The sequence below is a fragment of the Acromyrmex echinatior genome, chromosome 2, assembly GCF_024713525.1.
Source record: "Acromyrmex echinatior isolate Ae372 chromosome 2, ASM2471352v2, whole genome shotgun sequence".
NCBI classification, from domain to species: Eukaryota; Metazoa; Arthropoda; class Insecta; order Hymenoptera; family Formicidae; genus Acromyrmex; species Acromyrmex echinatior.
In genome coordinates, this window is record NC_141853.1 from 25,351,320 (window position 1) to 25,419,800 (window position 68,481).

The 68,481-nt window shown below is 33.5% G+C and overlaps 2 protein-coding genes and 3 long non-coding RNA genes across 9 annotated transcripts; 2 read left to right on the forward strand and 3 right to left on the reverse strand.

Moving 5' to 3' along the window:
- Window positions 1-20,043: 20,043 nt before the first annotated feature.
- LOC147910678 (uncharacterized) lies at window positions 20,044-37,601 on the forward strand. Its single transcript, XR_015544076.1, has 2 exons — window positions 20,044-20,111; window positions 33,914-37,601. It is a non-coding gene; the product is annotated as an uncharacterized LOC147910678 (long non-coding RNA).
- A 2,863-nt stretch (window positions 37,602-40,464) lies between these two features.
- On the reverse strand, window positions 40,465-42,292 carry LOC147910679 (uncharacterized). Its single transcript, XR_015544075.1, has 2 exons — window positions 42,055-42,292; window positions 40,465-40,991 (listed from the first exon to the last, which is right to left on the reverse strand). It is a non-coding gene; the product is annotated as an uncharacterized LOC147910679 (long non-coding RNA).
- Window positions 42,293-43,564: 1,272 nt separating this feature from the next.
- LOC105148227 (uncharacterized) lies at window positions 43,565-45,961 on the forward strand. Of its 5 annotated transcripts, XM_087416937.1 has the most exons (6): window positions 43,573-43,806; window positions 43,906-44,013; window positions 44,128-44,273; window positions 45,083-45,251; window positions 45,350-45,493; window positions 45,638-45,961. In XM_087416937.1, the coding sequence occupies exons 3-6, from the start codon at window positions 44,132-44,134 to the stop codon at window positions 45,693-45,695; spliced, it is 513 nt and encodes a 170-aa protein (XP_087273063.1). In that variant the 5' UTR covers window positions 43,573-43,806; window positions 43,906-44,013; window positions 44,128-44,131; the 3' UTR covers window positions 45,696-45,961. The 5 variants fall into 5 exon arrangements, with proteins under 5 accessions (XP_087273064.1, XP_011058238.1, XP_011058158.1 ...); XM_087416938.1 differs by lacking the exon at window positions 43,906-44,013 and having other exon boundaries at window positions 43,565-43,806; window positions 45,355-45,493; XM_011059936.2 differs by having other exon boundaries at window positions 43,569-44,048.
- Window positions 45,705-47,197, reverse strand: LOC147910680 (uncharacterized). The gene is made up of 2 exons (XR_015548507.1): window positions 46,360-47,197; window positions 45,705-46,258 (listed from the first exon to the last, which is right to left on the reverse strand). It is a non-coding gene; the product is annotated as an uncharacterized LOC147910680 (long non-coding RNA).
- A 148-nt stretch (window positions 47,198-47,345) lies between these two features.
- l(3)76BDm (trafficking protein particle complex subunit 8 homolog l(3)76BDm) lies at window positions 47,346-56,526 on the reverse strand. The gene is made up of 11 exons (XM_011059736.2): window positions 56,509-56,526; window positions 55,154-55,549; window positions 53,467-53,908; window positions 53,080-53,325; window positions 52,384-52,905; window positions 51,727-52,246; window positions 51,436-51,621; window positions 50,613-51,353; window positions 50,375-50,543; window positions 49,125-50,202; window positions 47,346-48,783 (listed from the first exon to the last, which is right to left on the reverse strand). Exons 2-11 carry the CDS (start codon window positions 55,308-55,310, stop codon window positions 48,516-48,518), a joined length of 4,329 nt encoding a protein of 1,442 aa, XP_011058038.1. The 5' UTR covers window positions 55,311-55,549; window positions 56,509-56,526; the 3' UTR covers window positions 47,346-48,515.
- Between the last annotated feature and the right edge of the window lie 11,955 nt (window positions 56,527-68,481).

A 68,481-nucleotide genomic window follows, 5' to 3' on the forward strand; every position in this document is an offset into this window, starting at 1 on the left:
ATGAAAAGTCCAAGCCTTCGAAATACGCCTCGATTTCCGCGACGATTTCCTCATTCGATGTGAATCTCTTTCCCTGGAGCCACCTCCCTTTCCCTTGAGCTTTGGAAACAGATAATAGTCGCTGGGGGCCAAGTCTGGAGAATACGGTGGGTGAGCAACCAATTCGAATCGTAATTGGTCCAATTTGACCATCGCTTTCAAGGATGTGTGCGACGGTGCGTTATCGTGATGGTACAGAATTTTTTTCTTCGCCATATGGGGCCGTTTTTTTTTTATTTCGTCGTTCAGTTTGTCCAATAATACAGCATAATACTCTCCCGTAACTATTCTTCCCTTCTGCAGGTAATCGATGAAGATTATGCCATGCGCATCCCAAAAAACGGAGACCATAACCTTCCCGGCCGAGCGTTGGTCTTTTGGCCGCTTTGGTCGGCTTTCGTGGCTTTTCAGCCACTCTGCAGACTGCCTATTGAACTCAGGCGTATGGTAATAGACCCACGTTTCATCCATCGTCACAAAACATCGAAAAAAGTCCGCTCGATTACGCTGCAACAACGCCAAATCGGTCGTTGAATCATCAATGCACTGCTATTTTTGATCGATGATCAGCAAACGCGGCACCCATCGTGCCAATAGCTTTTTCATCTCCAAAACATCGTGCAAAATGTATCCCGCCCGTTCTTTGCGAGGTGTGTCTTCGGTGCTCGTACGATCCATTTTAAATTCACTAAATCACCGATAAACTGTTGTTCTCGAAGGAGCAGATGTAGGATAACATTTCTGCAACCATTTCAATGGTTGTTCAGAAGTTTTTCCCATCAAAAAACAATGTTTGATCAAGATGCGATATTCCTATTTTTCCATTTTTTTTACGAAGGCGAAAGTAACGCCACTTAAACGATTGTAGCTTGTAAACGAATGAACGAAATGTCATGAAACTTCATACATAAACTAGTGACAGATGAACCTCTCGAAATGAATCATGTTTATTTTCTAGTGGCACCATCTATTGAAAAATCCTGGGATTTTTCAGCCCATGTAGTAAGTTTTAAAATATAAATTTAATTTAATTTTCCAAAAGCTCAACAAATTATAAATTTCAATAAGACTAACAAATAATGGCAAAGAGTCTAGCACGATGTAGGTACTCAAATAATTATATATTTACAATATATTATAAATTCCAGATGTTTCGGTTTTCACAGAACCATCTTCAGTGGACAATAAACTTACAAATTCATCAATCTTCTAAATTCCTACTTGTACAATGCAGTCTTGTCTTATTCCTCGATTAAATTACAATTTTTTTATGATTCCTTCTTTAATATCTTCGCTATTATATAGCGAATCCTAATAATAATTACTTATGGAATTATTTGTTCAGTAGCTCGCCATTACATGACGCTAATATATCTATCAATACTTAATCACTAACACTTATTAACCAGCATTTTTATTTTCAAGTATTTCGAAACATTTCTGAATTACATTTTAGCATTTAATTACATTTTAATTACATTTTAATTACATTTTAATTACATTTTAGCATTTAATTACTTCCTCATTTTTCTTAAACTTAAGCATTATCACATTAATATATATATTTTTGAATGTATTATTTGTTATTTAACATTTTATTTGACTGTATATATTTTGAGTTATGCAAATTTAAACAATAGTATGGCATTTTGCTAATGTGCCCTCTATGAATATTAATTACTTACGACCTCTTTTTTGAGGTTTTCATATTAAAATAATTATTTCATAATCGATTGTTGCTCTACTGTTAATCTATAGTTTATATTACGTATACTATTTTTAGTACTATAAGATTTTTAGTACTGAGCAGTTTCTATGTAGAAATTGTATGAATGTATAAACATTTATTTGCATATTTTAAAATGTTTTATTTTTTGTTAATTTTGTAATTAAATACTGTTTTTTAAACAAAACTAATATTTTAAGGCTTTTTTTATAGCTTTAGTCTTAGGCCAATTATCATCCTTTTTTTTTTCGAGTCATTGTGCAATGTCGCCATATTTTTATTAATAGTATCCATGGTGGAATTAGAAAGGTGAACCAAGGTGATGTATGCGCAGAAGTTGAAAGTAATGAAGAGATCTGTCAGCCAATCAAATTTCAAGCTAATTTGCAGAGATGCACTCGTTCACACTGCAAATAAGCTCAATTTCTGATTAGTCGAAATCTCAGATCATGTGACAGGTCCTCCGCCTTTATGTGCGTTGCTTTACCTTTCTAATTCCACCATGATAGTCCTAAATAATCAATATTTTGTAACTTTGAGTTCAGAATTGATTCAACAACATTTTAACGAATGTAATTGTCAAGTTTTAAACTTAAATATTGATTATTAACAAAGTTATTATGTAAAATGTAACTGAGGTGTCATAATATCACCTTCTCTCCTATTAATATTCTTTTAATATTACAAGAAGACGTGGTTTTAAAATTTGTATGAAATAAAAAAGTTAAACCTAAGCACACACAGTATTAGTTTTATTAATATTCATTTGACAAAAAATTGTTGTACTAAATTAAAAAATAAAATCCGAGTGATAAAATCTTTAAGGATTGACAGGAAAGATTATATCCGATAAAGATCTTTATTGGAATTTGTTTATTTGTTTAAAATTATGATTAAAATATTGTGAAAGTTAGAAGGTGCTAACAATTAAATTACAATTCTTTGAAGAATACGATAGCACCAAATTTTTAATTCATTGTCATTTAATTAAATAGCATTTAAGATTATAATAACATAAGTAATGAAAATATATGTCTTAATTTCATAATTATATAATGAAATTATAACAAAAGACATTAATATATAACATATATTGGTGTATCTTCTTGTACGTTTTAATAATAAATAAATTTTTATCACATTATAAAATATCATAAAATATTTTAAGATTAATTTTAAGATTATTCAAATTCCGTTCAAATATGTAGGAGTAAGGTCCGGATATTGGAGGCGTAGAATGAGTCAAGGAGAACGAAAAAGTTTTATACATTTTTGAAATATTCGCTGTAGTTTTCGAATTAAAAAAGAAAACGTCTAAGCCAATGTGCAGTAAAGCCGCGCCGTGAATTTATAGCACGGCCCAGCGCTTCACTCCATAGTGACGTAGGGAGGGCGAAGAGAAGGATTGCGCTTCATTCTCTCTACGCGCGCGCGCGCGCGCCGTCGCTATGAAATGAGGCGCGATGGGCCGTGCTACGAATTCGCGTGACGCGGCTTCATCGCACATTGGCTTAGACGTTTTTTTTTTAATTCGAAAACTATAGCGGATATCTCAAAATGGTATAAGATGTTTTCGTTCCCCTTAACCCATTCTACGCTCGCAATGAGACCTTACTTAAGAGACACTGTATGTATATATACAGGGTGTCCCATTTTAATTACCCACCCCAAATATTTCGAAAACTACACATCCTAGAAGAAAAAGTTTTAGACAAAAGTTGTAGGGTTTCGAGGGGGGCATCCAACAGTGACCTTAACCATGACCGTTACAATGGCCGTCAAGGTCATTTCAAGGTCAAGTCAAAATTTTCAAATGGAACGCCCCTTTTTTCACACCGCAATTGGAAAGAGGAAGAAATTTTACGTCCGAATATGACCTTGACCGTGACCTCAATGTCAAGATCATGTCAAGATGAAATCCAAACATCTTGAAAACTATGTGCTCTTGCAAAAATGTTCGACACCAAAGTTGTGAGGTTCGGCGGGGGTTACTTAATGACCATGATCATGACCTTCAAGGTCATTTCAAGGAATTAGAAAGAGGAGGAAATTTTACGGGTCTGAATTTTGTGTGATCATAAAAGCAAACTCCCAATGAAGAAAACTAGTCAAAATGTGTCAAAGTCGGCTGATTTTTTGATTGTTTGATCTGAACCGCACGAATGAGCCTCCAGAAGGACTCGACCCCGATTAAAATATCAATGCTTGCTGGTATGTTAAAACTAGGTTCAGCGAGTTTTATATGTTTTGGAACAGACACACTTTGCATGGGTATGAAGTGCTGTGGTAACTGCTGTTATTTTTGGAAGCACTACGCAGTCCATTTTTTCGGAGAAATTATTAAAACGCGATTTGACGCAAAGATTAACTACTTTATTAGCGTGGATTACTTCATCCATGACTCCCGCCACTGATACATCAAGAGGTCGCTCTTCGAGCTTCAATCGATTTGCTAATTCTTTCGTTATGAAATTCATTTGAGATCCGTCAAGTAATGAGATCTGTCAAGTAATGCTCGACATGAATGAATTTGATTATTGGAATTGTATACGTGGATAATTGCAGTAGATAGTAAAATATTTAACGAACGATGACCTGATGTACATTGCGTGGCGACGGGGAGTGGAGGATTGGTAGCTTGATTTGTTGCTTGCGTGTTTGATCCCGATACATCTGAAATATTTGGAGCACTTATGTGTAACAATGTGTTATGTTTTTTGCTGCATTTTCGGCAATTACCTGAATTACATGCTTTCGTTTGATGCGTGTTCGATCTTAAACAGTTGAGACATAAATGTGCTTTTTTCCCTTTAATTCTATCTTCAACCGATAAATTGAGGAATTCTTTACAATGATATTAGGTGTTGGAATTAATTCGTAGCGTTTTTTAATGAAAGAATGTTATTTATTTCACATGAGCATTAAAAAATACATTAATGAAAGTACTTCCCATCACTTGTAAAACGCTACGAATTAATTCCAATACCTAATATATTGAAAGGTTTTTCTTGCAAATACAAGAATTCTTGCAATTGCAAGTGTTATGTTCAAATCCTTGAAAATTTTTTGATCAAGGAGACAATGAGGGAGAATGGAGAGAGTATGGAAGGACGGTTAGACTCAATCTCACAGGTATACGCGTGGAGGCGAACATCTGTTAGTCGTACGCACCTTTTTAGTCCTGGAATGTGGGTCAACGTCCGAAGGGACGCTATGACACCTGTTCCGCTGGACAGTGCGAACGTCGATCCTACTATTTGGGTTAAGGAACTTAATCCCAGGACTGAACATCGTGCGATCTCAGGTATTCGAGGGAAGTGAATGCGAGAGGTGATTTTAATAAATGACAGGGAAATACCTTATATTACGTTTATTAATAATAAAAAGAAAATAGAAAAATGTTACATATAATAAACTTCTTCTATCCCTTTTTCATTATATAAAAATATAATTAACACCTTATGGGTGTGTGTGTGTATTGGTGTATGCGTGTGTGTGTGTGTAGAGGAGAAAGGGTTAGCGAGTATAAGCGCCGAGGAAAGTGTTGCAGGAGCACATCGGTATAAGGTGCTTATAAAGGACGTGTAAGGTGTGGGATTTCCGGAGATATACACGGTGACTAGTCTGTCCTTCGTAGGAGGGGGACGTAAAAAACCAGAACATCCGATTCCAATCGATCGGCTCGGGATTCAGTTGAAATGGGGTGGGAGTTGATCCAAAGGAAGAAAAGGGAGTGAGAATCCTTTTTCGTGAGGAGGAGGGGGAGGATTTCTCGGAAGGGTCGACAGGAGGAGAGGTGAGATCTAAGGGTTATGTCTGTAATGTTGGTGAGTAAGAGATCTCGCTAAATTGCTCGTCGGTCGGTTGAGGCGGCGCAATTGTGAGTGGCCCAAGGAGACGGTTCCGCCTACTCTTCCGGACATAGGGAGTTCTTCCGCATTTTCAAATGGTACGCACTACAAACCGAAGGGTTAAAATGACGTGCATATATGTTCTTGGAAATGGACGCAAGTGTATATAGGTACAGATATGTGTTCCCATAGTGGGGAGACGAGGGGATTGACTGGAAGGAGCGACTTACTATTAATTGTCCAAGATATCGGGTAGGTTCCGGTGGGTGACTCATCGAAGGAGATCCGTCGTCTGCGTCAGAAGGGCAATCGCAGTGCCGTACGCCTAATGATTCGGTGCCGATTTGCCCAGAATTTCGCACTCGTATGGAACCGCGAACTGGCGTGATTAGCGCGAGTTTTAGTAATTCCCGCACTCCCCGCGATAATAGGTCAACTCGTAGACTGCACGTGAACTGAGTTAGCTTGATCTTTTTACTTTACGCTTCCGCGGAACCTCTATTTATACCCCGAAAAAAAGAGCGTTGTGTCCTTTGTCTAGGATACAAAAGTTAATTGTAATGTCACGCGAGATTTACGATTTTTATAACGTTTTATCGTTGTTGATCTAGAGTACATCGTTAGAGTAGTTTCGAGAAGAAAAGAAGTGATTTACGGTTTTGCTTAAAGAGCCAAGATTGCTCCGAGATGGATGACGAATTCTGTTATTCTCGTGGAAAATACGGCTAAGTAAACAGATGGTTACCGTGCACAAATAGGTTTGCGTGCAGGGCTACCATTGTCAGTTGCGAGTCTGGTTTCAGATAACGTTCTTGTTGGAAGTTATTCTATGTTTACGATTTTTTAAGTTCGACATGGCGCCTGTTTTCTAAGATGAAATTGTTAGTCAGTCTCGGGTGACAAAGCCTAGATTTTTACTATTGCGTGACTTCGATGCATTTATAATGTCTTTTGCAATCTTATTTCTTTTCGGGCCTACATTAAGGTTGTTATTCTTTCCGGGTTGATTAGCATTTACGAGTTTTCGCGGAGCCTGTCCGGTCCCTCTTTTCAATTCTGTCAGATCATTATCAGAAGGCTCTGCTCGGGTCTCGCAGACGCTAATCATAGTCGCGACGTGGAGCCGAAGAAAAAAAATCCTGGCGTCTGTAAGACGTAACACAAGTACAAGAAAGATTAGATGTAGCGACAGACGTGAACTTTAAATTGCCATTATGCTTTGATGTGATACTACTTTTTACGCTATTGTAAGATCTACCATGTATTGATTTCAATTGTAAGATCTAGCATGTATTGCCTGGCATTAGAGAGTCAAGAATTCTATTAAATTCTTTAAATCTGGCAGCTTTTTTCCCTTAATACTTAATTCCCACGCCTTGCTAGTGACTACATCCAACTTACAAATGATAAGATGAATAATTAAATCAATAATCAGTGGGCCTTCCAAGGGCCTTGAGCGCGCGCAAATGTTTAAGAATAGTGTCTAATTTGCGAATCATGCTGTGATTTTCCTTACGTACAGCTAGTACTTCAAATAAGACGCGAACATGCTTTTGAACAAGCCATCTCTGATTGTCGAAATGTTTTTTGACCGCTGCTCATGCTTCATGATAATTAGCAGTGATCTTTAAGGAAAATCTCAAGTAGTGAAATTTCCACTAAACCTTCATTTAAATGGATTAATTGTTCAAAGGTATCCCTGTAGGAATATCAATCGTCATATGCACCTGGTAAATTTATATATGGTAAAAACTGGTAAATCTATTTTAGGCAATTTGACACGCGTTTCCCTCCAGCTAATCTCGCTTGTCCATTTACGTTTGATGAAATTGGCTGAGATGCGTTTTTTTTCATACGCTCAATGAGAGCGGTATATCAAGCCATTAACTGGAAGTAAGGAGCTTCAAAATTGTCACGCTGTTGCGCATGCTGCTCATGGAGAACTTTTGTCGGTGATCGAGGGATCTGCGTTTTCGAAAATTTCTATACGAAATTGAACTGCTTCGAAGTGATTCCACAATTCCGACAATCTTTGCTTGCGCTCAATGAGAACATGCTGCGAATCGCAGTTGACGTCGAAATTGTCGATGAAGGTTTTTAACCATGTGACCGCGGATTTTATATGAGCTCTCTTAATTTTTACGTCTGCTAATGGGAGTGTTTCCATTGTAAAACGTTAAATGTAATGCGTGATATCGACTGCGTAGCAACGCGAAATCATTATAATATGAGCCTGGCTAATGAAATGCAAAGCTTTATGAAAATGCAAATGGCTGCCCGTGCAGGCACGAATCTAGCTTCTTCTGACAAATATGGCAGCTCTTGTGAGCGAGAGTTATAACATACAATATGACAGCTCTTGTGAGCGAAAAGGACAAACTACAATATGGCGGTTCTTGTGAGCGAAAGTAAACGACGTATGGCGTCATCTGAACGAAAGCAAAGACCTCCTATGTCGATGTCTATTTGAATATGATGCGCCTAATGCGCGATATTGCAAATATAAAGGAATTTTCTTACCTCGCAATGTATGCCTGAGATAAGACTTATGAGTATTTATCGTGTGCGATTGATACGCTTGCACGTTACCTCAGAAAATGGATATAATCTGCTTGTGCAGAGATACCTGTGTATTTGTCAATTCCGAAGTCTGTCGGAATTTGTGAAAATCCGGCTCGAAGGATCAATGTTAGGGAAAGAACCTTGATGTCCTTATTGCGTTAAGTGGAACGCTGTTTTCTCTTCGTCAGAGACTTGTGTCTTGTGCCTTGTGACTTGTCGATCTGTGTCGTCTTGTGGCCACGCCCGATGTAATTCGGCGTAATAAAATGAGGCTTTGTGCGAAAATATTTTAATGCATCTTAGATTACATTCGCGTCGTACAATATCGAAGAATAAAAAAACGGTTTGCGTACCGTTTACGCACGTGAACACGAAAGGATGGTCGCACGCAGAAGCACGGCAAAATGGCGAGAAGCATGGAACGGATTCGCATGGAAGCCGCATAATCGCGCGCATGCCCTACCCTTCGGTGAGCTCTATTAGCAACACGGGAACGCTGTAGTCACGTCGGTAAACTGACGTGCTGGTATTAGATCGGCTGAGCTAAATCTTATATTAACAAGTGCCAACATATTGAATTAGGGCATATGAAATGGATAACAAGCACCACGACCGATCAGGCGATTATAAGGCAAGAAGCCGTGACTACTAATTTAAGTATTTGACACGTCTAACAAAAATTCCAAGAGTCTGTCATTGAACGATGTCTTATAACGCTTTTAAAGGCCCTGTAATTTAAGCAGATTTGTTCTCAATAGTTAGATTTAGTCAGATTTAGATTTTTTTAGATACGTGCTATGTGCTGATATTAAGATGTACAGACAGGTCAAGGTTCACGAGAATCAAACGTCCTTACTTAGATGATATTCTGAAGGGAAAATCCTAAGGTTCCTATGCAAATGTTTGAATTATTGACTATATTACGTATGGAACAAAGCCGGAACTGCCATCGTTTTTTGATAATTAGATGTTTGCAGTAGTTAGCATAACTTGAAAAAGAAAAGTTTCCCGTAGCGACGGTCATCTGCAACGATTTCTATGAGCGACTTGATAACGGGATCAAATTCTGAGCAGGGCATCATAGACTTGAGAAAATAATTGATTGAATTGCTAGCTAAGGGTGGTTTCGAATTGTATAAAAATCTATCGAATATTCTCCAGATTTGAGCAATGAAAATAATGTAGTAGATCTTGTGAAGAATCAGGAATCTAAATTGTTAGGTATTTTATGGAATCCTGCTAAAGATGTGTTATGTTACAAGAGTCCACTTGTTAAATTAGATCAAAAGATGAAAAGGATTATGTTATCCGAAATGTCTCGGTTATTTGACACGTTAGGTAAGGCCAGTGATAACAGCTGCTAAAATTATGATACAATCATTATGGGCTTGTAATATTGATTGGGATGATCCCGTATCTATGAATATTCATAAATCCTGGTGGCTGATAAAGTCACAATTGCGCATGCTAGAGTCGATAGAAGTGCCGAGATTAATACTAGAACAGGGCGATGATGCCGAAATACAATTACATGGATTTAGTAATGCGAGTGAACAAGCTTGTACGTAAAGGGAGTCAGAATTTCAGCTGCTTTGTTTTGTTCGAAATCCAGAGTAGCACCTCTGAAAGCTTTGTCCCTGCCGAGATTAGAGTTATGTGGAATGAAAGATTCTCTTGGCATTTTATACTCCCCAGAGAGCCTCATTTCGGGGAGTTATGAGAAGCAGCTATCCGCTCTGAAGCTGCATATGAAGAAGATAGTTGGCAATACTGATCATCTCAGAAATGACAACAGTGCTGACACAAATTGAGGTTATTTTGAACTCACGACCTTTAACGCCTTTATCCGATGACCCTACGGATTTAGGCGCGGTAACTCCAGCGCATTTTCTCATGGAGACTCACTAACAACTTATCCAGATCTGCAAGATATAGTGAATAGACTTTCTTGATGGCAACTGGTGGAACGACTGAAGCAGCATTTTTGGTCAAGGTGAACTAAGGAGTATCTCGCTCTATGTCAAGCTAGAACCAAGTGGAAGTTCGATACCCATGTCAAGATAAAGATCGGCCAATTGGTCCTATTGAAGGAAGACGAGGTGATGTCATTACGATGGATGTAGCACGCGTAGTGTCCATCCAGGGTCGGACGATATAATAAGAGCTATAACCGTTCGTACAAGTAAGGGCGTCTATAAAAGGCCAATTGTAAAAATTTGTCCTCTGTTCGCGGAAGAATGTTAAAAAAAAAAGAAATTATACGTAGTTTAAGTTTATTATAAGTTGCGTTAGATTCGTTAAGTTTGGCCGCTTGAGAAGGAATAAGTTCGGTTGAAAATAAGGTCTATTTGTCAAGTCAGCATGTTAAGCGGCAGTTTAAATTTGGTTTTATCGCCTTGGATAAATAGCTGTCGCTGGTCTATTAGTGCGCAAAAAAGGACGCATGGCGTGCGGAGCAAGGTAATTGGTGTGCGTGCGTTTTTTTTTTAAACAAGTATTGGGAAAAAAGATTGTAACCAAACACGTTAAATAAAATTTCTACAACTAAGTTGAATTCGAATTGTTTCTTTTAATCGTAATTCTTGAGGGGGTGTGTAAACAAGTACAAGTTGATCTCAATAACAATATTAATTGATAACAATATTAAAATAAAGAAATAATAATATTAATTATATATAAAAATAACATTTCTGTATAAAATATATACTTATATAATATATAAAATATATCCATTTATATACGATTATATAAAATTATATTTTTGTATAATTTTATATAATTAATACATAAAATATTTTTTCCCTGAAGGTTATAATAATAAAGTATTATATTTTTATATAATTGTATAATTTTATAATAAAACTGCGTTTGGGAATACAAACATACCGAATATCTTCAAGTATCAATTTATCGTTGCTTATATAAATAAATTTATCCTTATTGTTTACAAACATATATCAAAACTAAGTTTAGAAAAATCTTTCATAATAAATTATGTACAACAATCGGCCTTGAATTGATCATGGACGACGTATATAAATTGTTATCTTTAACAATGACGAATATACCATATATGAGGTCGGTTGTTGCAAGTGTCATATCACCTTATATTTTTCATTAATACAACGAAGTTAATCAAATTATTAAATTATAAAAATAATTATTCTGTTGTTTGAGTATGTGACTATTGAAAAATTCCCTTGTTTGTATGTATTTCATTTATTCATGGGTAAAAAATCATTTAAAAAACTGTATATTTATCATCGATCTCCTCTATTTAATAACTGCTATTTAAATACAATTTATATGTATAATTATTAATTAGAAATATATTATTCTTACAAAATAATTAGATATGTTAATTTCGTAGAATCATCACATTTTATGAGTAAAAATTTTAATAAATCACTTAAATTTCATTTAAATAATGGTATCGACAGACATATATGTATAAATTTTAATGTGGAATCATGACATTGAGAATATAAAATATTATATTTAATTCCGTTGTATCATAATTTTTGAAATGTTAATTATTAACATTAATATAAATAGATTATATTGTATTAAATTAGTATATAAAATGTGCATATATGTATAAGTACGTATACTATTTACATGTATGTAAGATGATGTACGTGAATAATATAATTTTGTTTAAAAAGCAAATCGTCATGTTATATCAATATTCACTACGAATTGCTGTCAAATCAAGACTATTGCATGAATCACTCTGAAATTTTATATGACGTCGTTTGAAAAATGGTAGTACACGATGATAATGCCAACTTGCATCAGCAACGCCGCCTGTCTTGAAACACAGGTACTTATTGATTTGCCTTCGTATGTCTGTTTATACACAAATATATAAAATTATATATAATTTTATATAATTTTATATAACTATAAAATATTTTTTCCCGGACTTAATGAACTATTTTTTATTAACATTTAATATATATTTTATATTGATTAAAGGCATTTTTTTTATATTGATAAAAATAAGTATAAATAGTATTCGTAATAGTAAGTTAAAATAATTGGAGGATCCAATTTACGGATGGATGTACAAATAAAAAATTCATATTATAAATTTTGTAGAAGACGATTATTATGAAGCTTCGTGTCTTTTGAAAATTGATATTCATGGTTTGTTTCTTTTATATACATTGTTCAAAAAAATTAGAGGATCATTTCTTTTCAGTAAATTTTTGAGAGTAACATGAAAACATCTTATTATTCCAACATCCTCCAATGAGTCCAAACTTAAATTCAATAGAGCATGTATGGGACATGATGGAACGTCATTTGAGAAATCGTCGAAAACAGCCAACAATTAGCAAATTTACAAGAAGCAGGAATGAAATTTCTCAATTTAACATAAAAAGATGCGTCAATATGAGATCGAGATTGCGCGAGGTAATATGGCGAAAAAATGGCAAAACTTTTTATTAAAAAAAAAGTTAAAAATCTATATGTACACGCACGTACACATGCACGCACGCATATATGCAAAATCCGACCAAGCAACCTTCCTGTGATGCACATTGAGTTCCGTAAATGTCGGCGGTATAATGCTGAAAAAAATCATCATAAAAAATTAGGAATTACTAAAATGTTATATCTCACTAAATAATTAGTATAAGACAAAGTTTTTTTTCATTTGAAAGTGCAAAGTCCATACTTTAAGATGGTATCAATGATTACATTCGGCAATTTTTTTTATTAGTCGACAGAAGATTGCAAATTTTAAGATTTTAAGTATCTCAAATACGTTCCTATTCAAATTTCACTACACCTTGAAGTATTATATTGAATAAAAATTTTTGCCCAGCAAAATTTTTTTTTAACTTTTTTTTACGTTAATTATTCGCTGAGTAATTACAGTTCAAATATGAGCAAAAATTTACCGAGAAGAAGTTATCCCCTAATTTTCGTGAGTAGTGTAGAATCGGATATCATCCTTTCTCAGATATTATCCTTTTATTGTAAAAATTTAGTAAGGTCCAGTTTAATCTATCTGATTTTTTTTATACTTCGTACTTCTCAAATTTATGATCATCATATTTTGTATATGTAGTTCGCATAATAATATAATATGTTCTTAATAATATATTTTGAACATTTGGGAATCTCTCAACAATTACATTTAAGATTTACATTTATTAAGTAAAATATATTTTATTAGAGATTTTTTTGCGTTTCTTAATGTATACATTAAAGCTCATTCTACAATCTCTCTTTGTTTCCTGTTTCTTGCTGTTTGTCTCTGTTTGTCTCTTGCCTTTTGATCAATAAGACAAGAGACAAACAGCAAGAAACGGAAAACAAAAAGCACATTGTAGAATTAGAATCTTAATGTCATTGAAAACAATGTGTATTTTACTTAAACCATTTTGTATATTTTTCGTATATAATTATTATTATTTTATTATTATTTTCAATATCGTTGTTATTTTTTTCAGGTTACATTTAAATGTTTTTACAATTTTAAAAAGGAAAAAGAAACAAAGAGGTGTACTTCAAATATAATTTTATTGGTGAAGCTGTAAAAATTATTAAGAATCAGTTGATGTGAGTATAGTACATCAAATTGAACTGTGTACAAAGGTTAGTTAATTTTAAAAATTCACAAGTAAATATTTAATTTAAGTATTATTAATATTATTTAAATTAAATTGAGATAATCATATTAATTATTTAAATTTAATTATACTAAATGTTCGTTTTATATGCGGTTTTTTAAATTAAAATTTAATAATTTTACATTAATGAATTGAAATTAGTTCTAATATAATTGATCAATATAAATTAAACTTTTATTTATAATTTTAAATTGTTGAATTAATTATTGGTTTTAATTTTGTGTTTTATTTAAATTATTATACTTTTCAATTTTAATTTTTAAACCAAAATTAATTTCGATTTTATTTAAAGTTGCTTCTTTGAATTGAAGTTTGTTTTTATTGGAATTGAAATTGATTTTCACTTGGATTAGAACTAATTTAGATTCAAATTGAAATTGGTTTTTATTTTAATTGGATTTAATTTTTATTTTAAAATTGGAATTGATTTCGAATTAAATTGAAATTAATTTTTACTTGGATTGAAATTAATTTTGATCCAAATTGAAATGTATTGTAATTTGAATTGAATATATAATTGATTTAAACATATAAAAAGAGGAGCATGAAATCACAGCACTAGATATTGTTTGTGAAATTTAATAAATTATTACATTAATAAAAAAATCTTTAGACGTTTCGGCCACACTCTGGCCGAATCTTCAATAAAATCACACATATCAATAAAACGCAGAATTTACATATATCTGACATTAAATTCAACTGTCAAAAATATAAATATGTATAAACGTGTTCTTTCATCTTGTGAAGGTACATCATACAACATGGTTGCAGCGCCAATTATCATATTGCAAGTTATGTAGAGAGAGAGAGAGAGAGAGAGAGAGAGAGAGAGAGAACAAGAATTTCCAGATTCTAATTTAAAAATTAAACTATCGTTAATATCTTCTAGTCAATTTTATGAAGATTAACAAATCGTTACCTGTTTTACAGACAAAATGATGAATCTTAAACACTTTCCTCACGTAGATGGAAATTCGTTGTGACATTGTGTATTATTATTTGTCCATATCGTCATATGTTACCGCTATTCATACGTATGTCAAAAGTTTAGATTGTTCTAGAATTATTTTTAAGTGTGAGAGAGATCTTTCTTTAGAAAAGGCAGATAAACATCAGGCAAACCTTCAGTGCCACTTTGTTTATTAGTACTACTTATTTGGCTTTTTATGTATAATATATCATTTCGGAAATTCTTCTTTTAAATAATGATTGTTCTGTATCTGAAATTCTAATATCATCCCAATCCAATTCGTGTATCTCATTCACTTGATGGCGTGAAACCACTGACATTTCAAAAATGGATCTTCTTATGTAAACCTTATGTTCTTTGATTCGAGTTTTTAATTTCCTTTTTGTGTGATCAACATAAGAAGACTCACAATCCAGACAATTTATCTTATATTGGGTATGGGAATAAGTTTCCGCCCATTGCAGAAAGATGTCGTTAGTAGCATTGCTCGTGTGTTTGATAGAACGGCAAGACATGTTTTTGAAAGGTGTGTGTCCAAACTTTTGAGCCCAATAGATGGCATTCGTTTGAAGGGTAACAAAGAGTAACTATTTTTGCGTTGAAGATGTCGGAATTTATTCCAAAAAAGCAACATTTGCGGGAAGTTTTACTCCATTATTTTATTTTAAAGAAAAGTGCTGCGGAAACGCATTTGCTCGTAGATATTTACAGTGAGCATGCTCCATCGAAAACTAGTTGTAAAGAATGGTTTCGGCGATTCAACAGTGGTGATTTTGACGTGCGTCACAAAGAACGCGAAGGTGCACCGAAAAAATTTGAAGATGCAGAATTGCAAGCATTACTCGAAGAAGATTCGTGTTTATCGCTCGATAGGTTGGCAAAAGAGTTAAATGTTGATAGATCCACTATTGGAAAACGTATACACGCAATGGGAATGGTGCAAAAAGAAGGAAATTGGGTGCCATACAAATTGAAAGAGAGAGACATGGAAAGACGTTTGGTCATCTGCGAGATGCTTCGTCAATAACAACAAAGGAAGGGTTTTCTACATCGTATCGTAACTGGCGATGAAAAATGGATCTACTACGATAACCCTAAACGCTTGAAGGCATGGATGATGCCAGGTCCATCAACGCCAAAACGAAATATCCATGCTTCGAAGATTATGTTGTGCATCTGGTGAGATCAAAGAGATATTATATATTGTGAGCTGCTCAAACCGTCCGAAACCATTACTGGCGATCGGCTACAACTGATACGTTTAAACCAAGCTTTGAAAGAAAAACGACCAGAATGGGACAATAGGCACAACAAGCTGATTCTGTTACATGACAACGCTAGGCCACACATTGCAAAACCGGTCAAGAAATATTTGGAAGGAGTAAAATGGGAAATTCTGCCCCACCCGCTGTATTCACCGGACATTGCCCTTTCAGATTTCCATTTGTTCCGATCCATGCAGTCGACTCTTTCTGGAGAACGATTCAATTCTTATGAAGGTATCAAAAAATGACTTGATGGATGGATCGCTTCAAAAGAATCAGATTTTTTTCATTCGAGGAATCCGTTTATTACCGGAAAGGTGGGAGAAAGTTGCTTCCGAAGGAGCATACTTTGAATAAACTCACTTATATAGATTTGTTTAAATAAACACATCTTTTTCATTTAAAAAGGGCGGAAACTTATTCCCATACCCAATAAACCATTCCACAATGGTCCTCTTTGCATACACGATCTTTTCCAGTTTTAATAAATCTATTTTATTTATAAGTTTATTTATAGGTTTGTAAGCAATATTAAAACCTTCACTATGTGATATTTTTTTAAATTTTTCCGATACTTTACTTTTGCATGGCGAATATTGTTCTACAAGACTTAGAACAAGAAATTATTACCAATAATATTGTTTCGTCTTTTTATTTCCGTTATGTTGATGACATTGTCCATGCATAAAGATAAAGTTGAGAATGTTCTGGAATTGTTTAATTCGTATCATGAAAGGATAAGATTTACAATAAACTTTGGCGACGAAAATAGCATTAATTTTTTAGATGTTAAACTAATAAGACAAGAAAGAAGAATTATCTTCGATATTTATAAAAAACCTACTAATTCAGGGAGATATTTAAATTATTATTCAAATATGCATAAAAGGGGTGTAATCATCGGGTAATTAGATAGAAAATATTATTTTTATCCTATCCAAAATTTCAGGAAAAAAATATTTCAGACTTAGTTCACACTCTATTAATGAATGATTATCCTCTTGAATTCATTTTTTCAACAATAAAAAACAGAATAAAAACTTTAGAAAATAGAATTAATTTAGATAAAAATAGTGAGTGGAATAATAATGAAAACAATTCTAATTAGGAAAAAAGTTTTTTCCTTAAATAATACCATATTTAAGTAAAGTATCGGAAAAATTTTTAAAATTATCACATAGTCAGGGCTTTAATATTGCTTACAAACTTATAAATAAACCTATAAATAAACTTAATAGATTTATTAAAACTGGAAAAGATCGTGTATGCAAAGAGGATCATTGTGGAATGGTTTATAAGATAAATTGTCTGGATTGTGAGTGTTCTTATGGCCAAACAAAAAGGAAATTAAAAACTCAAATCAAAGAACATAAGGTTTATATAAGAAGATCTACTTCTGACATGTCAGTGGTTTTACGTCATCAAGTGAATGAGATGCACGAATTGGATTGGGATAATATTAGAATTTTAGATACAGAACAATCATTATTTAAAAGAAGAATTTCTGAAATGATATACATAAAAAGCCAAATAAGTAGTACTAATAAACAAAGTGACACTGAAGGTTTGCCTGATGTTTATCTGTCTTTTTTAAAGAAAGATCTCTCTCATAAACTTAAAAATAATTTTAGAACAATCTAAACTTTTGACATACATATGAATAGCGGTAACATATGACGATACGGACAAATAATAATACAATGTCACGACGAATTTCCATCTGCGTGAGGAAAGTGCTTAAGATTCGTCATTTTGTCTGTAAAACAGGTAACGATTTGTTAATCCTCATAAAATTGACTAGAAGATATTAACGATAATTTAATTTTTAAATTAGAATCTGGAAATTCTTGTTCTACATAACTTGCAATATGATGAATTGGCGCTGCAATCATGTTATATGATGTACCTCCACAAGTTGAAAGAATACGTTTATATATATTTATATTTTTGATGGCTGAATTTAATGTCAGATATATGTAAATTTTGCATTTTACTGATATGTGTGATTTTGAAGATGACCAGATTGTGGTCACATTGATACAACTATTACAAATGTTTTTATAATAAAAGATAATAATGAGGTTACTGCTATAAATGATAGTATACAATTACTTAATAATGAAATAACTGAAAATGTTAATAAATCTAATGTGGAAGTAATATTAAATAATAGCATTACTACTTCTATATCTAACACATCGAATAGATTAATAAGTTTAGATAATAGATTTGAAGATTCAACATAAAGATTTTACATAAAGAATCACTCCAAATATTATTTTATAACAAATAACAAAGTACTAAAACCAAAATCAAATATAATGTCTTCTAATATTGGGACAAATTAGTTCGGTCCGTTTTTTTGTGTTCAAAAATGTATTTATTTCAAAACAAAATGAATGAACAGATTAATTAAAGTATTGTCCATCGCTGGCTACTACTTTTTCCCATGTCTCAGGCAATTTTTGAATTCCATCTCGAAAAAATGACTCGTTTTTGGAGGCGATCGAATTTTGAAGAAGTGAACCGGTGACTTGCCAAATCGTGCTGCATCCTTCGGAACAATCAGTAATCAGAAGGAGCAATGTCCGGAGAATACGGCGGGTGCGGTAAAACATCCGATTTGAGTGTTTCCAAATATTTTTTTATGACTTTTGCGACATGAGACCGAGCGTTGTCATGAAGAAAAATAACTTTATCATATCTTTGCTCGTATTCCGGCCGTTTTTCTCGCAATGCACGAACGATGGCTCAAACGAATCAATTGTAGCCAATACCGTAATCGAATCGCCAGGTTTCAGCAGCTCATAGTAAACAACACTCTTTTGGTCCCACCAGATACAGAGCATGATCTTCGAACCAATGAATGTTCGGCTTTGATATTGATGTTGAGTGGTATCGATGGCAATGATTGACCGGGCTTAGCGTCGTATTTTTTCTTCTTGGGATTGTCGTAAAATATCCACTTCTCATCTCCAGTCACAATCCGATGCAAAAAACCTTTTCTTTGTTGTCTTTGAATTAGCTGTTCACAAGTGAAAAATCTCCTTTCAACGTCTCTCGGTTTCAATTCATAAGGCACCCAATTTCCTTGTTTTTGAATTATTCCCATGGCTCTCAATCGTGCAGAAACGACTTGTTGAGTTACTCCCAATGATTCTGCAAGCTCCTCTTGCGTTGGACTCTGATCTTCTTCGAGTAATGCCTCTAATTCTTTGTCTTCAAATTTTTTTGGCTGTCCAGAGCGAGGCTTGTCTTCAACGTTGAAATCTCCATCCTTGAAATGTCGAAACCATTCCCTACATGATTTATCAGTTGGAGCAGTGTCACCATAAACTTCGACAAGCATTCGATGGATTTCAGCTGCACTTTTCTTCCAATTAAAACAGAAAATTAGAACCTCCCGCAAATGCTGCTTGGTTAACACAAAATTCGACATTTCAAACACAGTAAAAATCAAGGTTTTTGTATGAAACTCAAAACGATATAAATTGAATATTATTAGCAGATGTCTAACCTCTCTGAAAAACGCCAAAATCAGCTGTCACTATGAATCATTCACAACAGCCGGAGCCATCTTTTGGAAAACGGATCGAACTAATTTGTACTCCCATTAAAGCTCATAACTCGTTTCTGCAAGCATAGTATTGTTCTTTGAGATTTTCTATAAATCTCCAGCTACTTATTTTAAACGTGCATGGTCTGAAATTATTGTATATAGCACATTTTTGACTCGACTCGGATGTCGAAATGTCGACTTAGTAAGAAGCGCCATTTCTCTTATCGCGCACAAGCAAAGTACCGTTATTTAATTACAGAAATGGATTGAATCATTGTATAAATCAGCAATATATTATCGGTTGGAAACGCTATAATAATAATATATTTTTGTATATATAGAAATATATATATAGAAATATATGTCAGGATGGTTTAAAAAAGGAATCATGCGTCCTTGCTGCATCGGCGATGCCAAACTAGAATCGATAAAAATCACATTTTTGAATTGTAGAACGAATTATTGAAACAGTACTGTCAATTCAGTGTAATGTAAGTGTTCTACACACAACCATATATATATATATATATGTGTGCGTGCGTGCGTGCGTGCGTGCGTGCGTGCGTGCGTATATTTATATAGTGTTTTGTATCCACACAATAGAAAAAATATAGTAACAGAATATTGTCTGCCTTTGGTAAGAGAAGGTTATGGGTGCTTTCTAACAAGCGATTACAATACAGTATCTCATCTTTGTATTGGCGAACAAGATTATAATAATGCACCGTGTCACACTGTATCTCTTGTTGGAAGGCACTCTATAAAGTCAAAATTGATTATTGTAATGTGTGTTTCTTGTTGGAAGGCACCCTATAAAGCCAGAATGGGAAAGGTTAGCATCTTTATGTCATTCGTGAAAATCATTTGATTTATCATACAAGTGATATGGCTAAATGTTATAACAATAAATTGCGCTTGCCTAATTATGATCCAATGTCAGAAGCGTTCATCGTGGGCTGACTATTTTTAATTTACTGTCAGAAGCATTAATCGTGAGTTGGCTAGCTATAACAAAATGTCACAGCCGTAAATCGTTTGGCTAGTTATAAATAAATGTCAGAGGCGTTCATCATGGACTGACTATTTTTAATTTACTGGCAGAGGCATTCGATTATCAAATTTGGTGAAATACAATTACGGAACCAATTTGTAGAATTTTGCGTCTGCAACTAAAGAAATGTGAATAGATGCATTGTCATGATGGAATCAAAAGCTGATTGCTTGACATGAGTGAAACAAAGAAACTAATGAAGAAAAAATACTGAATATCAGTAAACAGCTTCTTTGAAACCTTACAACTTTTGTCTGAAACGTTTTTTTCTAAAAACGTTATGTAATGGTCTTATAGCACAAGCCGTAAATTGTATAGTAATGGCCGTAATTCAATCGTAGAACGTGAATCATAGTTATAGGTCAAAGCATTATATTTTTTGGCGTACTATGCATACCAATACAATTACAATTCACATTCCTTTACGATTATAGTTATAGTCACCTTTATGTTCAGTTCCTAAATCCGGGGTCTTTTTGGACACCCTATATAATATATATGTTATACATATATATATATATGCTATACATATATAACATACATTATACAGTTAATAGTCACATGCATAATTTTCATACGATGCTGTACGTTTATGAAATGTATATAAGTATATCATATTCAAAGTGTTTTAACAAATGTATACACTTATAGATCAATGTGTACGTTGACTAACAGTTACAATAAGTTACAATAAGTATATTTTTACTAAATACACTCTGACTGTGACTTAGATATATCTTCGGATGCAACCATGTATTTGAAATACATGTATACACGTGTAATGTAATAGCACTTTTTCCTTTATTCCCAATGCCATTTTAACTTAGGATGTAACATGTATTGTTAGTATGTAAATACATTGCACATACATATGTAGTTATTCCATCTCTTTTTATTATGTTTAATGGGCCTTTTACAATTATAAGCCATAAATCAGCCATAAATAAGAAGTCAGACGCTAAAAATTAACTGTGATTGATCAATTTTTAGCTTCTGACTTCTGATTTGTAACTAATGGCTTATTGTAGAAGGCCCATAAAAGAGAAATAGAAGTTACTCATACTTAGCTTTTCATGCAGATATAATATAGACACATTAGTGAATATTAGAATTATATTTTATGTGTATTATGATGTACACACAAAACATAAAATATATATATTCTAATTCATATTCACATACGTGTAGCTATTTCATCTCTTTTTGTTACGTGTAATAAAAAGGTGTACTGATGTCCTCTTTTTTCTACGTTTAATAAAAAGAGATATGTTTTTTTATGATCAAATATACAGATATTAATGATATGCTTTTATATTTTCAATATCAGAATATACAACTAACAAACTAAATCAAAGCTAACGAGAGTCAAACGCAGATGATCTGACGTAACATCTTAAAAAAAATAATCAAATACAATTCTCTGATAAATCCTCATTTTATGTGTACATATATACGCATTATATATATATTATATATATATATATATATATATATATATATATATTATATGTATACAATTTTAATATTTCATATTTAAACATAGGGAATGCATAAATAGCTTAGCATTGATAACTTCTATCTGCAACGTATATATATTCACACATTATAGTATACATATATGCAATATTGCATAATATTGCCTATATGTGTATTATATTTAAATATACATATCACTAATATTTTAATATGATTAACTTCTACATCTTTTTATTAAACGTAGCAAAAAATGATATAACTACGTATATTATATGTGTAATATATCTATGTACAGCTAATACATATCCTGACCTAAAATGACATTGTACGACAGGAAAAATGCTATTAGAGCCATGTGTCAATGTATACGGTCAATACTGAAAATCTATAGTTACGTATTTTCAGTCAATATCGGTATACAGTCGTAGTATCACTTTTTCCTATGATCAATATCATTTTAGGATTTAGTCAAGATGAACATATATTGTCAATATATGGATACGTGTTTCATATATGTATGTATATATATATATATATATATATATATATATATATATATATATATATATGTGTGTGTGTGTGTGTGTGTGTGTGTGTAGGAAGAGTATATATTGTGTTTACGAATTCTTATTCAGTTCGCGCGTTTCCGACTATGACGATATGCGCTAGAGTATCAGCGCGCTTGCGCAAGAGCGAAAAGATACAAGAAGGTGAGGATAGCGAAGCAGTTGTAAGATGGCGAGACACGTGTGTGGCACGACGAAGGGTTAAAGTGCGAATTGCGATTCTCTCCTGAATTGTCGGCCAGCAATACTGGCTCACCGAACATTTCCATCGCTTGGATCAATCTTATTTGCTATAAATTTGGGGGCTCGTCCGGGATAAGAGCTAGTGAGAGATAAAAGGGGACAAAAGACGAAAAGACGAAAAAGACGAAAAGACGAAAAGACGAAAAGACGAAAAAAAAAGATGAAAGACGATAATACGAGAGAGAGAAAAGATGAAAAGACGAGAAAGACGAAAAGACGAAGGAGAAAAGACGCAAGACGAAAGACGATAAGACGAGAGAGAGAAAAGACGAAAAGATTAAAGACTAAAGACGAAGAAGAGAAGGCGGAAGACGAAAGACGATAAGATGAGAGAAAGAAAAGACAAAAGGAAAGACAAAAAAGAGGAAAAGACGCAAGACGAAAGACGATAAGACAGTAGAAAGAAAAGACAAAGGAAAAGACGAAGAGACGAAAAGACGAAAAGGCGCAAGACGGAGAGAACATGACGACGAGAAAGAGAGGAAAGAAGAAGGAAGATGACATTCAAATCTCGAAGGCGTTAAAAATCCGAAAAACATCGAGTGTGCAACTACAAGGTAGCGCAGCGACACCAGAAATACATTGGCAAGACTGTGAATGCGTCGGTAACGCCAACATCGGGAGGGCAGTGACAATACGACGCGGGTGAGCGCGCGACAGTAGCGCTGGTAACGATATCGAAAGTGTGACGGCAGGACTGCACGACACAAACGAACGTGAGTCGATAGTCTTGAGTGTACGCGAACAAGACGGTGCAACAACAGTGAGAGCGCGATGGTAAACATGTGTCACATTGCGTAAAGTGTGCAGAAGCAAGATGAACAACCTCGCGCAAATCGAACCAATCAGGCAAAAGATACGTACGGCGTCGACCGTTGACGTGATGGCTTTACATAAATTTATTTTCGAAAAGGAAGACGATCGAAAAAAAAATAGACAAAGACTCAAAGACTTTGAGGGTTTTACTTTCAAGAAAGACACGACGGAATATGTGAATAAGATAGAAGTGGCGCGAAAACTTTCGATCGGCGATTTGATATCCTGCTGTAATATTCTTGGTTTAGAATACGGCGAAAACAGAGAAGAAATAATAACACGCACATTACATGGTTTAATGGATTTAGATACTCTCACGTCTAAAGATAGTGAACAAGACGGTGAATTAGACGAAGATACGAGTGACAGCTGACGAGCAAGACGATGAAAGAGAGGAACAAAGAAGCAACAAAGAAAGTGAAAATAACCTCGAAGAGAACTCTACCAGAGGCAGGTCAAGTGAATATGAAATTCGCAATGACATACCGAGACGTGCAAGACACAATTAAAACTTTCACTGGAAAAGATACATATCCGGTTGAAAGATGGATATCTGAATTCGAAGATGCGGCTAACCTGTTTGGATAGTCGGAATTACAGAAGCTAGTGTTCGCAAAGAAATCATTAGCTGGACCTGCTAAAATGCTCGACAGCGAAGGCATTATCAAGTCGTGGAAGAAATTAAAAGAAATTCTACGAGACGAATTTATAGACAAAATAAACAGCACTCAAATACACGATATGCTGGTCAGAAGAAGATTGAAGAGAGATGAAACCGTACAGGAATATTATTATGTGATGAAAGAAATAGAGGCAAAATAGAAGCAGAAGTACTCATGAAATACGTGATTGATGGAATTCCGGAAGACGCACAGAGCAAGATCATATTGTACGGAGCTAAAAAATTGATGGAATTCAAGGAGAAGCTTAAAGTATACGAAGCAATTCGGAAGAAGAATACTGAGAGGATGAGAACGAGAGAGAAGAACAGCATGCAGAAGAAGACAGAAGAAGCGAGGAAACTAACAACACCAAAAAATGACGAAAAAGAACAAGAGACAGACGTGCGGTGCTACAATTGCGGCGGTAAAGGACATAAAGCTAAAGACTGTAAGAAGAAAGAATTAGGTAAAAAGTGTTTTAAGTGTCAAAAATACGGGCATACTGCAAAGTTGTGTAACGAATCAGACGATAGTGAAACGTTAGCGGATAAAAAGACGGCGGTAATTAATACGGTTAATTCATCGAGCGATAGAATGTTTAAACAAATCACGGTAAACGATGTGCGGATTAATGCGTTAATTGATACCGGCAGTCAAATCACGGTAATGCGCAAAGATGTTTACGATAAAATAAAATTAGACAAGCTACAGGGAAATAGTATTTGTTTAACCGGTTTTGGAAAAAACGAAGTGCATTCATTGGATTGCGTAAATATAATTATAGAAGTAGATGCTGATGAATATCCGTGTGTAGTGCACATTGTGCCAAATGAAGCTACAAATTCAAGCATCATAATTGGTAGGGATTTTCTAGCGATGACGGAAATAATCACTAACGATGGAATAACTATACGAAGAGCAACACCTGCTCAATTGTTAACACAAATCAACGTGATTGAAAAGCAACCGTTAGACATTGGTGACGAATCCGAGAGTACGCGAAGGAGTAGAGACGATTGTTGAAACATATCAAGTAAATAAATGTAAGACAACAGACGTGAGTATGCGTATTGTACCAAAAGACGAAAGGCCTATTTTTCAAAAACCGCAACGATTACCGGCACCTGAGCGCGAAATAGTCGAAAATCAAATAGCGGAATGGCTAAACGACGGGGTCATTGAGAAGTGTACGTCGGAATACGCGAATCCAGTAGTCATTGTAAGAAAGAAGGACGGATCACCGCGTGTATATATTGATTATAGGAAGTTAAATCGAGTCATAGAAAAGGACGGTCATCCCTTACCATTAATCGAAGATCTACTAGATAAATTAGAGGATGCTCGCGTGTTTAGCACGTTAGATCTGAAAAATGGATTTTTTCATGTATCCGTAGAAAAAGAGAGTCGAAAATATACGGCGTTTGTCATCCCGAACGGTCAATATCAATTCTTGAAAGTCCCTTTTGGATTATATAATTCGCGGGTTTTCCAAAGATACATTAATGTCGCTTTCTGGGATTTGATTAGACAAAATATAGTGTTGCTTTACGTAGATAACTTGATCGTGCTGGCAGCAAACGAACAAGAAGCGTTGGAACGATTGCGAATCGTATTAAAGACACGAGCTATAGCGACTATGATTTACAAATTAATTTTAAGAAGTGTCAATTCGTGAAAAGAACAATCGAGTTTCTAGGTCATGTAGTAGAAGGGGGTAAAATTTACCCTTTCCAAGAGAAAGTCAAAGCTGTAATAGATTACCCAGAGCCGAAAGAATTAAAAGATATTCAAAGCTTTCTTAGATTAACGGGTTACTTCAGAAAGTTTATACCTTCGTATTCTACAATCGCGAAACCGTTGAGCGACATGTTGCGGAAAGATCAATCATATAATTTTGACGCTCGAAACGCGTTCATACAATTGAAGACGAACTTAACTCAGAATCCAGTACTGAAAATATATCATTCGCGACACGAAACGGAAGTACATACGGACGCAAGTATAGACAGTTATGGGGCTGTGCTCCTACAGCGTTCAGACGAAGACAACTTATTACACCCAGTATATTTTATGAGCAAAAAGACAAAAAAAGAGGAAAGGAATTACACGAGTTATGAATTGGAGGCGCTTGCGATAGTAGAGGCACTTAGAAAATTCCGAATGTATCTGTTAGGAATTCATTTAAAATAATTACTGATTGTACGGCTTTTCAGTGAACTATGAGCAAAAAAGAGTTAAGTACGCGTATTGCGAGATGGGTTTTAGTGTTAGAGGATTATGATTACATCATAGAGCACAGACTGGGAATCCGTACGAGACACGTCGATGCTTTGAGTCGGATAACATCCGGTTATGACGATAGTGAAAAGTCCAATTATACCACAAATTAGGAGTCAACAAGCAAACGATGAGATTCAGGCGATAAAAGAAATTGTCAAAGATAAATCGTATAAAAATTATCACATAAGCGGCGATTTTTTATATAAATTTCAAGACGGTAGGGATTTACTTGTCATTCCCAAAACGCTAGAATTAGACGTAATTCAAACGATTCACGAGAAAGAACATATGGCGGCAAAATGTACCGAAGAGCGTATTCGGCAGGATTTTATATGCGATTTAAGAAGTAAAGTAGAACGACATATTGCCAGTTGCGTGCAGTGTATATTGACGAATCGCAAAGAAGGTAGGCAGAAAGAATATCTGCACTCCATTCCCAAGCCTGATGTGCCGTTACACATATATCATGCCGATCATTTAGGGCCGTTACATACCACTAATAAAAACTACAATCATATTCTTGCTATTATTGATAGTTTTACTAAATTTGTATGGTTGTATCCGACTAAATCTACCACAGCTCGCGAGGTCACAAGTCGGTTAGACGTTCAAAAACAAATATTCGGGAGTCCGAAACAAATCGTGATGGATAGAGACACAGCTTTTATCTCTCAAGAGTTCAAGGAGTATTGTCAGAGTGAAGGAATTGAACACGTGACAATTATCACGAGATTGCCAAGGGCAAACGGACAAGTGAACGTTTGAATAGAGCGATCATATCGATACTTTCCAAGTTATTAATCGAACAACCTGATACAAACATGTAGATAAATTGCAATGTATATTAAACTCCACGTTCAAGTAGTGTAAATGCGACGCCTTTTGATTTACTATTTGGCGTAAAAATGTGCGACGAAACCGATCTGAAACTACGCGAAGTAATAGAACAAGAATTTCGATCGAAATTTGAGGAAGAGCGTAACGAAATTAGAGCTAGATCGAAAGAACAAATTCTGAAAGTGCAATCGGAGAATTGTAAAACATATAATCTCAGACGTAAGAAGGCTACAGAATACCAGGTAGGAGACGTAGTAGCGATCAAGCGAACACAATTAGGTTCAGGTCGAAAATTACGAGCGAAATATTTAGGACCATACCTAATTGAGAAGGTTAAACCTAATGACACATACGATGTGATTAAAAACGGATCTCACGAAGGACCTGTAAGTATTTCTACTTGTGTTGAATATGTTAAACCCTGGAATACAGTTAATTAAAAGTAATCAATTCCATTTTTGTAAGACGTAATATTGAGTTAAAATAATCAATTTTGTTTGTAAGATGTTAATTATAAGTCGGCAATATTATTTTTGTAAGACGTAATGTTGAGTTAAAGTAATCAATTTTGTTTGTAAGACGTTAATTATAAGTTTACAACATTATTTTGTAAGATGTAATGCTAAGTTAACAGCTGGCGTCGTGCAGGACGCATGATTGTGCAGAATGGCCGAGTGTAGGAAGAGTATATGTTGTGTTTACGAATTCTTATTCAGTACACGCGTTTCTGACTATGACGATATGCACTAGAGTATCAGCGCGCTTGCGCAAGAGCAAAACGGTACAAGAAGGTGAGGATAGCGAGGCAGTTGTAAGATGGTGAGACACGTGTGTGGCACGACGAAGGTTAAAGTGCGAATTGCGATTCTCTCCTGAATTGTCGGCCAGCAATACTGGCTCACCGAACATTTCCATCACTTGGATCAATCTTACTTCCTACATATATATATATATATATATATATATATATATATATATATATATGGATATTCATGAAAAAGAATTACATTATGTATGTGCAATGTCGTATTCATTTATTGATATTATATTATTATTACCTAAAATGATTGGACGTAAGGAAAAAGTGTTACTACGACTTCGTATCGATATAGCTATTAAAGTTAAAAACTTTATGTACTTTATGTATATTATAGATTTTTAATACTGGTGATATATATTGGAACACGGCCTACACTGCATGTGTACATAATACAACTGTACTTCTAAGGTCCGATTCTGCAAATATAAGATTAACTTCAATTTTGTTTATTTTTTTCTCAATTCTAAAATTGGAAAATTTTCCAAAATAAATCTTACATTTGTGGAACCGACCCTAATACACGTTAAGATGGTAATGTAGGAAACGGAATAAGAATATCGATAATTAATCGATCGAATTTCCTGCATGATCATATTAACTCAGAGGGCGTAAGCATCTTATACATTGGAAATGAAAACCTGTATCGATCTTGATTAACTTTGGCCTTCGCTCCAGCATCCCCTTAAGAAAATACACTATTATTATGCTGATTCGAAATCTTAATATTAGTGAAGGTTTATGTAATGGTACTTGATTATTAATTTTAGATTTAGATAATAATTTATTACGATGTAAAATTTTGTCAGATAATAAGATTGGAAAAATTGTTTTTCTAAATCGCATTATTTTATATTGTGAAAATGTATATCCATTCACTTTTAAAAGAAAACAGTTTCCAGTGAAATTGGCATTTATTATGAATATAAATAAATTAAAAAGAATATAAATAAATCACAAAAGTCGCAGTAGATCTTCGAAAAGATATTTTTAATCATGATCAATTATATATTGCATTATCAAGAGTACGTTCTTGGGATTCATTAAAAGTTTATTTAGGAAATAATAATCTCAATCAAGTAAAAAATTACGTTTATAAAGAAATACTCGAATAATGACGTATAGATAAGGGTTAAATAATGACATAATTTTACTATTGTGATATCTAAAATTTGATTAGATACTGATTAAAAAATAATTTTGTATAATAAAACTATTAAAATAATTATAGAAGATATTTAAATTAATTGCTGGAATATTAAATATTTTTATAATATTAATTGTTATTATTTTTAATTACTCCAAAAAATATTATAATGTTCTAAGAGAAAGTATAATAAATAATTAATGATCTTTTAAAGCAACCTCTTATATCTTGAAAACTAAACATTACACTACAATAATACTTATAAGAACATGATTTAGATAATTACAAATTATAAATTAACTTATACATTTGTTATTTATTTCTACATAAAATCAATTAAGAACGAATTCTATAAATTTGAAAATAAATTTTTTATGACTTTTTTCCCAAATTTTAAATAATAATAGCTATGTTATTTCTAATATTACATCGTTTTACATGTTTGTAATTTTCTAAATTTGTTTCATTTATATTTTTCTTTCTTATTTTTCTCATAATTTAGTTTTTGAATATAAAGTTAGGATGTGACTTAAGTTGATACACTTTAGTACGGTCCACCGAGCGTACGGTACGCGGGCCGTGAGGAGTGGAGATGGTGTAGTAGGCGCGCCGCGCCATTCGAGTTTAGAGACTCGCGATAGTAAGCCCCGCTCCTCGCGGCCCGCGCATCTTCGGCAATAGTAGGTCGCAAGGACGCGCGTATTCGGCTATTTTTAAACATTAATATCTCGTTAATTATTGCGAGCATTGCAGATAGATTTTTCTACTCAGTTTAGTCTACTCTACCTGCTCGGGACGAGTGGGGCCGTATATTCATGCCACCCTGTATATATCGAAGTTGAAAGCAATCCTATATATATTTACGGATATCGTATAAATATATAAGTGTATTGTTAATTTATCCTTGTAATATATTATTAATGTATTAGGTATAAAACTTTGCTTCCGCCGTTTTCCTATAGAAGGCTTTAGCGGTAAGTGATGGTCGAAATAAATAGATCATAGATATCATACAATAAACTTGGGCATCTGTCAACACAACTCCATAGAAACATTAGTCGATTTGTGTCTGCATCATAAAGTTATTCTCGATTGAAAATGTCAGTTTATGTGCCAAATTCTCGTCATTTGCGGGAGGTTTTAATTTTCTGCTTCAATATGAAAAAATCTGCGGCTGAGGCTCATCGAATGCTCTCAAATCTTATGGTGAGGCCGCTATTAGTGAAAGAACGTATCATGAGTGGTTTCAACGCTTCAAGAACGGTGATTTTGACGTCGAAGACCGGCATAGTGGTGGAAGAGAGAAGATTTTCGAAGATGCAGAATTGGAGGCATTACTTGATCAAGACTCGTGTCAAAATCAAGAAGAATTGGCACGATCATTGGGAGTGACTCAACAAGTCATTTCAAAACGCCTCAAAGTCATGGGAATGATTCAGAAGCAAGGAAATTGCCGTACGGGTTGAAGCCGAGAGATGTTGAACGGCGTTTGTTTGCTTGTGAACAGCTGCTTGAAAGGCAAAGACGGGAGGGATTTCTGCATCGCATTGTGACTGGGGATGAAAAATGGATTCATTACGATAACCCCAAGAAAATCATGGGGAGTTTCCGGCCATGCTTCCACGTCGACGGCGAAATCGAATATTCACTCCAAGGTCATGCTCTGTATTTGGTGGGACCAGCTCGGCGTAGTGTATTATGAGCTGTTAAAACCGACTGAAACAATCACAGGCTATCAGTCGAACGCAATTGATGCGTTTGAGCCGAGCATTGAAAGACAAACGGCCACAACGAGAGACACGATAAAGTGATTTTGCAGCATGACAATGCTCGACCCCATGCGAAAGTGGTCAAGATATACTTGGAAACGTTGAAATGGGAAGTCCTATCCCACCCGCTGTATTCTCCAGACGTTGCTCCCTCTGACTATCACTTGTTTCGATCAATGGCACACGGCCTGGCTGACCAGCACTTCCGGTCTTATGAAGAAGTAAAAAATTGAATCGATTCGTAGATCGCCTCAAAAGACCAGTTTTTTTGACGCAGGATTCGTACGCTGCCCGAAAGATGGGAGAAAGTAATGACCAGCGATGGACAATACTTTGAATCATAAATGTATAACCAGTTTTTTAGAATAAAGCCTCGAATTTCGGAAAAAAAACGGCGGAAGCAAAGTTGTACATCTAATATTATTTGAATATATACTTCTCCTACATAGGATATGACATCAAGCAATATTATTTCAAAGGAAGGAAGATCTCTGCACAAACCTTATGGAAATTAAATTTCGGTCGAATTGGTTAAAAATTTGATATGTTATATAGAATTGTAGATCTTAGTACCACCTTCCCTTCTTACCACCTATAATTTCACCTCTACGAAACATTTTTACAAAACTTACAAAACAAACTAAAATTACAATATCATATTTTTAACGAGTATGATGCATTTCTGCGTTATTATTTGCCCTTTCTATGTATATTTTTAAGTAAAACATTATAATATTGATTTTGATTGCTTCTCATAAATCAGAGTGATTGATTATTATGAGTTCTCTCTTCTCTTACAAATCAGAGTGCTTGATTATTTGTGAGTCTCCTCGTCTCAAATCCAAAATTCCGCATCCTAGACATGAAGTGCGCAAAAGACAACATTGACTTAAATCTTTGAAATCATGTTATCGATTTCAATATCTTTATAGCTTTTTTGTAAGAAGCAATCAAGTTAATATTATTCTTATAACTTTTTTTTACTTTAAAATATATATATAAAAAGCAAATAATGACGTAGGAATGCACTGTACTTGTTGCTGAAAATAAGATATTGTAGTATTAGCTCGTTTTGAAAAATAACATCTCGTAGAAGGCAAATGATTCATTATGGGAAGTCCCGGTAAAAAACATTTTATACATTAATATATGCTATATAAATATGTATAAACACGCACAAATATTCATAATCATATATAATTATATACGAAATATGTCCATGTATCTTTCTTTCTTTTGTGAAATTACTTTTTACTGTACTGAAAATAATAATATTGAGAAAACATCAAAAATAATTAATAGAACTATTTTCGTATTGTTTGTTTTAAAAAAAACAAATTTGGAAAAATGTAAAAAAATTTGCTCATAACATAATTATGTATAATTTTACATGCAACTATATATGAGCAATTCTTTTACATTTCTCCAAACTTGATGTTTTCGAAAATAAACAATGTAAAAATTTTCCTCTATTTTGATATTTTCTCATTATTATTATTATTTTTAATACATTAAAAAGTAATTTTACAAGCTAAAAAAGGATATATAAATATGTTTGGACATACCTCATACATAATTATACATGTTTATGAATATTTATACACGTTTATGTATGTTTATACATATTTATATTTATTCATGCGTGAAAAATTTTTTACCTGTGGAAACTTTTTATCAGATAAGGTTGTACAACATATCCAATTTTCAATCAATTTGATTGAAATTTAATTTCCATAAGGTTTATGCGGGATCCATTGTATAGTAATAAGGTATTAATTTCATGATTTATTAGTTTCGTAAACGTGTACATATGTTTAAAATTTAATAATACTCGATTTTTATTTAAAACTGTGATTTTAATGATATCATCCAAGTTTGATTATCAATAGAGATGATAACTGCAGAGGAAAAATTGTAATTTTTCGACTATATAAGATATTATATCATTAAAAGTATGCATACTTATTCATACAGCTTTTATATAATAAAAAATAATGAATTTAATAATGCATTATTGAAATATTTATTTTATTAGGTGTTGGAATTAATTCGTAGCGTTTTACAAGTGATGGGAAGTACTTTCATTAATGTATTTTTTAATGCTCATGTGAAATAAATAACATTCTTTCATTAAAAAACGCTACGAATTAATTCCAACACCTAATACAATCACAAATTTTTATTAATTGTCGGTAACATTATCGTTCTTCAATTATTCCCAGGCCCCATTGATAGTCATGAAAATTTGTCCAGGCCCGACGATCTCTAATAGTATCCCATCGGTACTTAAGGGGATTCTAAAGTAAATTTGTTTTATCAATTTTTTCAAACAAGTATTTTTCTAACTGCCTTTACAAATTACAAAATCCTTTTCCAATTAAAATCTAAACGATAATGTCCAAACTGATTAACTTTATGCCAAAAACGAAACAAAATTGGGAAATTACAATTTTGTTACCGACTTTTAACGTCGATTCGACTCGTAATAATGTTTGCTTTATATGTATACGAGTTTTACTTTGTACGTATAAATCTTCGTTTGGATTAGAGATTATATAAACAATCAATGTTAAGTATTTAGAATTAGGTTTAGATACTTCTGATATGAAAAGTTTCAATTATGTTGCAGGGACCTTTCAATGGCTGAATTGCAGGGACCTTTCAATGGCTCAATTGCAGGGATCTTTCAATGGCTCAATTGTGTAACATTGGTAATATTTCTGATACTATCTCCTTTGAAATATTACAATTCTAATATTTCTGCAATTATTTGGATTGATCTTATGTTTAAAATGTTCCTGTAATGTACAGTTCTTTCAACTTTGTAAATGCAAAGTTTCTGAGAGATTTCTAAAATCGTCAATTAATAAATGCAGAGCATATTATACAAGGTCTGATAAAAAATAAGCGAATTTTTTGAATTATTCAGCAATGGAGCGTCCTGTCAATCGATCATGCTCATATATGTACACACATGCGCGCGCGCGCATGCACGCACGCAGGCACACAAAATTAAAAGAGTACAACAGAGTAAAAGCTTTAAAAAAAATTTTTTTTGTCTATCTTTTTTGAGTAATTTTTAGTAAACAATATTAAGAATCTTTATTTTTGGATCGCATATGTGAGAAACACAATCAATAGAAAAGAAAAATGCCTATTACGATCGAAGCTTCATTGTTTTATATAATTCAATCTTGAATTACTAATATACACTATATATATATTTGCATATATACCGTATTGTAGTCTTTTAGAACTTTTAGTAAGTTTTGGAAAAAACTTGAAAAACTATGAATTGTTATATATCAATTGGGTATACTTTGAAGACATTTTAAGAATTTTTATATGTTAAAATATAAATGTATGGCGATGTTGCACAGGATTTTAGACTTCCGTGTTCAAAAAACATGGTCTATCGGCGGCGTAGAGAACTCAAATTATAATTGTCTGAAATGAAAATTCTTCGAAAATTTCAAATTTATGTGACTGTAATTTAAGCATCGCGATTTTTAAAAATAATTTTTTTTTTACAAAATGACAACAGTTAAAAAAAAATTTAATTTCACTACATTTTGAATTTCTTAAACATCTTGCTTTTCGAAAACTTAGGGGCTTCACACAATAAAAGGAACAGGGAACAAAAAATAAAAATTTCAACCTATCAAAAATTATATATTGTGGAATACACAGTTTCTGATAGATTAAAATTCATATTCTCTGTTCCCTATTCTTTTTATTGTGCAAAGCTCCTAACAGTTAAAAAAAAATCTCTACGCTTATTCGTGTTGAAGTTCAAAACTGAGGCTGATCGGTCGAAAATTATTCGAGTTATAGACGCCGCCAGTTGAAAAAAAAATAGTTTCGAGAAAAATATGTTTAAAGTTTCAGTATTGCATATTCAGCAGTGTGCACCCATTCCCTGAAACTTGCATAAGAGAGAAATACTTCGAATTTTATAAAAATCTTTCAAGAGCATATTTTTAAGACATTAATCTTTCAAAAAAAATTTTTTTTTCGATTTTTTGAAAATTTTACTCTGTTATATCTCTTTAAAGAATAAAATTTTATAATTACATTATACAGATCAATATAATAAATAAGAAAGTATACGAGTATATGCTTTTATAAATAAGAAAGTATACGAGTATATGCTTTTATACTATACGTACATACATTAATATACATATATTTTATAAACGTACTTTATAAACGTACCATATCCAAACGCAATTCGAACTTCGAAAGAAATAGATTAATAGCGAAGCAAGCAGACCGCACTGTGTGCACTAGTGTGCACTGAATGAATTTTTTCAGTATATTTGTTCGCGTTGCATGAAATTTTTGCACTTTTGCACTTAAGTGTACACCAAAACATAGAGAATGGACTGCAAGATCCATGTGTCAAAATGATCGATAAAAATAAGAGAGAGAGGGACCGTGGAAGACGGCCATCTCTGTCTCTTTCCATTCAATGGTATAATGGGAGAGAGGATGGGAGATTGACCATTTTCCACAGTCCCTTTCTCTATTGTCGACCACATTTGAATACTGCGTAGATAGGGATTGCGTAGTCCATTCTCTATGTCTTTGGTGTACTTTAACTTGTTTTTATTGCTGGACATTATGTCATAACCACTGTTCGTGTTACCAGTGCAGTTACACTTTGGGCAACATTTTTTGCTTTGGTTTTGAGACTCTTGAGGAAGAGTAAAATATACAAAGATGGCTGAACGCTAAAATGATGAGTAGAGTCGAAAGGATGGAAAGTATGAAAGTAATATATAATCTCTTAGCATCTCGAAAACAGCCGATTAAAACCGATTAAAATAAAAGTAATCTGTATCGATCGGGATTCTTGCATCGAGAATAGGATATTGAAACCGATTGAAAATACTATAAATAAATCGGATTTAATGCGCTTCATACGGATTATAATTAGATCATATGAATCTATTTTAATCATAAATTCCCCTATTCTATGAATGAAAACGAAATCGTATTTAATGCAACTTGAATCCAATTTTGTTGTGATCAACAAAAGTAATTTGATTCAATCGAAATTTCTCCGATTTCGCAGACGATATTGGAATCAGTTTTAATGAAACGATAATCTGATTTTCTCGCAACTAGCAAAAGTAATCCTATTTAATCGGAATTTCTCCGATTTTGCGGACGATAATGAAATCGGTTTTGATATAACCGATTTTGAATCGGAATTGAGAGAATCTCATTTTGGCGTGATCAGTAAAAAAATATCCGATTCAATCGGAATTTCTCCAATTAACGGTTGAAAATTAAATCAGATTTAATGCAACTTAAAGTCGATTTTGTCATGAAAAAAAAAATAGTTCGATTCAATCAGAATTTCTCCGATTTTTCGGTAAAAATTAAATTGTCAATGTACATATTTTTATTTGTAAAATTTTATTTTTATCGTTACAAGTACGTCTAATAGAAATAAAAATTAAATTCTTATGTCTCAATAAACAAAAAAAAACACTATTAGCCTAAAATAATTGGAAAATAAAGGATCATTTTCAACATTAATGATTTCAAAATTATTTATATATCCCAATTCTTATAAAGTACGCGATAAAAATACTTAACATTTAATTATGAACATAACATATGTTATTTGGTGGAAATGAGTGTAAGTCGAATACTTTTATTGCGGATACGAAAAAAATTAAGCCTCGTTGCATTAAAACAGATTTTAATATCGCCCGCAAAATCGGAGAAGTTTTGATTGAATCTGATTACTTTTGCCGGTGAGAGGCAAATTCGATTAATTATATTTATATTATTATATTTGTATTAAAGATCCTTAGATCCGAGTTTATTTTCATTCCCGAAATCAGAGAACTTCGAATTCAACCGGATTAATGTCGTCTTTCCTAGCAAATAGAATTAAAACCAATTGAATCGGCGTTCCTGTAATTGAAATGGATTGAGCCATTACAAGAAAAATACGATTCGAACGGATTATTTTGGATTACATATTTATCCGATTATTCGGATCTATTTGGATTGATAACAATATGAATTAGAACGTGATGAATTCGGATCGGAAATAATCCGCGAAAGTGACATGAAAATCGATTACGATTCTTCTGGAATTGAAACCGATTATTTTTTAATCCGAGCGGATTGAACCGATTAAAACTGATTACAATCGATTAAAACGGATTACATTTTAATCGGTTTTAATCGGCCATTTTCGGCAGGGTTAATACATAGTCTCTTACAGTTTTTATATATTAAGTTTATTGATAATTTTAATATAGAGCGATTCTAATAACTAAAAAAAAAAATAAAAAGCCAACATTAATTACGTTAATTGCAATCAATCTTAATAAAATTTTTATCTTACAAAACATAACGAAATAACATTTTGACTTTCAAATGAGAAAGAGAGAGAGGGAAAGAGAGAGATGGATCATTCTCTATTTAAAATTACAGTTAAATTATATTTTAAACAAAACGTTGAAAGTAGCAACTAATAATTAGCATTATTATATAAAATATGATTAAAATTATATTTCTTATATCCCAGATAACAATTTTCTCGCACAGTGATCGCATGATACGCGCACACGTACGAATTATTCGCATGGCGATGATGTCATTGAATTCGATAGATGTCCTCAATTGAGGGCAATATCGCTCGCACGCATGAACTCGCACATATGCGAGTGAAATACGCCCCTCATGCATGCAAGCGATATGAGTCTCAACTGAGGTATAAATCTTAGGGCGATTACATGGAGTGTAGTATGCGGTACGCGGTACAGTAACTAATAGTAACTAATTAGGCAACTAGGAAACCGCGTATCACGTACCGCCTATTTCTTTCGTATTTCACCATCGTATCGGATAATTATATGTTGCTGTATCGATTTTAGACAATGGTAAAATTTTTCATCGTAAAAATTCAAGTTGATATAATGCTGATTCTACAATGAGTTGGTAGTCTTATGTGTCTTCTACAATAAGCCATAGATCATAAATTCATAGATATATCAACCATAGATTATAAGTCATAAGTTAAAAATGAGTCAATCACAGAGAGAATAGTCAAGTTTCTGATTTCTGATTTATGACTTATATATTAGAGAGAGAGAGAGAGAGAGAGAGAGAGAGAGAGAGAGAGAGAAGGCCTATTAGAGTGAAATTACACGATCCGAAATAGGACTGCGGAATACAGAATGCGTTAAAGCAATCAATCAGCGCTATTCCGGACTACTTTTCCTCATCAGGCAAATTTTGTGTGCTATGTTCACATGATGCGTCAAAGATGTATATAATTTCATCAGCGTGAATATAATTTAAAAACTACTAATTTCATGTTAATCATTTGTTTATTAAAATGAAATATAATTTTTCAAATTATAAAAACTATTATCACTGTTGTAGTATTTAATGTTTTACAATTAATATTTATAATTTCATAACAATTTTTTGAAATGCTTTAATGTATTTACTATCATTTTTCCGCATGAACATAGCACACGAAACTAGCGTGATGGAAAAGTGGACACTGAAATCGTACGTAATGCATCATTATTTTTTATTATCTTAGTATCTATGTTTATGCACTCAGATTTTGTCATTTTGCTTCATTCGTCTTGATATTACAATTCCATCATATCAATCAGCATCAAATTATTTTAATCTCTCAAAATATGATGGTTTATTACAAGACAATGACGCACTCGTTATTCTATAACATCAAATGCAGAATAGCGCTGAATAGTTGTTTCAATGACGCATTCTCTATTCCGCAGTCCTATTTTTCACTGTGTGATTTTACCCTTAATCGATGAATAAAATTTGATCAATCAGCGTTTCATAGTCAGATCTTATATTCAAGACCGTTTTAAGTATGGTCTTAAAAAGTCACGAACCAATCAGAAGACTGCATTAGCGTTTTAAGACATATTACTTAAGACGGTCTTGAAATAAGACTCAATTATGAATACCGGCCTTATTATTGTAAATCCTTAAAGAAAATTGACATCAGTAATATAAAACTTTAGTTGCTTCATCATCCAAAGATCTATTAGTTCCTGTGAGGCTTATTGTCGATCTTAGAACAGTTAGTTTTGTTCTAAATAGTACTGGACACATACAATTTTACAACATTTATACAAATAATCTGTTGTATAATATGCGTAAAATATTATTAAAGGCAGAGCAACATAAAAAGAAAGTTAGAATAAAAATAAATAAAAAAATAGTAACACTTAAACAAATTTTCTAGATCTCTTAATATAACTGCTCAAAATTTTTTGATCCAAGAACGCGATGTAATTGTCCTTTTCTTTCATTCCACGGAAAAGAAGAATTTCGATTGGTCGATTCTCTTATGCACTATGCGTTATGCAAGTCTGTGCTGCGGCCATAACATACCGGTTCTCCCCTTGCTTTTCGCACGGATGATTTAGTGGCATTTGATGTAACTCTCGATATTTCCGAATGATCTCACACTAGTGCACACCGAGTACGAGTATTTCCGAACGGCTGTTGTGTATTAGTGACAGTGAGTGTTTCTGAACGCAGCCCGAGTCGGAATGACAGATATTTTAACCTCTAACCCATGCTTATAAATCTTTCCTATGCATGTTGGACCACTCGTACATATGTCCGCTCTTCGAGCCTGAGGCTCCACCATTACCACCACGACGCAAGAGATAAAGAGATCTCTACTCACACCAGTATTAACAGAGAAAGAAACTTATCAAAATTTTCCTAGCGTCTATGGAAGAAAGATTAGACCAGAACGAACGTTATCTAGATGCACCCGTTTTAGCGTTATTCCTCAAAGGATATGTTTTATCACAGAGAGATTGTGATCTTGTAGCAAGTCTGTTTCCCGTCGCCATCCCTTTCCGCGATCACATATCAAATAATATGAGAAAAACAGTATATCACATACAATAAAATAACAATTAAGATTCCTTATATTTACAATTAATAAATACAATATATTCAATGCTAGTAGGAATCTGCGCTGTGATTCGTACGCTAAATATTATATATAATAGTTTATAAATATAAAAAGTATTAGATCATCAATAAAATTATATATATAATAATGTCAAATAATGATAAAATGTGAGTTTCAACTAACTTTTAGCCTCCTTCAACGTTGTAAAAAACTTCCTATAATGGTAATAAAACGTAATAATCCGCCAACTCCCCCATGCTACTGTCGAACGGAATCGTGAACCATAACATTTTTCTTTTTCCAATTTTTTCTGTGGAATTACTCGTCTAAATAATTTTTCGTTAACCACTTGTTTTTGAAATAGTATTGAATATAAAATATAATAAATAATCATTATTTTCCGCTCGACAGTGGTGGGTGGAGGGAGGGGGGGGGGGAGTTGGAGGATTGTCAATGAGGATTGTACCATCCATTAACGCTGCATCCCGATCCTCCACACGTGGTAATTGAACAAGGAACATCGGAACCGATGCATGTGCATTGAGAACATTTATCCCTTACTATCTTTCTCTCTCGCACAGATTTCAGTGCGAGCCATGGGAAGTATAGACAATACCCCTTTCATTTATATACAATATGTTCTAAGGCTAAGGTAAAGCATACTCCATGGATCAATTAAGAACACGCTCCATTTGCCTTACCTCAGAAGATGGTACGATTGGGGCATGTCATGCACGCATGCGTAATGGTTGAAAACATTCTGTATTGAAAAAAATATTTCAGAATCATTTTATATAAAAATGCATTTAATAAATGCGTTTTTGATATAAATATAAAAATATAATATTAATAACAATATATTGGGTCATCTAAAAAGTATCCGCGGTTTTTTGTCACTAGATGTGTGTTGATGGTCATATATCTAGTGACAAAGTACCGTGGATACTTTTTAGATGACCCAATAATATTAATAAAATAAAATAAATAAACAAAATAAAATAAATAAAATAAAAAGAAGAATTAAATAAAATAAATGAAATTAGAAAAAGTAAAAAATAAAATAAAATAATATATAATAATATAATAATACAATAAAATATAATACAATATAATATAAAAATATAATATAACTTTTATATAGAAAAATAGGCTCATGTAATGCAATGCAATAAATTAAAATGTCAAGGCTTTTTAAAAAAACGAGCAAATATAGTTAACTAATAAAATTCGTCTTTTATCGGATTGACTATTCTACATAAATTAATGTAAGTAAAAAATAAATTCTCATCAATATTGAATTAAATATAATTATTTTTTAATCAGAAATTGACATTTAATTGTACAGAATATAGTAGGATAGTCATTGATAAAATCCTCGTTCGGAATGATGTTTTATATCAAATTGTTGATTGAGTTGATTTTCGACCGATAACAACCGAAGAACCAGTTAAACACAATTTTATAATTATGGACTTTCAAACTTCTGACTTGATACTTATTTCGATCCGTAATATCTTAACGCAGGAATAACTAAATAAGATTAGCCTAGAGTGATAATTTTTATTATGTATCATATGTTAGTTGGTTGACATTGGATGAGGTTGCATAAATACGTTTTTTTTATTATCACTGATGAAGATTTTGTAAGTCGAAACGTTTGAAATTTATAGCTTTATACGAATGTAATAAAAGAATTTTATTAGTTAATTATATTTGTTCGTTTTTTAAAAAAACCTTGACATTTTAATAACTTTTATATTTATTAAAAACGCATTTATTTTGTATAAAAACGCTTTTCAAATAATCGAGGTAACACAAAATACCCGAAATGAAACGAGACACATGTCCAACCGTTCAAGTGATCTCACGGATTAGGTTAGATGATATATTCATTTGTGTCACTAAATTCGTTCGTGTCACTGAACATTGGAGCACATGAATGCAACTGCTCCAACCGCCATCTTACCTGTGATCCAAGTGCTCTCTGGGTTAATTTGGAGCATGCGACGGGAACAAATTTTATATTGGATCATCTAAAAAGTATCCACGATTTTTTGTCACTAAATAGTGTTGATGTCATATATCTAGTAACAAAGTACCGCGGATACTTTTTAGATGACTCAATATATCGCTCGCTGCTGCTCTCTGATCTCTCTTTTATGGGCGTCCCTAAGACTCTCTTCCATTGACCGTGCTTTATAAATGTGGGGAGAAGCGTCAGATATTGGATCATCTAAAAAATATCCTACTTTGTCACTAGATATATGACCATCAACACACATCTAGTGACAAAAACCGCGGATACTTTTTAGATGATCCAATACATTCCAAGAGATGCCCGCGTGTATCATTCAAGGCTGTTAGTCTATTCGGAAAAGTCATTGGACAAAAATGAAGTTATTACGGACACTCCTTTTATTCTGATTGATCAATCTTTTAATCTTCAATCTCATTCTTCAATGCGTAGTCTGATTCCAGCCAAGGATGAAATCAGACAGTGCGGAAAACAACTGTGGAATAGAGAATGCGTCATAGAAGCAATCAGCGCTATTCGGAATAACGCAGAATAGCGCTTAGTGATTGTTTCATTCTCTATTTCGCAGTTCTATTCCGCAATCAGCGCTATTCCGTACTTTTCCATCAGGTAAGTTTTGTATGCTATGTTCACATGATGCGTCAAATATGTATCTAGCATGAATATATTGGGTCATCTAAAAAGTATCCGCGGTTTTTTGTCACAAGATATATGATCATCAACACACATCTAGTGACAAAAAACCGCGGATACTTTTTAGATGACCCGATAATTTAAAAACTAACTTCATGTTTATAATTTGCTTATTAAAATGAAATATAATTTTTCAAATTGTAAAAACAATTACCACTGTTGTAGTATTTAATATTTTATAATCTGATAATAATTTTTTGAATTGCTTCAACGCATTTACTATCATTTTTTTCGCATTGTATAAATATAGCACACAAAATTGGAGGCCGATTTATCTTAAAACGAGATGAAAAAATAAAAGCGAGCAAATTTACTAGGTGACCAATGAAATATCAGTATTCTAGTAAATTCGTTCATTTTTGTAATTTTCACTTCGTTTCAAGATACAGAATCGATTCTCTGGTAATGGAAAAGTATGGAAAAGAGCATTCTCTATTCCATAGTCCTATTCCGCACTGTGAAATTTCACCCTAAGGATGAAATCACATGCGGAAAGGAATGCGTCATTGAAACACCAATTAGTGCTATTTGAAATAACGCAGAAGAATGTTGATTGGTTGCTTCTATGACGCATTCTCTACTTCACAGTCGTTTTTCGCACCGTGTGATTTTACCCTAATATGGTGGCAAGATTCTAATCCAGCTAGCAATCTAGCAGAAAAACAAGCATTGTGTGCCGCTGGCTTTATAGGCTGCGTTTCGTTTCACGCATGATGCGCATATTGCATTATTTATCTTTGTTATTCACCGAATATTAAACAAGGATAAATGATGCATCATGCGTGAAACGGAACGCAGTCATAGTCATGCTCCTTTGCAGGGGAAGGGAGGGGGATGAGAGTTCGGGGTGAGAGTCGCTTCGCGTGGAGAGTTGAAATCCATGTGGTGGATGTGGAATAGTACAATTATAGACCTCATTTTGTTTATGATTTCCTACTCTCAATAGTCAACTTTAACGCTTAATATCTGTTCGCGAGGCAGATTGACATTTTTTTCTGTCAGATTCTTTCATTTCATGCAAAAACGCATCGAATGAGCCTAATTGATTTTTGAGGTGGGGTAGCTAAACTATAATTATCGCATATACATGTGAGAATACGTGCATATACGTGAGAAGTATATAAATTTTGCAGTTTCTTTTTGTATATAATTATATATATTTTTTAAGCATCATGCCAAGCTGTTACATCAAAAATTGTACGAATCGTGTACGGATAAATGATATAAAATTTTTTAAATTACCGAAAGAATCTGTTGTTCGTCAGCAATGGCTGAAGGCCTGCGGAAAAAATGAAGGAGAATTACCTAAATCTGGTAAATTATTAAAATTTATATTAATATTTATTATCATGTAATTGTATTTTATATTATTTTGACAGATTAATAAATATATTACAAAATATAAATTTAATCTAAAGAGCTAATAAGTCTCAGAGTGTTAAAACGCTAGTTCATATCAAATCGATTTACACGAATTCCAATGTAATAAGAAGTAATAAGAAGAACTCTCTAGAATTATATAAACAATCTTTTAAACATTAGTTATACTTAATGTGACAATTGATATATAGCAAATTAAAATAATCTCAGAGACATATAAAAATTCTCACACGTTTATAAATTAGCAATGCAATTTATAAATTTGGATAACATACATTAATTATTTCTGTAGAGATGTTACCTAATGAATAAAATTGAAATATAAAATTCAAGATTTCGATTAATTGTAATTTAATTTTGATTTTTATGATTAAATATTTAAAGAAATTATTAGATACATATTCTGGAAATCTTTCTTTAATAAACTAAAATAAACTAAAGCAGGGAAATTATGTTATTAGTTTGTTATTTATATAACAAGAAAGTTAAGTTTATTAAAACATTGCTAAATTATCAGTTTAAAAATCAGTTTAAAAGGTCAAATTGTTTGTTTTTATAATGTTATGTTATAGATTTGGAAACTTCTTATTAAATTTCAATTCATATAAATCAATTTAAAACAAACCAATGTTTTAACACCCTGTGAGACTTATCAGCCCTTTAGATTAAATTTGATTTGTTATTTTTTTGAGTCTTGTGTGCATGTGGATATAGAATTTTTAAACTATAAAATATACATTTAGCAACGATATGTAGTATTCATTTCGAGGAAGACTGTTTTCGATGGACAAAGCCACAAGATAATATACCACCTAAGCAGATATGGCGATTGAAGGAAAATTCTGTCCCTACAAAATTGTTGAATATGAAAAAGAATGATAAAAGAAAAAATGATAATAAAAAAATAAAAGTGTAAGTATTTTCTTTATACAAAAAAATTTAGAGAAAGAAATATGTAATTTAATTGAATAAATTGGAAAAAAGTAAATGAGTACTTTTCTATTTTTCAGAGCAGGTGTACCAACCTATGGACAACTTGTGCAATATGCGCGAGAAAAACAGCATATACTTTCAGACGAAACAATTTGTATGGATACGAATATTTGTAAAGATGACTCCATTTTGCTTCCAAATGTTGCAATAAAAGAAATAACGTATGTAACAATTTAATCTATATTTGTCTAGTATCTTTCATTATACTATCTGCATTATATTAATGTTTGTCTTTTTTTTAATCATCATTTCTAAAGTAATCTATTATTATAATTTCTTTATTATAATTAATTATATAAATATAGGGTAACTCCGGCAGATACGCCGCGCTGGGATTTACGGAGCAGAAGTAAAAAAAAATAGGAGTGGAGATAATTTTCCCGTAACTACTTGTTACATGCCTTTATATTATATTAGTATTTTGTTATGATTTGAATTTCTTTAACATATTAATGAAATTATTGTGAATTATTGATTTGTCACTAAAATAAATAGCGCTATCATAAATTATAATCTACATGTAGGGCGTGTAAAAGACTTGGTGGTTATTTTGTGGTTATTTCGTGATACATAAGTGTAGAGGAATAGTAAAGCATGTTGTATAGCAAAATATAAGTTTTGCTCTTGTATTCTTTGTTTAATTTGTTGTCTTGTATATCCTTTCTGTTTGGGATATACCGCATTTTTAGCAGGCGGGATTATGTACAAAGTATACAAAGTGCGCAGATTGGATTCAGTGCACTAAATGCAATAAACACATTACATGAAATATATACCTCATGTAATAACACTTGTAATATACAGAGTGTCTCTTAAGTAAGGTCTGGGTATGCGCCGCATTGGGAGCATAGAATAAGTCAAGAGGAACGAAAAAATCTTATACCATTTTGAAATATCTGTAGAATTCGTAGCACGGCCCATCGCGCCTCACTTCATAGCGACGGCGCGCGCGCATGCACGCCGTGGGCTCATAAAATGAGACGCGATGGGCCGTGCTACGAATTCGCGCGGCGCGGCTTCATCGCACATTGGCTTAGACGTTTTCTTTTTTAATTCGAAAACTACAGCGGATATTTCAAAATGGTATAAGACGTTTTCATTCCCCTTGATCCATTCTACGCCCGCAATGCGGCCCAGATCTTACTTAAGAGACATCCTGTAGGAAGATTGTAATTATTTTCTGTTACTTCATATTTATCATTCTTATTTCTTAATAATACTTTGTAAACATATTTTATAAATTATTGTGTCATTTTACGTCTTATTTATAAGCATTATTTTGTGTAAAATTTTTCACGAGCTGTATGTAACTCATCTCCCGCTATGAGTAGCCGCATATTCCAACCCTATGGGATATAAATCCCACCGATACAAATAACACCGACAGTAGCCGTATACATACAGAATCCCGGCCGTGATTAATCAGGAGGGTTCTACCCTTTTGGAACATCAATAAATATTACAAAAAAGGACGTACTATTATAATAAATACAACAGAAATTAAATCAAGTCTTATTGATAATTGAAACTCTTGATTCTCAGATAAAATGTGGTAACGCTTGTTGTGCGGCGGAAGTTAATGCAATAGCCAATCATTCTTTCGCTTTTATGGAAAAGCGATAAACTGACTGGCTCTCGTGTCAATTTCCGCGACAAGCATTGCCGCGTTCTGTGTGAAAGAGCTGTAATGTTGCAATGGTTCTACTTGTAATTATTTATGTTACTGCAAGTAACGCTTTGAATATCCTCTCAGAATTAACAGAAGTTAATTTAGTGGAAGTTGAAAATGTTGTAACTGTTCAGTGAGTTGAACGTTCAATGAGCGGTTGCAAAAGAACGATATAAAAAAAACGCATACGGTTAAATGTATATATGCACATTGACAATTAATCATATTATCTACACACTTTTTTATATTATCTACACACATATATTTATAATGCTAATGCATTATCAAAAGCTTAATATACTTCTTGAGATGTATTTATAGAATAAATATTTTAACACATGCCATTAGATTTACAAAAAATTTAGACCTCTTTATTTTATAAAGGATTTGTCCCAGGGCGATTATATATTATTTTTTTATAAGTTAGTTATTTAAAGATTCTTTTGTACGGGAAGTTTAATATATTATGGAAAGATGATATATTACAATGCCATAATCGTTCAAAATGTTAAATAACTTTGTCCATTATTTATACTTATGACAAGTTTTGATAAGTTTTATGTACAGGTTCCTTTCTCTCATTATAATCTACATTAGTACTCTGGTTCATGAAAATTGACTTATACACATTCTTATTTCTTAAGAAATACACTGTACAAAAAATACAAGTCTATTATTTAAAAGACCTCAAGTATTCCTTATTTTGTTCTTTCGAATTCCTTCCACTTCAAAAAAATCCCAATGTATGTCCGCGTTTTATATGCTTGAGAAATGTTTGGAAAGTCTAATCTCTATTTCTAATGCTGTTATAAGCAATCACATCATTGATCGCCGAATATACATACATATTGAGTTTATGCAGAAAAATGAAAATGATGTTTCTAATTTTTTAACGCGACCAAGGAAATTACTTTTCGCTTATTCTGTACATCTAAGATTTAAATAAACTCATTTGTGTAAAGGAAAAGAATTGTTTTTCGCCGATGAAAGTAGGTGACAGATAATTATATATTATAAAAGTGCTTTATAGACGATATGTCTTGATAAAAGATAGGTAACGTGTATATCGTTTGTTTGGCAGTTAAAGATATGCAGTCGTCCCCAATTGAACGCGACGCGACAGAAAAGAGTTGAAATCTCTGCTGTGCGCTCGACTGCTTCGTAGATTTACCATGAGGTAGCTCGAGACTAACGGGTCATTAAAAAGTTAAATTACATTAGTAAAATCTGACTTACTAAACACAATCGATCCCGAATGGGAGATTCTGATTTTTCGCCGCGTACCCGCCGGAATACAAAAAATTATTTTTTTGCAACAAAATAATCGACTTTAAAATGTGATACATCAGGTGAAAAATATGTTAGCATTATTAAAATATCAATTATAATATAATGTAACAATTTTTAACATACGCCATATGTATGTACATATACTGACAAGGAATGATTCTGAGTTACACTAAAATGTAGCACTCCCATGTCTGTTAGTGTCTGTAATCGCGATAGGTATGAATCTATGTACTGCCATCATTAATGATGCATATACTCTCCATCTTGCCTTTTTGAGCGACATACTCCTGGCTATTTACAATTTTAACGGAGATTTCTATTCGCGCCGCCAAGTCGTACGTGCCCGCGCTGAGCAGCACAGCATGTAATTTCATGATATTACTTGCATGCGCTTCGATATCGGAATAAATTGACGAGTGGCCAGCATATTTGTAGTATGTCGAAGCTTGCGGTGAGTACAGCTGAGACTTAACATTTGGAAGATGAGTTTTGCTGCAAAAGAAAATTGCATATATATATATACATGTAAAGAGAAAATAATATAATAAGAATAGCAAATCGCAATGTTAAGCAGGCTAAATAATAATATTTTATATATATTAGATGAAAGATGTTTCTAAAATTCTAGGAATTATCCTCTAAATTTTATTTTTTATCAATATCGTAGTTAAACTATTTAACACACATTTATCACATTTAACACAAAACTATAATATTTTTTTCGTAGGCGATGTTGAAAAATTTTTCCAATATCTTTTATCTATTGATTTATAAATCGCACTAGATTCCCAAAACTTTAAAAATATCGCTTGTAAATATTTTATTTCTCTCACCTACTAGTACCTATCGTACTTATTTTAACGTCGACTCGCATCTCCGAGTGATTTTGTAAATACATTATTACGGGGATGATGCACAATCGGCTTTGCCGAAAATCATGTGCAACTTGCCTTTGGTGACTGAGAGAAAACGAGATTAGACTTTTCAGACATTCTGTTTCCAATATGGGATCCTTAAGAGGAACAATTACTGCATTTGATACGTTTTGGTCCGGACCGAAAATTTTTAAACGAGCGCCATATTCATTACGTTCAGTGCGCGGCTCCTTCGGATGATTGTATGTCTTGTTTAAATGCTCGAGCTCGAGGTGATGCTGTCCGATTGCCATCCGAGTAATCATACCGCTCTCCGTCACGTTGGCACACCATTTGACAATCAGTGTAGAATTCAGTGCCATGACATCCGATACAGAATTGCGCTCAGCATTTTGTTGCGATTGAAATTGTTGCGCGTCATTTGCACTTTCATTCATGTCCAGCGATTGAATATGACGTCTTTGTATAAAATTAATAAATGGATAACTGTCAGTCAATGTCTCGCCGGCTTCCTTGGGAGTTAAAGACACGCTTGAAATAATCGACTCGCCGTCAGCTTTCCTCTTCTTCAGCTTCAGCATCAGATGGAATACCTCTTGAGGTTGTACCTTTATGCTTGGCGGCAGAACCGAGGAGTGAAACGTGGACCATACAGTACTCTGAAGTGATACTTCTGATAAAATAATCTCATTTATGGATGGATCTTGAACTTGATTAGTATTCTTAACGGACATGATTAAATTTAACGTTGGCGAGTCGTCCTTGAATAATCTGCTTCTAGCGGCAATCGCGGTAATTTGTATCGAGTCCAACACCGTTAATTGCCAAGTGTGCCGGCACAAACGGTGTTTCAAAGTAGCTTTTGATTCGACGCTTTCGTAGTAGAAGAGCAGATCTAATCTGTAAGTGCCTTTTATGTGGGGTGCTTGCACCCAAAGTGGCATTTTGTAAGTCTCGCCCACATTCAACATATCATTTTTGGAGACTGGTAATGTCACCTTTGTGACTAACTTACTGCTCTTCTTTGCAATTGAATCTGCAAATAAAATATTGTTACATTTGATAAACCATATAATAATAATAATAATAATAATAATAATAATAATAATAATAATGGCATATTTTAGACGGACGAGAAATACAAAGATATCTTATCTACAAAAACAAAGTGATAAAATAAAATATATGTCTTAAAGACATATGCTTACCTTCATTTGCGAATTTATCAATTTCTGTATTTCCTAATGTAAAAAGTTTCGCGTCGGTGGATGCGATGTGTATGTTCATTAACGGTGCATTACCTACATTCTTTAACGTAACTTCTACCCTTTGTACCTCGCCACATAGCATTTCTGGCGATAGTTTAGTGAAGAATATCTGCGAAGAGGAATACGAATTTCAAATTTTTGTATCATATGACATAACCGTCTTTTCGTAAAACTATACCTGCATAAATGCCGCCTTCTCTATCACATTCATCTCCAGCCTATAATCCTTCCCATATATATTCACACCGGGTTTCTCTTTGATATTTTTTAGTTTGGGCGGCGTAATCTCAAATAATCTCTTACCGGCGACAATGGTCGAATTTGCTATCAATGAATCGCTTATCATCTGTACTGAATTGAACAATTTATAACTTATACCTAAGATCTTCAATTCGCCTACTCGCTTGGGCGTAAGAGACAACACGATATTCTGTTTGCATGCTGGTTGCAACAAAATTGCATCTATAATGTCCGAATCGATCGGACTTGAACTATCGGTCGTTTTTGCTTCATTCGTGACAGTCTCGTTATTGCAAGTGAATGACCACAACAGTGTCATGTCTGATAGTGGTAGTGGTATGTGTAACGGATTGTGCAACTCAATGGAATAATGCACAGGTTCGCCTAAAACTGCATTGGGTTTTACGGAGTTATTACTTATTCTAGAGTATAGCGCAATTGTTGGTTTAAATATCATAGGCGGAGAACCCTGCGCCTCGGTTATCAGCAATTCCTCCATTTTCGACCATCTCGCATCATCCGTCTCTTCAGTATTGAACGTGACGTGACTCGCTGGAATATTGCTTTCGGTTTGTTTGCCCAATGGACCGTACAGTACCTTGATATTGTTGTTATCCAATAATGGCAAAGGTAAAATAGGAAGTACTGTACAATTCGTATTATTTTCCTGAAACAACAACTACACCACTGCCCTGGATAAAAGCTATCTAAGCTATCGATTCATTGTAATTATCATTTATGTGATTGCGTATTATACTCACGTTATGAGTATGTAAAAATTCTCGTAAAAACGCAGCTTGTTGCGGAGCATGCTGTTTACTAGAAGCATTAAGTAACTTTTCAAACGCTTTTACTGCCTCGGAAATTTGTTTCAGAGATGCAGCCTGTCTGCCGATTGTGAAATGTATGTGATCCTCTGCCAAAGACCAGCCTCTTTCATAATATACCTAATATATCATATGTTTTGTTAATAAAATAACAAAGCTCTTTATAAAAAAGAAAGTTTCTAAATGCTATGCTTTCTGGAAACAATGATATATTCGGGTACTTACCTGATACGCTTGTTGATAACATCTTAAGGAATGCTTTTTTTGGCCAGCTTTCGAGAATCTATGTCCAGCCAGAACCGCGTGAAAGGCATATTTGCGCATCATTTTCGGGGCGATAAAGCAATAAGCAGCTTGCTCGAGCAGTAAAGCCGAACGTAAATCGGAATCCTCGCTGGTCATCCGTATTAACTGTTTCGCGGCTTCTCCATACAATCCCCGACCTTTCAAACACTCGGCGCTGAGCAACGTCGCCCTTGTCGCGAATTGAGGCGTTTTACAGCTATTTGCGTAAGTTAATATTGCATCGTCCATGTACTCGATAGTCTTTCTATTCGTTTCGCCTTGCATAAAAGCGCTTAAAGCAGCCATTTCAAGAGCTCCAGCGTAATACACCCAAGCTTGATCCGCTGCAAAGTCGCGCTTCGCGCTGTGATATGCCTGATAAGCAAGCGAGTAGTGACCAAACATGAAACACAGATCGCCTAAGCGTCGTAATTGTAATTCTGGCGATTCTGCTGTGTAACTAAAACATAAACGTACAAATTTTCAAAGTTATTAATCGTGTCACGTTAATATAATTAATTTCAAGATAAGAATCATGGAAAAAAGATTTTTTTCTTGTAAAACATAAAAATTAATGAGACACGATTTTTTTCTTACATTACAGCATTCGATGGCGCCGAACCTGGCACACCAGGCTTATTTGTACTAAACCATCTTTTCGTAGCACTAAATAGCGATCTACTGACTCTCTTGTTTGAAATTACATCATTCAATAAGCCAATCTGTTTTTCTACATAAGGCAACAAGCTCCGCAAACAAAATTCCGTTATTAATGTCCGTAATCTTTCTAAATCTTGGTTGGAAAGACGAGCACCATGTTGAGCAACCACATAATTCGGAGAATCCGCCCAGACATTTGTATTCATTGGTAAGTTAGTAATAACGGATTGAGCTTTGACATTAGTCGCCGGAACAAAACTTTGTGATTTCTCATTATCTGGACTGAGAGGATGAATTGTAACCGGAACTGCTTCTTGTCCAACTTCTAGATTTGTATTTGTTGACTCGGATATTTCAGAGAGACTAATTGTATCAACTCTGGCAACTAACTCCGTCAAATCTGGAGATGGTAATGTAACACAGTTGTGCGGCATTAGCGGTGTTCCAGTTTGACTCGTTCTGTAAAAGAATTGCTTTTACAGATTATATATTTCTAAAATTATGTTTGAACGATAAGATCAAAGATAAAATACAATAATTTATTAATATGTTTATAATACAAATAATTTAAAATTATAAATATAAATAATTATAAACTTATTATAATAAATTTTAATTTCTAAAAGAACATACTTTTCAGTTTCTGTAGTCAGTTCGCTCGGCATAGCAGACACTCCGCCTGTATCCGCAGGCGTACGAGGGGAACTATTTTGTTCATTATTACCAGCCAATTCCAAATGTTTTATTAAGAACTGACTCCAAGGATCGGGCAAATGTGTATTGTCGTCGGAAAGACCAGGCGGTCTCGAATTCATTTGCAACAGAAAGCAATTATTAGTACCATAAATAGTCTTCATCTCTGTAAAAACTGTTTCTGCTCTGAAAAATAGATTTCATAAACATATAAACATATAGAAAGAAGAACTGATTTATCAATTTAGTATGCTTATAAAAAAAAAAGCTGAATTAATCAATTTCTCTCAAATTCATGTAAATTTTAAAAAGGAATAACATACTTACTTATTTCTATCATCCAGAATAGCGTCGTGAACTAAGATGTAATACCTAAGAGCATTATTATTGAACCATTTAGGCAACTTTCCTGGTATACTTTGATGCAATTGCGCTCCCATAATCTGAATTCGTTCTAATGGATTGTCCTCCGCTGTGGAAACAACTATCATACATGCGAGCAGATGTTTTGTGAATTCGTGATCTGACGAAAACTGGACGCTCAAAAACATTTCTCTCCATGCTTCAAACCAAGGAACAGAAACAGGGATATCCAACTCAGTCGCGCCGATGTGAATCGTAGTTGTACGTTCGCATAAGGCAGAACCGACTGCTTCGTTCAACAACTTTTTGGCAAGACTCGGTTCTGGTGGCCGCGTGTTAATGTCTTGTATAAAAAGACGAAGATTTCTAATTGCTATCGTATTGCCTTGGGGATCTTTAAAATGTCCTAAAAACACATGCAAACAGATGTACATATTATATGTAATTCACAAAGAACAGATCTATGTGTACGTACAAGGTATATCAAAAGTCAAGCATTAATAATTTATATAAATTACATTAATATTTATCTATCATTTTGAGTCAACAAATATTTTGATTACAAGTTAATTTGAGATGATATCACAAGAGGCAATCTAGAGTTCATGAAACATGTAGCTTCAAGATTATCGTAGCGAATTCTGTTGGATATAGCAGTGTATACTGGTGACATCCATGTTGTGGTGGTAAATCCATGCACTGATTTATTCTGTGTAAAAGTGAAATGCAAATTTTTTTTCAATTGATAAAATATATATTTTATCAAATAATAATAAAGTATATTGAGGAATTTCAATACAAACAAACAAGTAAGATTCTTATTGAAATACAAAATTAAAATAGGATTAATAAAAATCTAGGACAACAATGTTATATTTAACATATTCAACTATATTTAATATACTTAATAATGTAATAAATAATTATATTATTATATTTTGAACAAGAAAAATTTTGAAGTATTTTTTATTTAGGATATCCTGATTCAATATGGCTAAGGCAAGTACTCAGAAATCTTCAGCCAATATTTATAGTTAGTTCTTACTTCCAGACCATCTTAAGTAATGCTTTAAGATACTAATGACTTTGTGATTGGCTTATGACATCTTAAGACAGTATTTTAATTTGACTTGGACTATACTAGGTTAGTGTACATTAAAGTCTCTACATAAAATAGTATCTAAATAAAGTAGCATAATATAATTAACTTCGATAATGAAATGTAGTACATGTATATTCTCTGTTTATAACAAATAATGTGATAATATCAATATGAAGTGTTTAATCATTTAAAATATTTATATATTTTTACATTTTACTTTGCTAATTTCATATAATAGCTTTTAAGTGAGTATTAATCTATAAATACAATTAGTCGAATCAATTCGCTATAGCATATTTACGTCGATTTGTGTACAACAGCCTTGATGCACATCAATGCGCACGGAGTGAGTTCAACCAAATTTGCTATTAATTAATAAAGCTTGTTAATTAGTATCTAGAATTTCACTTTTGATACATCCTGTATACACACACACACACACACACACACACACACACACACACATCGCGCGCGCGCGCGCGCACATTTACACAATGTGTGCATATCTTCGGCGAACGGATGATTTAAATGCCGCGGTTCTCGGCTTACCTTCGGTATTCAATTTGCAAAATGGCTGGAGCAATTCGACGAACGACAAATTATTCTTTTGGCATGTGGCGTCGGCAGCGGTCGAGCAAACTACGGCGACCTGTGGAGAGAACGCGTTGCCGATGAACTCCCGCGGAGTTAACTTGCACTGTGCCATGATCCTTGCATGTGGGGCCGCCGTAACATAACCCGAAAGCTGCACCTCCTTACGTATGTAACAGCGGATGTAGCGCGTTTACCACCGACTCGCGATCACATTATTTCCAGCTCCTTCGTTATCTCGTGAGTCGATGTCGTGATGATGCCCCGAATGACAACGCATCCCCGTACACTCGTGTCGATAAACATATCCAGAATCCACCACCGAACTTCACCGAGCAGCTGTTTTTTCTCCCTCTATCGTCATTAATGTCCGCCATAGAGAAGACAATTAAATGAGAATCATATGGAGTTGAATTCAGAGCAACCAATAAAAATTTAGCCTCAAATAGCGTGACTGCGCATACGATAGCATCGTGACAACCGCTGTGTTCCAAAATTCATTGCCAACGCTGAAAATCTACAGTTTACGATATATATACTATATATTTTCAGCACTGGCAGTGAATTTTGGAACACAGCCAACATATATCTTAAATTTAATTCTGTCGCGAATTATAGGTGGAACCATATATTGCTTTTTGTATTGCTATTTGTGGCACTGGCAACTTTAGCTGCGTTCCGTTTCACGCATGATGTGTATAAGCCTGGATCCTCATATGAACAATAGCGCTCTAACATCGAATGCTGATTGATGAAAAACAGACAATAGGAGTAAATTTTATTCCCACAACCGACTTTTCACAAATCAACGCTCTGTGTTAAAGCGCTGTTACCCGTATGAGGATCCGATCTTATGCATCATTTATTCTTGTTTAACATTCGATGAATAACAAGGATAAAAGATGCATCATGCCCTAATGAAAATTTTTTCTCATAATTACATCATAAAAACGAACATGATTATAATTCAAAACGTATGAAAAGAAGAGCATAAAAAACCACACAAGTTATAGTTTGTGATATTTAATTATCATTACATTAATTAAAACATTAGACGTTTCGGCCACAATCTGGCCGTCCTCAGTAAATTCACAATATTCTTAAAACGCAGAGTTACATATAGCTGACATTAAATTCAACCGTATAATATAATTATATAAACGTGTTCATTCATATGTGAAGATGCCTCGTATAATAATGTTACACTGCCAATTATCATATCAAGAAAAGTGTAGAATTTCCAGATTCTAATTTAACAAATTTGCGTATCATTAATATCTTCTAATTGAAATGTGTAAGAATAGAATCGTTACCTGTTTTACAGCAAAAAAATATAATGATGAATCTCAAGTACATCCGTAGCACAGATGGAAATTTGTCGTGACATTGTTATTATTTGTCATATCATATATTTTACCACTATTTATATATATGAGTCAAAAATTTAGAAAGTTCTAGAATTATTTATTAAGTGTGAGAGAGATCTTTCTTAAGAAGAGGAAGATAAACATCAGGCAGACCTTCAGTGTCACTTTGCTTATTGATACCACTTATTTGGTCTTTTATATATATCATTTCAGAAATTCTTCTTTTCATTAATGATTGTTCTGTGTATAAAATTCTTATGTTATCCCAATCCAATTCATGCATCTCATTCAACTGGTGACGTGAAATCACTGATATTTCGGAAGTGGATTTTCTTATGTCAGCCTTATGTTCTTTTATACGAGTTTTTAATTTCCTTTTTGTTTGGCCATAACATAAGAAGATTCACAATTTAAATAATTAATTTAGACTACTCCACAATGGTCATCCTTAAGCAAAGGATCTTTTCCAGTTTTTATAAATGTATTCATTTTATTCATAGGTTTATAAGCTATATTAAAGTCATGAATATGTGAAAGTTTTTTGAATTTTTCAGATACTTTGCTTAAATATGATATTGTGAAAAACTTTTTCTTTGAATTAGCATTAGAATCACATTCGTTATTCTTTTCCTCACGATTTTGATCTAAATTAGTTCTACTTTCCAAGGTTTTTATTCTATTTTTTATTGTTGAAAATATGAATTTAATGTCAGCTATATGTAACTCTGCGTTTTAAGAATATTGTGAATTTACTGAGGATGGCCAGATTGTGGCCGAAACATCTAATGTTTTAATTAATGTAATGATAATTAAATATCACAAACTATAACTTGTGCGATGGTTTTTTATGCTCTTCTTTTACGTTTTCTCATAATTATTATATGAATTGGAATATTTTCAGAAATATTCAGAAATATTTGGAAAGTTTACATCTTCTCTCAGAATTTTTCATACAAGTGAATTAATTAAATATTTAAATGTATTTAATAACCGAAATATAAGATTTGCTCGCATCGCATGTTCCAACATACTCCTACTTTTTCCAATGTAGCTTCTATCAGAGAGAAACCTGAGAGAAGACGTAATAGCCCAAAACCTATAATCGCAAAATGCTGCCGCGCATTACTGTCTTCCAATAAAGTGGAAACTATATAGCAACGTCCACTTTTCTTAGAGTACATCATCCACTTTTCAAGATTGGAGATGATAAATTATTTGGATAAATTATTATTTTATCGATATTTGGTTCATATAATCGTGTTACATATAATCAAATATCAATTTATCATTTCTAGGCTTGAAAAATGTACATCCAAGGACTTCGATTCTTTCCCTCGGTTACTTTTTTAAAACTTTCAAAAATTCAAGTTTTTTCATTTGTATGTCAAATTTAGTCGATTAAGAAGATGTAAGGTATAGGGCACGATCAACGCGATGCTGCAAACACTTTGAAGCGTTTTTTAATTGATTAGTTTGTAAAATTCAATCTTCTAATTGGTCCATCAAATGCTTCAAAGCATTTGTAGCGACTTTAATACAACCTTAGTCGTGTCGTTAATCGCGCACGAACTATGAGCATTAATGTAGAAAAGTGATCATTTCTCAGTTATGAAAATTTCTGAGGGAAAGAATTGAAGTCCTTGGATGTACCCTAAGTAAAGTGGATGTTACTATATAATTTGCTATATAATTGCATCCACTTTGTCAGAGAGCGCGCCAGCATTGTGCGGTTTGTGGCGTTGCGAGCGTTAGTCGCGGCGCTGCGAGCGTTAGCTGCGGCGCTGCGAGCGCCAGTGGCGGCGCTGCATGCGTCCGTCGCGGCGCTGATGCGATCGTTCTTTCCGTTTCTTCTTCCGTTCACTCTCTTTGGTATCATGGCGTGCCGCGTGCGGACCTCGTGTAAGTCTCTGCGATAGTCAGTAAGTTAGAACTCAGAAGTTGAGGTTCCGAATTACTTTGTGTATTCCGCGAGACCGATACCGATCACTGTTCATGTCTGTGATAATTGTTAGCGTCGTCAGATAATTTCTTAAAGTGTATTTTCATAATTCTTGTATTGTAACTCCGCGACACAATGCCGGTATCCGAGCCGTCTTACACGCGCAATCACGTCTCTATTTTCTAATCTATATTTGTATTTAGTATTTAGTTATTTTAATATTAAATTTGTATTAAATCGCCTTATGGCATAAAAATCAGAAGCAGTGAGTAGCACTCATTCTCAACCTAACGATTTCCCGCCAATTGTCTTTCGCCTTTGGTTGGTAATCATCGGCGCCATATTGCATAGCAGTCGCTCCAATAGCTACAGGTTACTGGTTTTGGGCTGTCATATTCTCTCTCAAGTCAATTCTACATTAGCAAGCTGATCGCAAGTTTGTTGCGACAGCCAATCTGAAGCTTGCATTTTGAAATCAACGCTTCATATTGATAACAAACTTGCGACTAATGTAGAATCGGTTTTACAGTTCTTGAAACGAAATGAAAATACGAAAGTGATCAAATTTACTAGAATATTTCTAATTTTATTGGTAACACCTAGTGAGTTTGTTCATTTTTTGTAATTTTTACTTTATCTAAAGAACCGTAATAAGCCCTCAGGTTTCTTTCTGCTCCTACTCATTCAAACACGCTCGTTAAAGTGAGTAGGAGATATGTTGAAATATATTGGAGTATGCAACGCGAACCTTAGAACATATATAAATGGAAGGGGCATTGCCTATGGCTCACGCTGATGCAAAAATCTATTCGAGAGAGAAAGGGATAAATATTCTCAATGTGCCGGCGTTCGGTTCAGACGTTTCTTGTTCAAGAAACTGCGTGTGAAGTCGAGAAGCAGTACTGAACTATATATACACTGAAATGGGCATCAAAAAAATTCATGGCCGCAATTGATCAGCCACCATTATAATTGGGACAATGGGCGAATTTAAGATGACAAAGCGGCTAGGTATGCTTGCCGAGCGAATAAGTATGATTGGTTCTTACTTATGGATCCAATCATGCTTAATTGCTCGATGAGTAGACCTAGCCGCTTTGTCGATTTGAACACGCTCATTATTTGAGCGAATCAGAAGCGTTTGAGCGCGCGCTGCAATCGATGTATCGATTGATGTACTATCGATGTATGGAAATCTATATAGACATGAATGGTATGTAAATAAAAATAATGTCACTTCAATTTTATTAGTACATTCAATAAAATAACATTAATAACACTTTTCATCCTACATCATTAACATATGTGCAGGAATTGACACATTTAATACAAAAATTCTTATCTATGAAATAAAATGCCCTTTTTACTTCTCTGCCCCAGGTACATAGTAAAAAGGGCATTTTATTCATTCTTTACTTCATGTTGATGCTTTGCACATTTTACAGTCACACGATTTTATAATTTTTCAAAGTAATCTTTTAAATACAACTCCACACACGATGATCTTGCTGACATATGCGTCTAAAGAACACTAAACGTACGTGTGCACCAGAAAGCTTCTGATTCACTCTTATATTGACCAAATTAAAATGGCGCTGTTCAATTAGTACCACGATTTTCACGATGCTTTACAGCGGAGATGCCCATTTCAGTGTATATATAAAATTTGTTCGCGTCATATACTTCAAATTAATCCAGAGAGCACTTGGATCACAGCTAAGTTGGCAGTTGGAGCAGTTGCATTCATATGCTCCAATGTTCAGTGACACGAACAGTTTAGGACAAGTGAGCCTGTCACCTAATCCGTAAGACTACTTGAACGGATCGAACATGTGTCTTGTTTCGTTTCAGGTATTTTGTGTTACTTCGATTATTTGAAAAGCGTTTTTATACAAAATAAATGCGTTTTTAATAAAAGTTATATTATATTTTTAATTATTAGGTGTTCAACTTTGCTTCCGTCATTTTCCTATAGATGGCTTTAGCGGTATGGTGGTCGAAATAAATAGATCATAGACGTCATACAATAAATTTGGGCATCTGTCAACATATAACTCCATAGAAACATTAGTCGATTTGTGTCTGCATCATAAAGTTATTCTCGATTGAAAATGTCAGTTTTCGAGCCAAATTCTCGTCATTTGCGGGGAGTTTTAATTTTCTGCTTCAATATGAAGAAATCTGCGGTTGAGGTTCATCGAATGCTCTCAAATACTTATGATGAGGCCGCTATTAGTGAAAACACGTGTCGTGAGTGGTTTCAACGCTTCAAGAACGGTGATTTTGACGTCGAAGACCGGCATAGCGGTGGAAGAGAGAAGGTTTTCAAAGAGAATGCAGAATTGGAGGCATTACTTGATCAAGACTCGTGTCAAAATCAAGAAAAATTGGCACGATTTGGGAGTGACTCAACAAGCCATTTCAAAACGCCTCAAAGTCATGGGAATGATTCAGAAGCAAGGAAATTGGGTGCCGTACGAGTTGAAGCCGAGACATGTTGAACAGCGTTTGTTTGCTTGTGAACAGCTGCTTGAAAGGCAAAGACGGAAGGGATTCCTGCATCGCATTGTGACTGGGGACGAAAAATGGGTTCATTACGATAACCCCAAGCGCAGAAAATCATGGGGAGTTTCCGGCCATGCTTCCACGTCGACAGCGAAATCGAATATTCGCGGCTTCAAGGTCATGCTCTGTATTTGGTGGAACTAGCTCGGCGTAATGTATTATGAGTTATTAAAACCGACTGAAACAATCACAGGCGATCAGTATCAAACGCAATTGATTTAAATTGCGTTTGAGCCGAGCATTGAAAGACAAACGGCCGCAATACAACGAGAGACGATAAAGTGATTTTGCAGCTCGACCCCATGTTGCGAAAATAGTCAAGACATATTTGGAAACGTTGAAATGGGAAGTCCTACCCCACCCGCCGTATTCTCCAGACGTTGCTCCCTCTGACTATCACTTGTTTCGATCAATGGCACACGGCCTGGCTGACCAGCACTTGCAGTCTTATGAAGAAGTAAGTAATTGAATCGATTCGTGGATCGCCTCAAAAGATGATCAGTTTTTTGTGGGATTCGTACGCTGCCCGAAAGATAGGAGAAAGTAGTGCGATGGACAATACTTTGAATCATAAATGTATAACCATTTTTATAAAGCTTCGAATTTCGGAAAAAAAACGGCGGAAGCAAAGTGTACACCTAATATATTATATTATATTTTATTGTATTAATATTATTTTATTTTATCTTTTTAATTTTTCTAATTTTATTTATTTTAAGAATTAATTATTTAAGAATTAATTACAGATTTTATTAGGTGTACAAATAAGTTTCCGCCGTTTGACAAAAGACGGTGCCACTAGCAAGCTATGGTTAAAATTGTCTGATGTAAAACATTATATCGTAAGGTTGGACATCTGTCAACAACATAACCTTGAAATACTAGCGATTTTCAGTATCAGCATCATATACTTTTTTTGTGCGAAAATACCGAGTTTTGAGCCGAATAAGCGTCATTTGCGGGAACTTTTGATTTACTTCTTTAATTTGAAGAAATCTCTCTGCTGAGGCTCATCGATTGCTTGTAGAAGCATGTGGTGAGGCTGCTTTAAGTGAGAGAAGTTGTCGTGAATGGTTTCAAAAATTTAAGAACGGTGAATTTGACGTCGAAGACAAAGAATGTAGCGGAAGGCCGAAAGTGTACGAAGACGCGGAATTGGAAGCATTATTGAATGAAGATTCGTGTCAAACGCAAAAAGAACTTGCACTTACATTTTGACTTACATCAATAAAACATTATGTATCATTCTTTCACAATAAATGCTTAATTTTTGATAAAAAAACAGTTGAAACTTATTTGTACACCTAATATATTTTATCTATGTAACATTGTTATTTTTCACATTGAAAATGATTCAACAGGGATCGAAACGTTTGTTTTGTTTTACTTGTTATCGGTCAAATTAAAGTTTATATTTTAACTTGATGACATGTTTTATTTATTAACTGTTCAAAAAATTCTTTTATTTTATGATAATTGTTTAGCCTTTTGTCTTTCTGTTTGTTTATTTATTGAGCCTTATTACTATTATAATTTAAATATTAAAATGTTACAAATAAATATTTCGTTAATAAATAGAATAAAGAGACTCATTTTTAAATTAAAATAACATTTTATTTTTATAATAATACATAAAAAATAAAGATAATATTCAATGACTGTGCTACATATCATTGTACAGTCATGGAGTAAAAGTTGCAACACTTTTTTTCGGTGGGTTTAAGAATGCAGTCTATTCACCAAGCGATTAGTTCTTATTTTTCGATTCATAAATAAGAACTAATTACTCGGTGAACAAGCTGCGATCCAAAATCCATCGAAAAAAAAATGTTGCATCTTTTTGTCCCTGACCGTACATACATATCATGATTTTCTTTTCTTCTATCTCTTTCTTTGATCCATATTTCAGCTATTTAAACATTTAAATTCTCTGAAAGAGAGAACGAAAAAAATGAGATAGAAGTTTAGATGGCAATTTACTGGGCAATTTACTTATGTAAGAAATTCACTATATATACATATTGGGTCACCTAAAAAGTATCCGCGGTTTTTTGTCACTAGATGTGTGTTGATGGTCATATATCTAATACAATAGAGATACCAACAGCGTCAGGGCTGAGTGACAGGACGAAAGGGATCGACGAGAAGTGCCCTGATATTTTTCTCTGTTGTCGTCAATTGTTTACAGCTCAGAAGTGGGATTAGTGTGCCTGCTACCTTCTAGAGGAAGAGAATCAGGATTTTAGAAAAATGTTCTGGAATCAGTTGCCCTATAAAAAATCGGAATCAGTGGCGAGAATGCTCGAAGTGTATTCGAAATGATTCAGTAAAAAAGGGATTGGGATACAGAACAAGGACAAAAATAATAAATAACTCAGATTAGAGAGCCTACAATCAGAGTGACGCCATACGGGTATCATGGTCCGCTTGTGATTGATGGTCCGCTATGTTTTAGCCATTCCCTCCAGTTTTTTAAATGCATTATTTTTTAAATTTTGAATTCATGCTAAAAAATGCTCAAAAATTGTGACAAATTAAAAAATGATAATGAATAAATATTATATATAAAATAATAAAACTTTTATATATATTATTTATTATAAAATTTCATTAATTTTATTTACTATTGCAATATTATACATTTTGTAATATTGCACATTACTTTATACAAAACGTTATTTATTGCACATTATTTGCGCTATTAAATGCGTTAGTTTATTATCCATTCTCTGTTCCTATATTTTAAGAGCAAAATGGATCTATAATAATATAAAAGAAATAAAAAAATCAGAAAAATATTATATATATATATACCATTTCATAAAATATTATATATTAAATATCGTAATTATCATATTATTTGATTTACACCCACAATGCAATGATATATAATTGAAAAGATTACGACAAAAAGAGAAAGAATTAAATTCGTAACCAATGTGATGACTACATATACTTAGTGCCAAGACACTACCGTGTCTTCAGATATTATAATTAATCTGTGTATATTTTATGTTATATTTTTATTTTAATATTTTAAATATATTATTTATAAAGAATAAATTACTTTACCTCACATATAGATAAATTTTTTGACGGTGTCCAATTTTTATATTTGCCATTTATACTCTTTAACCAATTTATTCGGCGTTCTATGTCTTTCGGAATTATTTTCATAACATATCCTTTTTTTAATGAATTGTTACAAAACGGTATTGTACATCCAATCATATTTATAAATAATTTCGATAACTTTATTTTTAATTTCAATGTACCTTTACATATTTATGTCGTTCAATGCTGTTGCACCTAACCCTGAAACTGACAGTCTGTTGGATAGACTGAGACCGTATATCTCTTTCTCTCTTGCAGAATTTCTCTAAAATATGATGTCATCTCTCGTATGGCGCCACTCTGATTATAGGCTTTCTAGTTCAGATGACCAAGAGATGCCTAGACGGAGAATACGAAAATTGGTTGATTGTCTGGTACATAGTAACCCCGACGACCTCTGGAAGAAGATCCTAAATATGGCGGGAAAATGTCATGGCGACATTCCAAGTTGAATGTGATGTCAAACGGGCTGAACTGTAAGAAATTCACTAGATATACATACGATACAACAGAGATACCAACAGCGTCAGGGCTTTATGGCTCAGTGGCAGGACGAAAGTCTACCAAATCGGAGGAGAAAACAGGTCTGGGATCGAGACGAGGAACACTCTGATATTTTTTTCTGTCATCAATTGTTTACACTTATTTCACGCATGCGCATTTTGTCCAACATAAAATCTGGAGAATTCCGCTACTGTAGTTGTCGGTTTAACAAAATTTTGATGCTTATTCGCATCTTCGAAACAATTTTAATAATGTTGAATGACATTGTTGAATGAAATTGTTTTTGAAAAGCACATATTACTAGAAATGCGATTTGTAGGAAAATTGAAGTTAGTGAGATATATGTATAGAAAATAGTTTTCATTTTAGAGTTTCATAAAAAATTTATCCAAATATATTATATTGCAATATTGTTGGAACGTTTCGTTGCAATATTACAAAAAGCATCTTAGTGTTGTTGGAATCTTGCAGCAATGATTCAACGTTTCGCAACCACCACGCAATATTGCAATGTTTCAATGAAATCATTCTGCAATGTTTCTGCAATCTTTCTGCGCTGTATGGAATATTTTTATATTATATTATATTATATTATATTAATATTATTTTATTTTATTTAAAAAAAATTTTTAATTTTATTTATTTTATTAATTTTATTAATTAATTTATTTTATTTTATTTTATTTTTTATTTTATTTTATTAATATTATATTATATTGTTATACTATATTTTTATTGTATTAAAAACGCATTTATTAAATGCGCTTTTATACAAAATGAATTTGAAATACTTTTTTCGATACAGAACGTTTTCAACCATTACGCATGCGTGGGGCCGTAAGACTTTGATTTCTATAGTTTGTGTTATTTATTTTATTTTATTTTTTTATTTTATTTTATTAATATCATATTATATTGTCAAATGTGTGAAATCATTCTGCAATGTTTCTGCAATCTTTCTGCGCTGTATGGAATATTTTTATATTATATTATATTATATTATATTAATGTTATTTTATTTTATTTAAAAAAAATTTTTAATTTTATTAATTTTATTAATTTAATTAATTAATTAATTTTATTTTATTTTATTTTTTATTTTATTTTATTAATATTATATTATATTGTTATACTATATTTTTATATTTATATTATATCACAAATTTATAAAATGCGTTTTTATACAAATAAATCTGAAATACTTTTTTCGATACAATATGTTTCCGATCATTACACATGCGTGCGTAACATGCTCCAATCGTACCACCTTCTGAGATTAGGCAAATGGAGCGTGCCTCTTAATTGACCATGGAGTATGCTCTAACGCGACGCGAACATCTAATCGCCATATTGGTTCCGATAACGCGAACGTATTGGAGCGTATTGGGCATGTTGGAGCATGCGAACAAACCTTGAACCTTACTAAGTTCCGGTTAACTTAATCAATCTAATAACTTTGTAAAATTCCAACTGAAACAGATGTTTGAGAATAAATGCAAAGAGAAAAATTATAAATATAAATGTATTAACTTCAGTTCGCATTTTTCTCCGATATTAGCTTCAGTTGAAATCTTGCAAAATTACTAGATTGGTTAAGTTAATCGGAGCTTGGTCCCATGAGCGGAAATTTACAGCAGAATGAAACAGCGCGTTCAATCACAACTTTGCAGTCATTACTTTCCTTTCTTTTCTGCGATTGTGATTGATCTCGCTGTTTCATTTCACTGTAAACTTCTATTCATGAGACGGCATCCTAAAAATCGCCCTTAAGTCCAGTTAAATCTACAATAAGAGTTTTAAGCCTTAAGCCGTAAGAAATTGACCAACTACAATCAAATGGAGAATAATTGATTATTCGTATGTACATAACCGGACAAAACCTCTGGTTGTAAATTATCATTTTAATTCGTTTGTATTTCGTATGAAGAGTTTTGAAGTGCAAATAAAAATATACTTTAATATATAAAAATATAGTTGAAACTGTACAGCATTATCTGTTCCTATTTCTGTATTGTTTTTTATTAGATATATTGCATAGTATCTTGGTTATTGCATTATTTAATTAATGGTGAACATAGTTGCATCGTCTTAAAATACGTATCATCTTAAAATCATGCCTGATGATATCTTCTTTATCTGATGTCAATTTTGTTAAATTATATATAAAATTAAACTTAACTTACGTTCAGACATTTCAATACTTTGAAGGAGTGATGGTTAAATCCTACAATAAAACAATTTCTAATTTTTATATTATGTTTCAAAACCTGATACAATTAAATCCTATAACAATAGCATTTGAGATCTATTACAGAGAATGATGCAAAGAATTTTGTCTTGCAGTATTAGTTACTCGTACTAAGTTAGTCGAACGTAAGTTAAGTTTAATCCATCTTGTTGATCAAATAACAACTAGAAAACGTATAATGGAATTATTTGAATGGATTTCGATCAAAATAATTAAATTATTTCCTACATTTCTATTGTGTTTTTTAAAGAAACTGTAGGGAAACTAAATAATTTCGATCGGAACTCATTCCAAGCAGTTTCATAATACGTCCTGGAATATCAAAATACTAGAGAGATTATCTTATTGTGTCTAATGGAATTTCCGTAACTGTAGCGCCTGTATCTATATTTCGGTCAGATACATGTGTTGAGAAGGGATCGCGACGCAGGGAAGACTCGAACTGTTATTGTTTTTATCATGCATGCAAAAGATGAACGTCCCGGTGGTAGAAGCGCCATCTGTGGTCAGCGATAGCGTATCGTTAAAACGATTTCTCAATACTTCCCCTCGATACGCGATCGAACTAAAGGAGAACCATTACTCATGCTTCTCCGAGACCAATCAAACTCCGGCACTTATCGTGCTTAGGTCTCGATAATCCTTTCGTTAGGACGTCTGCAGCCATTTCTTCCGTTGAGACGTGACGCAGCTGAAAGGATCCGTTATTTATAGCTTCACGAACAAAATGGTATCGTATGTCGGTATGCTTTGTCCTAGCATGGAAGACCGGATTCTCGGCTAGTTTCAGGGCTCCTTGATTGTCATTGAAAACGATGACCTCTGGCGTGCCCTCTGAATTGAGAAATTTCAGCAGTCCTTTTAGATGAATGGCTTCTTTAGAGGCTTCGGTGAGAGCCATATATTCGGCTTCTGTCGAAGATAAAGCCACTGTCCTTTGCTTCCTCGACTCCCAGGATACAGCACCTCCGTTGTACATGAATATATATCCGGTGTACGACCGTCTGTCTGTGAGGCAGTTTCCCCAATCAGAATCTGAGAAACCGATGATTGAGCTTCCGCCACATCCGTAGGTAATCCCGATGTCCGGTGTCCCTCTCAAGTAACGTAAAACACGTTTTGCAGTGGTCCAGTGTTCTTGTCTGTAGTTGGTTAAGAACTGGCTCAGGAAACTCACGGCATATGCAATATCGGGCCTCGTTGCAGTGGCCAAATACATCAAAGCACCCACCAGTTCACGGTAGGGCAACTCGGCATATTTCTTCTCCATGGTGCCCTCAGGGTGAGTCAGTTTAACTCCAATGTCCATAGGCGTTGACACAGATTTCGAGTCGGCCATCCCGAATTTTTTCAGGATGTCTAAGATGTAACCTTTTTGGCGAATCGATATACCTCCGTTGTCTCGATTGAACTCCAGTCCTATGCAGTATCCAATCTCACCTTGATCCTTGATGTCGAACTTCTGAGCCAAAAATTGTTTGAAGTTACGGATCTCCTTGATGCTGTCGGAGACGATCATGATGTCGTCGACATATACGACAATTAAAAG

Coding starts and splice junctions, on each gene's coding strand:
- LOC105148227 (XM_011059856.2), top strand. CDS start 43,766: ATGCTCCTTTGCAGGGGAAGGGAGGGGGATGAGAGTTCGGG. Junction 45,252..45,349: donor GATAATAAAAAAATAAAAGT/GTAAGTATTTTC, acceptor TCTATTTTTCAG/AGCAGGTGTACCAACCTATG. Junction 45,494..45,637: donor GTTGCAATAAAAGAAATAAC/GTATGTAACAAT, acceptor ATATAAATATAG/GGTAACTCCGGCAGATACGC.